Below are 61,068 nucleotides of genomic sequence, written 5' to 3'. Positions count from 1 at the left end.
CAGGTGTGTCTAGTCAACAGTTTAATGTCCCTTTTACATCTGTACTTCCTGGTCTTCACCTCTTGGCAAAGAAAAGAGAAACACCACAGGGAAAACAGAAAACACACATGCTTACTAAGCACTTGGTAGAAAACTGAGCTAAAAATTTCACAAGATAAAGGGTCTGATCCCCCTTATGAGAACTCCAGCATCAGCCCAGCCTTCCTCAGTATAATTAATTACGTACTTGAAGCCTAATCCTACAACCCGTTCTATTGTCCTGGGGTTTTTTTTGGTAATTTCCAAAGAATCCTTCCTTGAATTTACTTAAAGCTTTCCCAGCAAAGAGGAGAGGGTTGTCATTAGAAGTGTGCATGCAGTAAAATCTTAAGGTAATGGTTCTCCACAAAGGAAACAGACAGAAGATTGCCCTGGATTGCCCAGGGAAGTTTCAGAGCTGAGTTAGACTTTGTACCTGTCTCTTTCATGTCAGTGTCTTTTCCATCACACTATTCGGCGATAACCAGAGCTAGATGGAATAGGTTGGGAGGGAAAAGCAGATCTAAGTGCAAAACAACCAGAGAAAAAAGTTTAATACCACTGAAAAAAAAAATGTATATATACACACAAAAGTTCTTGGAGTTTGGTTTTGTAACATAAAGCACCATTAATTCCACAGTACATTACAACTCAGACTACTACACCTTCCAGAAAGCACACAATACTCCTGAAATCTGATTTAGCACCAAGGGATTGCCATCTTGTTTAGCACCAAGAAGCCTTTTAAATACACCCTTTGGTCCCCCTTCCCTCCTCTCTCATGTGCATCAGGCACCATCTGGCTGCTTATGGGTAGCACATAAGACCTATCACTGGCATTCAAACACCAAATAGAAATGGAGGAAGAAGGAAGCTTCTTTCTGGAGATATTCAGTGTTAGAGAGGCTTGCTTCTCTTCAGGGAGACATAGGGGCACTATACACTGTAGATTAGATAGACAACATCTGGGTTTGCAGCCTGTTGAGGAAGAGAGAACGGGATTTGATCCTGAGCAACACCTCCAGCATGCTGCTGCTTCTCTACTGCCTGAAATCCTGCCTCTGAGCAATTCCACATGCTTGACCTGCTAAGGGAGGGGAAGAAACTCGGTCTCCCTTAGTTCCCATGATCCCATCATCACAGGTTTCCCTGGGAAAAAAAAACAGCTTTGCCTTAGCGAAACCTTTTTTTTATACCCACTGCCTCAGTGACAGTGGTGGGGAGGATTGAGGGCAGAAAGTGCCTGAAACTCATTCCAGTCTGTACAGCTTCCTTAGCAAAGCAGGGAGGGTAAGTAAACAGGGCAAGAGAGAAAATGTCCTGCAATTCTCTCAAGTTCATTTTGAATATTTACCCTGGGTCCCTGTGCCTTTGCCATCCTGGGCTGAGTGTACCAGACCTAGTCCTGTATAATGATGTGTATCTCCTATGGGAGAGCTCTGGTAGTCCCAGGTGCTACAGGCAGAGACCCTGGCTAATCGTGAGACCGCAGAAGCTAGATAAGTCAGAAGACTTCATTATCAGTGATGGCCAGAGGAGAAATACAGTTTCTCCTGCTTGTCCTGTCCTGAGACTCAAAAAACAGACAACTCTTGGCACTGCTGTTTACGGGAGCATCACAACATGTGGAAGTAGGTTTCCCAAAGTGCTGAGTCAGCCTCACCTGCTCCCCCCAGGACCATAGTGATCCCAGAGGGATGTGAGTGAGAGCAGTGTGAGACCAGTACAAATGGTACTAGAAAATCCTGCCGCTGGCATTCCTTTCCCACTGCGACATCTCCAACCTGACAAGAAGAGCGAGGGTTTGTTTTGGCCACATGTTTTTCTCAGTTGCTCTGATGAGATTGCCAGAAAAGGGCACAGAGCACATGGCAGGGAAGCTTTTAACCCTGGGGTGAGGTGCTGTAGTCTCACCTCTATCTCTTTTCCGTCACAGAGACAAAGAGGTGCCAACCTGCCCAGGTTTAGAACTGATTTAACTGCATACAGCCTCTAGGTCAGGTCCTGAAACAGTGGTCTCTCAATACCAGCTTGGGAGAACCACCTTCAGGAGGACCAACCTAATGGCACACAAGAGCCAGGGCCTGGCCCCGACTCTCCCCCCACATCAGCAAGTGTTAGGGATGACCTCTGATACCAATGGAAGGGCACAAGTGCATCTCTTCCAAAAAAGAGACCAGATTCTCGTTCACTGTCTGGACTAGTTTCCCACAGCTGGGGAACCAAGACCGAGTATCATCCCAGGCAAGGTTTGGGAGGGTGGTTTGGTAGGGTTGTCTCTCTCTGTCTCATTCTGTGCTTATGATCCCTAGTGGGAATAGAGTGGTGGGGTCTACTGATTCAATGGCAGATGCCTCTGAAGGATCTGGCTGGGTGTCTGGCCCTTAATCTCTTAGAAGAACTAGAGCTGGCACTGAGGAGAACAATCCCACCAGGCCTAGATTTTACAGTCAACTTTGACTCTGTGACCCAGAAGAGTGTCTAAGGAAAGCCAGTTACATCCTTCAGAAGGTCAACAGTCCCCTTTTTGAAAAGACAGTGTCATCTCTCACCACTCCTACATCTTCCTTGTGCTACAGGAAGCCATCAGACCCCACTCCTCTCTCCAGACTACAGGTGTGACAGGTAACATTAAGGCCATGTTGCAGGCTGTAAAACTGGCCTCTCTAGCTGGGACATAGAGGAGCTAAGATGCTCCTGGGCAGTGGGGACTTTCTAGCCCTTTCTACGTGAGTCCTTTGTGTATGAAGCCCCAAGGAGGGACACATCCCCAGGAACAGCGGTTTATCATTCCTCCTGCTCTAGGACCCTAAATGCCAGACACAATTCACTGGCGGATTTAGAAACAGACAATAACCTAAGTTGGGGTCATGAGGTGAGGGGGCGAGAGATGGTAGTGTCATGCTGTAAGTGGACAGATAGAGGCCTGGCTACAAGAGGGTGTGAGGTGGGAGCCAGTGCAGCAAATTTCACACTCAGTGCCTGAGAACTGACAGGCCCATTTCCAAGTGATTTGCAGTGGTTGCGGGCAGTAAAGAGAGAGAGAGAGGAAGAAAGAAAAGGCCAAAGAGGCCTCAAGGAGAAGGAGAGGCAGTTAGTCAAGGCTGGGCTTGACCAGGTACCCGTTGAAGGTGATGTACACATCAACATCATCACTGTAAATGGCATTCTCCCGCTCCCGCTTGTAGAGCCTCACCCAGATCTCATCATTTTCCTGAAGCTCCAGCATGAGGCTCTGGCTCTGCATGATGCTGCGGTCACTGGGTTGGGCATACAAGATGACTGCCTCTTCTTCGTTGTGCATGATGTGCATGTAGGTCTCCTTGAAGTTCCAGGTGTGGACGTTGAGGCTGAAATAGTAAAGTCCACCTACATAGCAGTAGAATTTGCCATTGAACATGTCGAAGTGGCTGTAGAGGTTGACAAAGACGGTGTCAAAGATCAAGACCTGGAAGCCTTCACTACTGTGCAGTGCTTTCTTGCGACCGACGGAGAATGCAGCATACTGATGCTTGCAGGGGTCTCCTGCTGTGCCCATCTGTCCTTTACTGCCTTTCTGGCCCTGGGCACCCGGCTCGCCTCGTGGTCCTTCTTTGCCCCATTTCCCTGGCATCCCAGGCTCTCCTCGGTCTCCTTTCTCTCCTACAAGAGGAAGCAGAGGACACAACTCCTATGTAATACCAGAGGCAGAGGTGCAAGTGGCAGTGAAAAAGACTAACAAGGAGGCAGAGGATTGCTCAAGGGTGGGGCAATGCTGCCAGAAGAAGGAATGCTCCTGAAGGTCACAATATAATTGTGCTTCATGGGAAAGGAGATAGCAGACCTCTGGGTGTGACCGGGGTCTCTTCTCTTTTGAACCCCCTCCTCACCACATGATATGGTCTTGCTGGAGGCACTATGACCCGCCCCTAGGAGACTTCAGCCCCGGATGGAGCCCAGCAATGCAAAGTACCACTGAGGCTTTTACCTTTTCTTCCTCCACAACACTCCTTTACCTCCACCACAGCCCCTGCCCTCCTGCACACCTCTCCCATGACCCTCTTATCCATGTAGTGTGAACACTGTTCTTGCTGTAGGCTGGAGATGGGGAAGAAGTTCTAATGCCTGTGGAAGAATATGACCAGAGAGGGACAACAGTGGTCAGTCAGAGGGAAAAGCTGCAAGCTGGACTTGGCGGATGGTGCAGTGCAAGTTAGAGGGCTGGTACTTTGACAATACCGGCGTCCTTTGGTTTGTATGTTCCCTGTCACACACTTGGGCAGGCATCGATACAGAGAGAAAGCAGCACTAGAACGTACTTTATGTATACAGAGAAGAGATGGGGGTCAGAGCAGCCCCCAGCACAAGTGACAGCATCCCAAATCTGGGCCTTGTTCTTTTCCTTCTCTCCGTCCCCTGCATGGTATCGCAGCACCCTGCTCTAGTCCAGGCCTCTCTCTGCCCCAGATATGCTGCTGAGCTTTGATGGATTGCAGCTGTTTCCAGGCTGGGCAGGGAAGGGGGAACATCTGCCCATCTAGCCCAGAGGAACCACAGGGCAACAATAAATGAGTGTAGCAGGATCCAGCTGGGAACAGGCTTTTGCCCACAGCGAAGTCTAAAAGGGGAGCCCTGAAGGGAGGAGCCAATCTAAAATAAGGAGCCTTTTCCTGCTATCCAAGCCAGCCGCTGCAGGGTGGAATGAGCTGGGGGTCACTGACAGCTTGGAGGTGCTTGCAAATAGCTGCTGCCACCCCTTGCCCTCCTCCCGCTCCGAAATGCATGTGACCCATGGAGCTGGAGAAGGTTTCCCCGCAGCCTTCCCAGGTGCCAATGCCTACCCTCCAAACATGCTTATTTTGCAGCTGGATAGGGACCGCTCCTTTCCTCAGGCACTACAGGACTCTGGGAGTCTGAGGCAAGGACGGTGTCCTTCCAGGTTGGCAAGAGGTTCCCACCGCCACTCCTATGCTAATAGGGAAGAAGAGCTGGTAGCGGGCAGCATCCTGAGACACCAAGGTCACAGCAGGGATACGCATTGACTTCCCTTCCCCCAAGCTACTCTTCATCACAGCACAGAACATCTAAACCCTTGGCACAGTATTTGGGGGCACATACCCTTCAGGAGGGCATCTGGCAGTTTGTTAGCACAACCAGCATGCCATCAACCCAGCTGTCGCTTCCACCATAGTGCCACCAGTCCCTGAGCAGGGCTTGGCATCCCGGGGCCAAGATGGGCACTTACCCTTCAGTATGGTGATGTTGATATAGGGACGGACCTCCGGTACTGGGTAGGGCCAGTGGTGTTGGCTGGGAGGGAGCGGTGGGGCATCTGTGGTAGGGTCCAGTGGGTCACAACAGCGCTTGCAAGCACCAGGGTCTGGTTCTGTGAGGTTGGGTTCATCAGTGGGTGCCCCAAGCACAACAAGACGGAGAAGAAGGAAGGCCAGGGGTGTGCGCAGGTAAATTATGTCCATGCTGACCTGGGAAGATATGAGGAAGCACCAGAGTAAGGTATAAGAAGGGGAGGACATGGGGGATGGAGCAGAGATCACCACAAAACATCTTTCTGTGGCTAGAGCCAAGGGGTGGGACGAAATGGCATTGTCCTGTGAAGGGAGTTTACATGCTTGTCCCTGGAGGTTCAAGGCTGCAATCTGAGTAGCAACCGCAAGGCCCAAGAGTATGCCCCACGCCCTTCTGCCCAGACCAATGGAGGCTAGGTGCTAACCCTGGAAGAAGGCTTGACCCTCACTAGGCAAACCACTGGAGCCACTGGAAGATTCAGTCCTCAGGCTGGGATAGAGGAAGGAGCCATGGCAAAACACACAGCCCCTTTAGCAAAAGCATACTGAATCTGTGGGGAGGGCTGTAGAAAACTTCTCCAGTCCTCCAGTCACAAGGTACCAACTCTTTACGGGAGTTAACCCAACAACCCCCCTATCCCAGCTGGAGTCTGACCCAGGACTGTGGCCTGGAAACTTAAATTCAGCCCCCTTCCTTCCGCCCACCAAATCCCATCCCTCCCTCTACCTCAGCCCCCTCCCACCAGTGTTCATCTGTGTGCTCAGGCAAACCCCAGCACCTTCCCAACGGGATGTCCTCCGAGAGCAGGGGGCAGTGCCAGGCCTCTGCAGACAGACCAGAGGGGAGCTGCTCCACAGCAGGGGAGGGTGAAAGAAGCAAATCTCGGGAGCAGGCAGCCTCCAGAGAAGCAAGCTGACGAAAGACAGACACGCAAACAAGCTGAGAAAGCCCCTTTCCCAGCCTCTGCCCTCCCTTCCCTCTGCCTGCACCCCGGCGCAGCGTGGCAGCTCACCCCGGAGGCCGAGGGCTCCCCTCTGTGCTTCCCAGCCCCTGCTCGCCGGCTCCCCTCCGCCTGCAAAGCCGGCCCCCGGGCCCATGGCTTTAAGAAAGCTGGCTCTTGGCACAGGCACTGCTGAGCGCTGGCTGGGTGCTCAAGCTGGGCTTGGACCTGCTCCCTCCCCTCTCCTCTCCCTCCCTTCCCCTCCCTGGCTTTGGGCGCTCTCCATTGCAAACCGGCTTGGGTTTCAGCGCTTTTTAACTCTTTCCTAGGTAGTGCCTTTCCTTATATATATATATATATATATATTTCTTTTTTTTATTCCTCTGCCTTTTTGCTTCCAAACAGCCTAGCCCCGGCCAGCAGAATGAGGGCAGCACAGGTTGCACCCCGTGCAAAGGGTGGGCAGGCGGCAGGGCAGCGTCCCACCATGAGCATCTCAGGATGGGCAAGGTGAGGTGCATGGGTGCAAAAGACGGGCTTTCCTTCAGGTGGGTTGGTGCAGGACTCTGCCCTCACTCCTTCGCGTTAGGCACTCGTCCCAGGTATTAGTCCTTCACTTGGCTGGCCATGCTGTCTCCCCAGCTCTGCCTGTCCCGCTCATAGTCCCCAAAATTCATCTTTCATTCTCTCCTGTGTTGTTTCTTCTGCATGTCACTGCAGCTCCTCGCCCCAGGCGTGATCTTTCTAGCAAGCTCATCTGCCAACTAGGAGAGGTACCAGTTTTTTCCCTCTCTGGTCATCCACTCTCCCGGGGCAGAGCCCCAAGTCTTGTACTCCAGCGCATGTCATCCCCCGGTCATGTCCCCGGTTAGGTCCCTGTCTGAGCATTTCGCACGGGAGGGATGTGCCTGGCCTGAAGCACAGCCCGGCTGCGGGGAGCTGCCTGCCAGCAAAGCTGAGGATCTGGAGCAAACCCTGGCCCTGATCTTTGTCCCCAGCCTGGCGCCGAGCTGACGTGCTTGTGCTCTTGGGGTGAGCACTACGTGGCTGCACCAGAAGCTGCAAATGAAGGGCATTTTTGGGGGAGGAAGAGTTGGGGGGAGGGGGGGGGTGAACAGGAGACTTTTCTTACACTCCAGAATCTGTTGGGAAGAGGATTTTGGGGATCCTACCCAGCAGCAAAACTGGATTTGGGAACTTATACTCTGGGGGGAGTGCACACATGTATCTTTGAGAGGCAGAAGGAAGAATGGGCAATAGCTCTCTTCTGCAGGGGCCAGAAGTGCCAAGTCAGCACTGTGCCTCCTGCAATTTCCAACAGAAGCTGGAGAAGGCTCCAAGGTTTCTGAGGGGGAAAGGGTTTTGTGCGTGTCTACGTGTGCTTAGACTTCTTTTTTTTTTCTGTTTTCCTTCTCCCATTTGTTTAGTTTGGGAATGGGAGGCCCCGCTTCCCAGAGAGTGGCTGGCGTTTGGCAGGACCCCAGCACCACTGGAGAAGCAAGCGGAAAACTCTGGGAAAATATGTGCTGCGAGCTGGGGGGAAGGGAGGAAGGGGGGGCTGGGAGGCCTGGAGATATTCTCAGGCTGCCTGTCAGCCTAGAGCTCAATGAACATGGAGTGAACATGCCTTCCAGACGGGGTGGGAAGAGGACCAAGAAATTCACTGCTGTGCTCGTGAGTTCCTAGCTGGGCTCCAGCACTGACATGCAATGAGACCGATTGCAGGTATCCCACGTCTGCCTGTGCCTGTCTCCCCTTTTGGAAAATGAGATGGGGAAAGGTTAGCACAACAATTCTTGCTAATGGAGCCTTACCAGCTGACAGAAGCAGGTTTTTGTGATCCGTGGTGTTGTCTGCTCCTGCCTGCTGCTGGTGGGGATGTTGGCAGCTGCCAGTACTGTTGAAAGTCAATAAATTTTCTGGGGTGCATGAAAACTCTGAGACTGACACTGAAGGCAAAGTTCCTCTCTGTCCCATCAAAGCTATTGCAGTGCCTCACTCCTTCAGGTTTTCCTGCCCGGCTTATTATTCCCCCTTTTTGCAGCTCTTGGCCTAATGTCTGACCTCATCTACCTTTACAAGGGGAACAGGTAACAGGGAGGCCATCACACTCATTTCCATCCTACATTTCCATCTGTAGTCCTGAGTTGCTCAGAACCAAGCAAATGTTCTTTGTGGAGGACCTCATCAGCTGGGGCCTTTGCCTTTGTCTCATCTGACTGCAAGAACAGCTCACAGTGGGCAGCGAGCAGGACTTTGTATTTAAATGTCTCATCTGAGATGAATAGGGACCCATAGGGAGCCACCAAACAAAGACTTGGATGGGTGGCATTGCCCAGCTGGGCAGCAGTTTATGCCAGTAAAGACACTTTTGCCAGGGTAATATCGCCTTCCTCCCTGGAGGGAACTGGCTGCACCAGCAACATTCTGCCAGGGCAGCCACATTTGCAGGAGGTTTTGGCTTGTATGGCTGAGTGCTCAAAGACATGAGTTTTGAGAATGCTGTCCAACAACCCTGTGCCAGCCATGCTTTTAAGTGTAACCCAAGCCTGAAGGCACCTTGTGTGCTCGACAATCTTCCCTCTCCCTCATCACACACTCTGTCTTGGAAGCAGCCCAGGGAAGCTTTGGCCAGATTGGACTACAACAATCCCTGCTCAAAAGCAGCTGCTTCCTCCTCCTTCTGCATTTCCTCCCTTCTCCTGCAATCACCCCAACACGGGCAAAGAAGGAGGATACAGCGTGGCTCTCCCCCAGTGGCTGTGTCCCATCCTATTAACCCTCTCCACCACAGGTACAGAAGGAAGGAAATCACCTGGATGTTTTCTCCCCTTTCCAGTCCCTGTGTACAGCTCAGCTCCCCTGCTGCACATTTGGATCCCCTGCCCTGCTACACGTACACACGTACTCACGTCCACCCACAAACACCCACACGCTCACCCTTCACAGCTCCTCCCTCACCAAAACCTCTGGAGCAAAGGTATCATCTACACCAAGAGGCAGAGAAACATCCCCTTCTCTTCCCCTTCCTGGCTGCTTCTCCTCCACCACAGTCGCATTCCCTTTCCGTTTTTCCTCACCCCTCTGCCCCCACTCTCCGAAAGCATAGCAAGCCAGGAGGGGAAGTAGAAGACTCTTACCTCCGCTCCCCTCCGGAGGGGTCCCACGCTGGGTTATCCGTATCCTCAGCTGCTCCTGGGGAGCAGCGCGGGGAGGGAGGGCTGGCGGGGCCCAGCTGACTCCAGCCAGATGCTCGCCAAGTGCTTTTATGTAATTACTGTCTTTTCCATCCTGCCTCCAAGGCTTTTGTGAGTGTCTCCCCCCCCCCCGCTCTGGCCCGTGTCAGGCTTGGCTCTCCCTCCTTCCCTCCCTCCTTCCACCCACCCCACACAGCATCATGATTTGCTCAGCTCAACAGCTGATTCCTTCTGGAAGCAAAGTTCAGGCTTTTGGCTACTGCCGTTGCTACCCTTGGAAAGAGAGCTCACGTGTTTCGAGAGCTGGGAAGCGATGGGCAGCGCTGCTCCGTGCTCGCCTCCTCTCCACCACTGCCTGGGTACCTTTGCCTGGCCCTTCTGTAGTGCCTGCAAAAGGGGAGGGGGACACCTGGGACATGGAAAGGTGGCAGTGTGTTTTTATGTTTCAGTATTTTGGGGTGCTCTCGGGTTACCCTGTAACAGCAGCTGGCCGTCTGCCGATCATCTCTGGCCAGGCTGCAGAGGGGGCTGGGAAGACTAGGTGAACTTTAAAGGTCCCTTCCAATCCAAACTGTTCTAAGATTTTGTGATACCATGATAAGATGAATCTTTTCGAGCCTGTGGACTCCACGGCTGTGCACAAGGCTTGTGTAACAGCCAGCCCTTGTTACCCAAGAGCACCAACGCGGTATGAAATTACTGGCTTAGAATATCTCGTACGTCTCTGAGGATGGGCAGGCCTGTTGGACGTCAGCTACATCGCTCTCATAACTTCTGTCCATGTGGGGCCTGGACCGACCAGGAATGACACGTTCCCTGGCTTTACACAAGCTGCTGCTGCCTTTGAGGGCACTTCTGCCAGCAGGGATTTCTGCGCTGGTCTGCTCGGCGGCCTGGACTGTCTCACACAGAGATCAAGGCCTGGCAAAGACGCTGAATTCTTTTTTGCTGCGCATTGCTGAAACGCCACGTGGCTGAGCAGCCGCTGGAAGAGCCGTTCACCTGTACTTATTGCTAGAGCAAAGCTGTTGCTAGACCCGGCAGTCTCTGGCCCCGAGCATGAAACTGTGAGCTGCCTCCACGGCTAGTCCGAGAAACTGCATGTCTGCCAGACACAGCTGAACCGTGTATCAGAGAGTGGCGGACAAGCTGCGTTGGTTGGAGATGCCATGTGGCTAAGGGGACATCACCTAGGCTGCCCCTCTCCCCATAGGTAGCTTTTTCAGCTTGAGTGTCCCGTCTCTTACCCCCACCTTGTGACCCTGCCTGAGAGACCACTGAGGGAAGGAACTGTGCCAGTATCCACCCCAAATTCTGGTGGGCGTGGGACTACAAGCACGAACCCAACTGCAACCAGCAAGACTTCGCTGCCTTGTGAGCACCTGGGCTCAACCGCTTGGCTGGGTGGGAGATACCAGGTGACACTGCAGCCTGTTTGAACCAGTTTTTAAAAATAACCATCCGAGCTTGCTGCCTTCTGCTTCTCTGCATCTGAATGCATCTGAACGCCTCCTCCTCCCATCCTCTCCTATGTAGACCCAGGAGTTTTTACCCCTGTCCTGTGCTGTCCTGTCCTACACACACTCCTAACCCTGCCCTGAGGAGTTATCAACAGCAGGTCGCTACTGGGGGCATCTCAACTCTCAGGAGCAGTGCTGAGAAAGGTAGACAGTGGTTAGGGCAAGAAAATTTTCTTCCAAGGTACCCATGAGCTTTCTCACCAAAGAAACAGGCACTTTGTGTCAAGAGGGGGGAAGCTGGTGTTTAAGAGCTCACAGAAACTCTTGTATCTGTGACGGGTACGTCCCACTAAGGGAACCACCCTGACACTGGAGGGGTTTGAAACAGAGAGGTTCCACCATTGCTTGGCAGCACTGTCCTGAGTCTGGTCCTAAAACTAGTTGAAAGGGCAAGAGTCCTGCTGTGTTCTCTGGCCATTGGATCCAGCACGAGCATGTTCATCACTCCGTCTTCAAGGCACAGGGCATAGGCATTGTTTGATACCTTTGTGATAAAGTTTGATGCATTTCATAGCAACAGATCTCTGCTGAAACTGTGTGATGCCTTGCAGTAGCTGCGATGCCTCTCAGGGTCTAACAGAGGGCTCTGCATAGATCTCCAGGCCCACACACCTGCAGGGTGAATATATGGGATTTCCCAGAAGACAGTGGTGTTGGAGAGGAGTCTGGACAAAAATTCCAACAATATAATTTGTTTCTGCACTCATCACACTGTGGGGAGTGCAGGCGTGCTGGGACCAGCCATTTGTGCAGCATCCCCGCCAGGCCTAGCCCTGCCTCAAACCCAGGTGGGAAAAGAGCAATGTGTGACAGGCTTGAATTAGAAATAGTGTGGCCAGCAGGACTAGGGAAGTGATTGTCCCGCTGTACTCAGCAATGGTGAGGCTGCACCTCAAGTACTGTGTTCAGTTTTGGGTGCCTCACTACAGGAGGGACATTGAAGTACTGGAGTGTGTTCATAGAAAGGTGGCAAAGCTGGTGAGGGGTCTGGAGCACAAATCTTCTGAGGAGCAGCTGAGGGAACTGGGGTTGTTTAACCTGCAGAAAAGGAGGCTGAGTGAAGACCTTATTGCTCATTACAACTACCTGGAAGGAGGCTGTAGTGGGGTGGGGGTTGGTCTCTTCTCCAAAGTAACAGGCAATAGATCAAGAGGAAATAGCCTCAAGTTGCACCAGAGGGGGTTTAGGTTGGATATTAGGAAAAATTTCTTCATGGGAAGGGTTGTCAAGCATTGGAAGAGGCTGCCCAGGGAAGTGTTTAAGTCGCCATCCCTGGAGGTATTTAGAAGACCTGTAGATCACAGAATCACAGAATGGCAGGGGTTGGAAAGGACCTTTGGAGATCAACTAGTCCAACCCCCCCTGCCAGACCAGGTTCACCTAGAGCAGGTTGGACAGGAACGCATCCAGGCAGGTTTTTGAATACCTCCAGAGAAGGAGATTCCGCAACCTCTCTGGACAGCCTGTTCTGGTGCTCTGTCACCCTCAAAGTAAAGAATTTTTTCCTCATGTTGAGATGGAATTCCACATGTTCCAGTTTGTGCCCGTTGCCGGGCACTTCTGAAAAGAGCCTGGCCCCATCCTCTGGACACCGGCCCTTTAGATACTTACAAGCATCGATGAGATATCTACAAGCATGGATGAGATAAATGATGTGGTGCTGAGGGACACGGTTTAGTGGCAACTTGGCAGTGCCGGCTTAGCGGTTGGACTCGATAATCTTAAAGGTCTCTTCCAACAAAACGATTCTACGAGTCTCTCCCGGTGGCTGCCTGCCCGCCCGCCCGCCCGGTTGCCCGCCCTCCCAGTTGCCCGCCCGCCCGCTTCCTTGCCCGGTTCCCCGCCCGTACGGCGGCTGCCGACTCCCCCCTGCAGGAGGCTGGGCGCAGCGCCCCGCAGGCTGCCGTCGGCGGGCAGCCGGCTTGTCCTGCCGGCGGGTGGGTGACACCAGTGGCCGAGGGCAGGTGGGGACAGGGATGGGCTCACGGTGCTTCGTCCTCTCTGCAAACCCCCCCTTGAGAGCTGCTGCCAGTAAAGGCGGCCGAAGGAAACAGCGGTGCGGCACAGCCCATGAGCGCACAGCTCGTGAATCGAGGCGTATATATTTCTTTCCCACAGGACCCTGTTTGTCACATATAGAAGGACATGCTGCAGTCCAGGCACGTGGCTTTAGCGGGCTGCATTGACGTGCCGGGTATGTGTATGCATGTGTTTGTGCATGACGTGGTAAATGTGAGATCTGAGCGAGCCGGCTGCGCTGTGCGTGGCGTTTGCATATTTTATGCTTGGGAAGGCAAAGAACACCAAGTTTTCATGAGCAAATATTTGCATATTTTCCACTCGTTCGAGCAGATAAAGCATTTCAATTCTCTGTTGCATCCTCAGGAGAGCCAGGAACATCTTTTCAAGGATGTTTCCCTTTCTTGTGTCTCCCTGTCTCTTTTATCTACTGGCTCCCCTATTTCAACAACTGATTAACTGCTTCCTGCCCCTTCCCCACACCCCCTTGTTCCACGGTCCTCTACAATAGCTGAAGCAGAACGTGACCTGGACAATCTGGCACTGAGCTGCTGTGTTTCCCTGCTGATGACAAATACAGCGGCTCCCTAACAACAGCTTCAAATGACACTAAGTGTGGGCTGTGTTAGTAACAGCCTGGAAACACACCCTCGCCTCTCCACGCTGGAACCCCTCCCTGATCGCGATTCCTTGCCCTTCCAGTTTCTCCCCTGAAGATCCACCGCAGAGCAGAAGGGTCAAACTGAGTGGGTCCGAAGTTGCCCCAGGCCACTTTTGGGCTGGCAGGAATGTGCTTGGGTGCACAGGTATGGTGGGCCTGTGTGTGGGGAGGGCCATTTCCAAGGTCCAGTTGTCATCTCCTAGTTGTAGCCCATGCCTGGGCGGTGTGTATGAAGGCGTATGCGCTGTGCTCTTGTGTTCATGCTTAAGGCCAAGAGGTACGTGCATGTCTGGGTATGTGAGCATTTGTGTGGGTGGCCGCATATGGTCTCACGCACACATAGACACACTTAAATCAAAGCACCCACACATGTGAATATGTATATATATATTTATACATATCCACACATTCACATGTACCCACACATACATGCATGCAATCACATAAATACTCATTCATATGTGTGTACACACATCACATATATATGCCTCTCTATACCCGCTCTTGTGCACTCTGACGTGTGCATGTGAACTCTCTGAGCAGGTGGCAGAATGGGTTCTCCGTGCCTCTAACACCCTGCCTATGATCAAATGTTTGCTGGGAAGAGGCATTGCACAACGCTGCTGAAATCATTGCGGCCTTTTCTAGTCTTGCAGCTCCGATCTCTACGTGACGAGAATAAAACCTTTTGTGCAGCACAGGGCTTGATGGAGCCCTTATCTCCGTGTCTCTGCACCCAGAATAGAAAAATCCATTTCCCCATCTGACTGGAACAAATCCCCCTGAACACAGCCAGAATTTCACTTAGCCATTGCGCAGGGTCCCGGTGGCCTCTGGGTTGCCCAGAGTCAACCACACCATCGTTAGGAGAGGAAGAGGGATCACAAGGGCAGTCAGATTAATGCTATTACCACAGAGAAATCTGGGGATTCACCAGGAGGGAGACAGAGCTGAGGACAGCAGGCAGGGGTCAGCAGGCAGCGAGGTACTGTCCGTCATTCCAAACGTCTCTTCCTACAAAAAACAGCCTTTTAATCTATGGTGATACTTTGCAGAATTTTGCAGCACTTGTTTTCTCCTCATGAATTTCAGACAAAACCCCCCACCTTTTCTTTTCCCTCCCCCAGTCTTATTTTCGGTTCATCTCCGTTTTTTTTTTCCCCAATTTGTCACTGAAAAATAGGATGCAGCGTAGGGGGGAGAAGAAAACACAAGACAGAAGAATATGATACTTGTGACCCTTTTTTCTTTTCAATTCCTGTTTAAACTAAAGACCTCCAGGTTTCTGCAGGTCTCCGTGGAAAAAATTTTGTTTTCCCCAGCAGGATCCCCTGCCGAGCTGCCTTCCTAGTGGGCTCAGACTTCATGTATCAAAATGATATCTCCTTGGCGCGCTTGCTCGGCGCTGGCATTGCAGTGCCTGGGCTCTTCAGAGATGCAGGTATTTTAAGAAGCCAACCAGTCGGTGGAGTTTCTTGAGTGGTGACTTGCAGCAGATGGAGCTGCAAAGGCGTGCAAAATGAAAGTCTCAGCTCAATTCGGTGGTGGAGGAGAGCATCTCTGCTCAGCATATTGGCAGCCGGGCAACTCCCCCGTCTCCCCACGGCAGCTGGGCAGCCACTCTATGGAGAAGGAAAAACCCTTCCTATATCTGGCCCCCCACCCATCTGAGCGGCCTCCTCCAAGTTCCTCATTCACTGTTGCACGTCTTCTTCAGTGCCTGGTCACCAGCCACGAACAGCGCTATGTGCTCCCCAGCTAATACCATTTCTCCTCGGTCCTACAGTGATTCCTGCGCCAGTGGTGTCCAGCATTCGCCTTGCCCTGGTCCTGACTGCAAGAGGAGCAACACAGACCCCCATTTAAGGTGCTGTGTTGTCTACCTAGTTGACAACTCACTTGAGAGACCTTTTAATCTTCCTACTGTTTGTTGCCCCATAAAGAGGCAGGAGCTTTGGCAGTTCATCTTCATTCTGCCAGGATTTCTTGATTGTGCTTCATCCAGTGGATGTTGCAGGAGCTCCCCAACAGAAAAAAAAAATAAAAGAGGCTTTTTTTAGTCCAACAGACTGTGTATCTCATGCCCATGAATAGTTTGGCTTCTTTTCTCACTGGGCAGCTGGTGCGCGGATGGAAGGAGGAGGACATGTGAAGAGGTAGCAGAGGATAGAAACTGGCCACCAAACACTTTCTTTTCCCCATGAGTTGAGCCAGCACTCCTGGGGGTCTTGACTGCCCATGCTCAGGGGAGTACACCCGCTTTGCAAGAGGAGCCAAGCAATGTGTGGTATTGCTGGTAGCTGACATCCTGAGGCTGAGCCTACAGGCATGGATGGCTTGGCACCAGCATCCCAGGCTCAAAGATGAAACAGACGATAGAGGATTCATAGGGACAATTGTCACCTCTGTCAGGGAGATGATGGTTGTATCAGTGGCTGACAGCACAGCTGAATGGCTTTTGCTTGGTCATGTTTGCAGTCCCTTCTCACCCTTCCTCTGTTTTGTGGCCCGGCTATGACATGTCTCTTCACCTGATGCTCTGCTACGGTCTTTTCCCAAACTCAGGTGTCCTGCACTCCAGTTCCCCTGATGCCCAGCAGGCCTTCACTTCTCACATCACCTTTGGGTGACCTTGTCTCTTGCTTCCTCATAAAGTGATTCTGTTCCCATCATCCTCAGCTGCTGCAGCTTGCTCTACTTTCCAGTCCCGGGCTTTTGTCTTCTGTCCCAGCACACTTGGCCCCATGCCAACCCTTCCCACCTTATGCCTCTTCTCAAGTAACCCGTGAGACACTTTTGCATCACCCAGCCAGCTGTCAGCACTGACCCTTCATGAACTGCCTCCTCCAACATCTCTTGACCTCAGGGAGGCATGTCTCCTGCTGGTGGATCCCTCCTTCCCATTTGTCAAAGTTATTTGTGGAGAAAAGTGCCCAGATATAACCAAGGACTCTGGTATGACAGTCTTCTTGGTGGCTGTAGCTTAGCAACAGCATTCATGGAGAAGTTCAAGGTGTGGGGCAGACATTTAGCAGAGCCTGCAGGAATGAAGTCAAAGTGGAGGGAGCGACCTTCATCCCACCCACCCTTGTACATTGCTGCTTCTCTAGCCTGCACACTCAGACGGGCCCACCCACAACTTCCCTGCAACAACTGATGCACAGACGCAAGCTCTCATCCACCACTCACAGCAACACACAGACTCACACTCTTACCCAAGCGTTCACATGCGTGCGCACGTTTCCATATATACTTGTATGCCTACACAAGCGTATATACCCTCAAACATCCCACAGTCACATAAGCACACTTCCTCATCTGTGTTTGTATACACACGCATAGCCCCATATCTACATTTGTACTCATTTACACACACCCTACAGCCACACACAGATTAGGATCAGTGGCCAACCCATGCACATGTCCCCCCAGCAGTGGCTCCTCGATCTCTGACCCTGTTCAGCCATTCTTACACACATACAGTCCAGTGATCAAACTTTCGCACACAACCACCTTTGAACATGTGCAGACACATCATTTCTTCTCCATCCCGAGCCAAATACCCTACCACTTCCCATAAGACAAATCAATTCACACGCTGGACATCCCATGACCTCCCTCTGCTCCCTGCCCCCCTCCTGGACTGATACATGTCTTGGTCTCCTGTACCAGACAAACAATGACCAGCTCAACTCAAAGTCATTGTGTATTCTCAGGAGAGCCAAATCTATAGCACCCTCCCTCCCCTAAACACACTGAATGGTTCTGCCCAGTTGGCCTTTTTAGTCCAAATGATTTTTGTTTATTTAGAGTAAGGCTTAGGGAGAGGAAAAGGGGAAGGGCATTTCAGCTTGTAACAAAACCCTGCCTCCAACCCATGCCTTGTTGTCTTCTTTTCTACCCTTGTTACACTTTACACCAGGGTGCAGAGGCACCAGGAAAACCCTGAAGAATGCGAGGTTCAGGAAAGAATTGTCCCATTTGTTCTCCCAGGTAAGTGTCATCAGCCTGCCCAGAGTCCATGAGAGCCCTGGAAAGAGAGAGGAGGGTTTGAGCAGTCAAAGCAGTCTCCAGCAACAACCAGCATAACTAGGGAAGTTGTCCCCAAGACTTATTGAAGAGCTAGAGAAGGGTCAGCCATTCACGCAGCTGGTATGTCTTAGCTACAGACATTTTTCTTCCTGTTCTTCCTTTAGGGTAAACTGCTTCTCATGTTTATAGGGAAGATAACCAAGGCACTGGGATACCTATTTCTAGATCTTCAATGGCACGTGTCATACATGTCATTTTGAGGACTTCCTGCAGGTGCCACAGTCAGATGACAGCTGATGCCCTTCATAGCTGGGTGATTTAAGGATGGATCATGCAGTCTAGGGCTGACCTTGCTCTCTCCATACTGTCAGTGCCCATCACCTCTTCAGTTCTCCCTGGATTGAGTCCTTCCTTTACCTGGTACCACAGAAACCTCAGGTGTCCCTTCCAAAGCCAAGAACAATGCCTTGCTTCTTCCACAAACTCATGGAGCCCTCTTCATCTTTAAGTAGAGTCTTGGCCTTTAATATTCCCTTGTATCAACCTCTCCCATTGCCTTTGAAGTGGAAAAGCACACAGGGTGAAGGGGATCCAATGTCCCAATATCTCTTTCCCCTGCACCATCCCTTTCATCATAAATAACTGACGTGCAACTTGTTGCTCTTTTCACATCCCACAGGTTCTTCGGGGAGTGGTTTTTGCTCATTGCTTTCTCCTTCCCCACTGCTTAGAGGGTGTTCCTGCCTCTCATTACCGTTCTGGGTGATCTTGCTGATCTCACCCTCTTCCCCTTCATCATCAGTCTTCTCTGGGGGACATGCTGGCACCTCCTGGCTCTGGACTCGGCGGGATGGCCTAAGGATCGCCCTCCGGAATCCTTGCTTGAAGCGGTAGGAGAGGAAGCCGTAGATGATAGGATTGGCACAGCTGTTGGCATACGGCAGCACCACCACGAGGAAGTAGACGCCAAAGAGGGATGGCTCCTCTGGCAGTGGGCAGACGACATTGATTATGTTGAGAACATAGAAGGGGAGCCAACAAAGGACGAAGACAGCCACAACAGCCACCACCATGCGCGTCACCCTGCGCTCTGAAAGCTTGTGCTTGGAGGACAGAGCCCTCACCCGCCTGCCAGAGGAACGGACCTTCACGACGATAAGAAGGTAGCAGAGACAAATCACCAGCAGTGGCCCAAAGAATCCCAGGGTGGCAGTGTAGACGATGAAGCCAGCTCTCCACACGGAGGCAGGCTCTGGCCACTGAATGTGGCATGTGCTCATCCCTAAGGGGACATCTGAGAAGACCACAACAGGCAGCACCACTACGGAAGACAGCACCCACACAGTTGCACTCACAGCCTTGGCCACCCGTGCTGTCCGCCATTTGGAGGACTTCCCTGGGTGGACCACGGCCAGGTAGCGATCAACACTCATCACTGTCAGGCAGAAGATGCTGGTGAACTGGTTGATGGCATCCACAGCCATTACCAGGCGGCACATGAAAGACCCAAATGGCCAGTAGGACAGGGCATTTTGTGCAGCCAGGAACGGCAGGCCCAGCATGAAGAGCTCATCAGCTAAGGCCAGATTCAAGATGTAGACATTGGTCACTGACTCGCTCACAGACTGCCGCAGGACTACATAAATGACCAGAGAATTCCCAGCCAGCCCCACCACGCAGACAATGAGGTAGACCAAGGGGATAAGGATGCCGCTGACAACCACACCAGGACTGCTGGTGGTGGAGACGTTGGGGGTGGTGAAGCCCGCCCAGCTGCCAGAGACATTCCCCTCCTCTAATACCGCTGGCGTGGGGAGGCTGAAAGCAGAAGTGTCCATAGCAGAGGCAGGGAAGAAGGCGGGGGACAGTGTCCTTGCAGGATCAGTTAGCAATCTGCAGGTGAAAGGAGGAGAAAAAAGCCATTGGTATTGGGGACATGACAGCTGAACAAGCCACAGATAAAATCACCAAATGAACTGTGTGTAGGTATGGATAGGCATATTGGAAGTCAAGGTGAGTTTGTGGATGCTGGCAGTCACTGGAAGACGTAGGACAATATCGACCCTGTCTAGTCCTGGGAGACACACTGGGCATGGAGGGACAAACAGGGACATGCCTCAGTGTGGGCCAATGGGTCTTCTCCACTAGGGAAAGGTCATCTGGAGAAAGAACCACAGACTAGGATAGGGACAGGAAAATTTCTCATTTTCTGCTAACAGCTCCAATACTGAGGACTAGTCACCAGGGGCCTGATTCTCATTTATGAGCGGCAGGTGTCTTACGAACAAAAGAGGGAAGAGCATCCAGTGGTAAAGGGCCATTCCAACTCTGGCTCCCCCATTCACTGAGTATCCTCCTGCTTGCTGAAGCTCTTTTTGGACTGGCCATGTTACCATGGCGTTGTTAGCCCCACCAGCAGAAACAAAAGCACCTCCGCTCTCAATCCAAGCCCAGAGGCTGAGCTCAGCACCTGAGCTGGAAGATAGCTGGTCTGTGCAATGCCAATTTGAGAGTAAAGGAAGAGACAGATTATTTTGGGTACACCAAGAGGGATCAGTCCAGGTCCCTCTTGTCTCTTCCTCTCTTGTTTTCTCTCTCTCCTTCTGCACCCTGCAACACACTGCTAATGGAAGAGGCTCTGCCTGCCCCAGCTGTTTGCAACACCAAAGCAGTGTCCCAGCCCTCCTAATCTGAGGTGCCCAATTGCCCGTCACATCAGGGTTTGGCATGGAAACAGCACTCAGCTCACTCAGAGAAAGCCTTGAACAAACAACCTCTCCACTCTCCACCAGCTCTCTGCTGACACTGGGTGAGAAACTGCAGGTAGAGAAGAGGCAGATAAGGGAAGGTTGTGCCTTTTGTCTTTTGTCAGGGCTCCAGATATGTGAGCGACAGAGACCAGCATATACTCCAGACCAGAGACACCCTGGCAAATCTTATGCAGGGAAGACTTGTGATGCTTTCAAGATCACCCAGGCTCTGGCAAAATTTTCTGGAAGTGGACTGGCAGGGTCACTCTCCTGATGAACTACCTCCTTGGAAGCGAGCATGACTTAGTGGAAGAGAACAGGGACCCTAAGTCTCACCTTTACGTATCCCACCAAAGAGCTCTGAAGCTCCTTTGTTACTGAAATGAAAACTGGGGATCTCAAAGGAAAGGACTCCCAAGGGAGGGACTACTTTCAGGAGGCCAGAAACACTCCAGAAACTTTTTTCCGAGATGGGATTCTCTGTAGCATCACAACTTTGTTCACATGTGTCTTGATACTACAGCTTTTTTTCTTCTTTGTAGATGTCATTCCAACTTCAGGAAACCTTAGGGGAGACCTGAGCTTTGGATGAACTCCTTGTACATCAGATAGGTAAACCCAACAGAATCCACAGGTGTATCAAATCTTATGCTGAAAGAGCCTCATCTGACAGGCCCCATGAAACCACAATTGGGCAACTATGTCTTAAGGCCATTTCTATGGGCTATTGCATAAATGTTTCCTGCTATGTTTAAATGAGCTTTGAAGGACTGGAGTTGTTTAGACTTTATTTGCAGCTGCCTTGGGCTGTGACACGCTGTCCTTCTAGAAGCCCATCTCTCGGGGTTCTGCAGTACTGGGTTGTTCCACACATCATGAGTGGCTGCAATGAATGGGCAGAGTAGGAAGTGATTTGAAACTCTAAGCTCAAGGATCTTTCCTCCGATAATTTTTTTCCAGTGCTGTTCCAGTGACGCAAGTCACTTGTTGGAGGAAAGGGGAGGGCAGTGGCTGCTCTGGAGACAAAGATGCCTGCAAAGGGGAACAGTATGTTCATGAAATGATGATTGTCTAAAAGGTGGGGACATAGTTAGGAATCCCTTTGAATATTCCTCCTGCATGCAAAGGAATTTACAAAAAAATGCATTTGGAGACTGAGCCCTGCAAATATCAAGTATGGATGGGGACACTCGTGCTGGGGCTGAAGAGCATATGGGAAAGTGCCTGGGGTCCAGACCTCAAAGCTAATTGCTCGGGCTGTTGTTTAGCAATACAGTAAACCCAGCCACAAGGCTCCAAAAGCCCTATCAAAAATGCTAAGGCATGCAACAAAGCACTGGTTCACTATAAACTCATTCTGCTGCTCAGAGCGCTGCAGTGGAGAAACTTTGTCTTTAAGCAGGCATGGTCTGTCTGTGCCATCCTAACTTTTTCAAGTACCATCTAGCAGTTCAAATGCCATATCACATATTCTGGCTAGTTCGACAGAACAACCGCTGGACACCAGTGCCTCATCTGCATTGGATTCACTCTGCTGGCTTCTTCGGCAGCGGCTGCATAGGCAGGAATTGATGAGGAGCCTTGGCCTCAGACTGACAGTGTATTGGCATCTGCTTGGCGTCTGTCCCTAGTGATGTGGACTGCACCTGTTGCGAGAGGCTTGGGATTCCCTACCAGGTGCTGCCAGAATATATTTGGTCCATACATCTGGAGAGCGGGGGGAAGGCAGAGAGGTAGGAGGAGATGGTAAACTGGCGCTACTGCTTTCATTAGGAATAAAAAATAATATATTTTCTGCATTGAATGGGAGGAGGAGGTGGATACTAAAAGCTGAGCCTAGACCTGGTTACAAAACAGGAATGGAAGCTGGGAAGGATCCACAGAGTCCAATAACCTGCAGTCCCTTCTGCCACCCTCCCCTCCTGTCCCCCTTGTTTCCCATGGCCCTGCTCCAGCCCAGGACTCCCCCTGCCTCACCGCCGGGCTGAGCTCTCTGGTAGGGACCAGACTGGGCTGGCAGAGTTGGGGGGATCAGGGAGGGTCGGCAGGCTTCCTTCTCTGGGACTGCAGAGTTAACTTCTGCATGGACTCATGCCCGCGGGAGACATCTGGGAAGAGCAGGCAGAGCCGCCTGGTACTTACGTGTCGTTGGGATGTACATTTTCCTCTGCTTCACCAGGAGAATCCGAGTCATATTTTTCCCTTTCCCCTTTCTTAAAAGCAATTGAGCAGAGCGGTCCCAGGAGGGAGCGAGTCCCACCGTGCACTACCGGAGACGCGAGTCCTTCCTCCTGCACCTGCCCATCTCCCCCTCCGTGACTGGTGTGGGACTGGGGCCCACTCCCGTGCCCCGCTGGAGCTGGGCCGGCCCCGGGGATACTGGCCGGCGTCCCTCCGGGGATGCGGGGTCCCTCACCCTCAGGCCGGCGGGTCTCTCCCCCGCGCTCCCCTCGCCATCTGCGGGAGCGGGGGCTCCTCCGCCGGGCAGGCGGCGGGGAGCGGCGGCTACCGGGGGACGGATGCCGGCAGCCAATCGGCGCCACGCACGGAAACACCGGCAGGAGAAGGAGAAGGAGGGGATGGACGATAGGGCAGGAGAAGGGAGAGGGGGTGGCGGGGGGAGAGAGAAGGGGGGAGAAGGCAGGCGCAGGAGAGGGGCAAGGGGAGGAGGGGAGCGCAAAAGGGGGGATGGAGGAACGAGGAGTGCGGTAAAAGAAGCAGGGGAGAGTGGAGGAGAGAGGGAGAGAAAGAATAGAGGGCTGCAAAGAGCAGCTGTGTGGCGGGAGAGTGGTGCGGCAGGAGGAGGGGTGCTTGGCTCGACCCCCCTAGGTGAAGGGAGCTGTGTCAGTCCAAAGCGCCCCGTGAATGCCCGTGGACACACAGGAGAGGGGCTGCTTGTTTCGAGGACGACCTTGAAACGAGGAGGTCCCGCCTTGCGGGCAGGACCGGTGCTGCTCAGACATGCGGGGATGTGGCAAAACCTTCTGGCTGGCAAGATGCTCAGAAACCGGGGTGGATGCGGAGCACCCAAACCCTTCTCCCTTCTGTTCTGCCCTACAAGCACCATCCAGACAGATGGAGCTGAGGGCAGATGGGCAAATAGGGGGTCTGTCTGTCTCAACTCTGTCCCTCCCCTGGCTTCATCCACAACCTCATGTCTTTTGCACATTCTTTGCAAAAAAGCTCCGGTTCAACAGCCCCAAGCTCTTCTACCAAATTTCATCCCTGCTGCAAGAAGTGGACCCAGAAGAAATGGGGGAGGACAAGTAATTAAGTTCTTTTGCGTGAGCAGTTCTCTCAGAAAGGAAATTAAGATTTCCCCATCCCATTTCCAGCACAAAGTGCTTCACTGTAGTCCCCATCCCCTGCCCTTCAGCCAACATCAGTGACTCTTTGTGCTGTGCAGTCACTCAGCTCTTGACATTTGGCACTGCTCTTATGAGCATTTGAGCTCCTAGGGCAAATTCCAGCCTTAGCAGAAGTAGGGAGTATCTCTGTGAGCAGAACACAGCCAGGGTCTAAAACCTGGCCTTCCAAACCTGCTTGAGCAATTTTATGTCCAGCCACTGCTGCTCAATGGTGAACAGGTGAAGGCAGCACAGGGCTTCAAAGCTGTCAGGATGCCTTAGCCCAGACCTTGGGCGACAATGCTGTCTGGAGACACACAGGAGAGATGAGGCCTCGCTGGGGAAGGAATGGCATGGGCAGCACCCAGTGGCTACCTTTGTCATGGCAGGACAGTTACCTGCAGCACCATGCAGGGAACCCCTGAGCTTATGTCTTAGAAGACACATAGCTATGCAACAGCAGAGCTCTACCCAGGCCGGCTACACCTTGCAGGTCTTGTTAGCCCAAGCACAGTCACAGGGTCACAACTTGCAGGTCTCCAGCTCGCTTCCTCAATGCTCCGAGTCCTGCCTTATTCTCTGCCTCAGCTCCAACGGCGTTGAATTGCGTTGGAAGGAGAGCTTGCCGTGTGCACCTCCACAGGTGGGCAGATACAGGAATTTTGCTTCATGCACATGGTGAGCCTCTCTTCTCTGCATTGCTGTATGTGATAGGGGACAGGGCAGACCGAGAAGGCAAAAGCCAAGGCTTGAAAACTGGAGGGGAAGTAATAACCTACTGAGAATTCATTGTTTTGAGTAATGTTTAGGATGCTAAAGGGAGGCTAGATCCCAGCCTCAAAGGCTTTGTGTCCCTTGGCCTTCCACAGGTATATGCCCACACCAGAGACTTCATTTCTGCTCTTCTGGAATCAATGTTAATACAATTTACGCTATCTTTGGCTGGGGCTTTTGCAATTCATCCGGCAGCAGCGCAGACATTTGTGGAACTCGCTGCCACAGGATGTCCTCCAGGGTTGCTCTGGACATTATCAGTCGATAATGTTTCACATCACTGAATTAACTGCCTTACTCAGATCCGGCCATGAATTGAATTTGCAGAAATTTCCCTGGCAGCAGGGTACCTCAGGGCCTTCACTGTGGCGGGTTGTTGCTGACACTCCCCCATGCACCTCCTCGGTGCCTTTGAAACTCAGAAGTGGTGCCGCGTCGGGGGAGTGGTGAGCTGGCTCAACTCCACCGTTGCTCCGTGCCCTCCTAGGACTGCAGGATTTTGCAGTGCCAATCATGGCACCCTGAGCCCTCCTCCCTCCCACAAGCAGTGGCAGCAGCAGCCACCCTGTAACACCTCTTACTCTCAAGTCCCTGCAATGCATCAGGAAGGCAGGTGCTCACAGCTTACCAGATCCATAGTACCGTCGGGACCACTCTCCTCAGCTTAATTTTAGTGACTTGGAGGCAATTTGTCTGGACTGGTGACTCATTCCTGGCTCTTTTCTTTTTTTTTTCTCCCCCCCCCCGCCCTCCCCCTTCCTGTTCTCGCTCTGCCGGTGCCTGGCAGCATGAGTGAGTGCCAGTACCGATATGACTGCGCGTGACGTGAGCTTAGCTGCGTTAATGCAGAAATGTTTTGGCGAAAGGGTGTCCCCGGCAGTTCCCACAGAGAGGAGTCTGGTCCCAGGTGTCCCCTCCCAAAGCCTGCATCTCACCCTCTGTGTGTCTGAGAAGGAAGACAACTTTTCCTTCGAACACATGGAGGAAGAGGAAGGGCAAAAAAGCGGAGGTGGACTCACCTCCCTGCCTTTGGCTGGCACACGATATTTGCACTTTGCTGAGGAATGCAGGGGGGGCTCAGCTGAGAACTCAGCAACTCGGTGCATGAATCAGGGCTCGTCTCTTCATCCTATAGCAGCTGGGGCTCCCCGGTACCAAGCGCAGTGTGGTGCAGCCCGGGTTATCACTGCCAAAGGAGGGGCACAGCTGGCAGGTACCTCCACCCCAGCTGTCCCACTGATCACCACTTCAGGACTCTGTGTCCTCCCCCGAGGCGCAACACATCACGGACATGGCGAGAACGTATGGTCTGTTTATTGGGTCTTACTCACTACGTTGTGACCTCGGAGGCTGGTGAGGAAGAGAAGGGTCAGCCAGGGTGGGGTGAGTGTGGGGAAGTTGTGCAAACGGACGAACCAGTGCTACAGACCCACAACAGTCTTTGAAGCCAGCCAGAAGTAAAAAGCACGGTGACCGCCACGAGGTACTGAGCTCCAGGATGCTGGAGCCGTCACTCTCCTGCGTGCTGGGCAGAGCCTGGCATCAGGATGGGGCTGGGATCTGTAGCCAAAAATGTGACAGACCTTGTGAAACCAGCTTGGACGTTTTCCTGCTCTCCCTCCCTCTGTGCTGGTGGTTGGTGGGAGAGCGAAGGGGCAGGGTCCTAGTTAGAAAGCTCTCACTCTTCTCTCTCCTCAGGCTCTGGCCGGTTTTGGCTCTTGTCCTGAAGCCCCCCTCCTCCCTCTGCTGCCTTGAGTTGAAGGGGAAGGGCAGGTGGGGACAATATGAGGAGTAAAGGAGTCTTAGGGGAGAAGCTGCTGCCTGCCAATGAACAGCAGCACAAAATCCCCCTTTCGATGAGAAGGGCTTGGTAAGAGGAAGGGCCATTGGGCAATTGCCATGAATAAGGAACAGCTTTGGGGTTTTGCTGGTTTTTGGTGGTTTTGTTTTTTTTTTTTTCTCTATAGGCAGAGGCTGCAACTTCACAGCTCTCACAGCAGGTCATCCCCAGGGCAGCTTGGACACAGTTCCCTCTGTGGCAGAATGTGACAGACAGTTCTTCTTTGTGAGGGCAGAGGTGGAAAATCTTGGGCCAACCTGCACCAGGAGATGGGGGCAAACCTGCCCATTGGCAGGCAGCAAGGAGTGGGAAGTAGTTCAGGGGTCCGTGTGCTCCGTCACACCAGCAGAACTGTTGTCTTGCTCCCTGTCTCTGAGGGTGACCCATCCCACCAGCCACAGCAGGTCATAGGAGCCCATCGGCCCTGACCTTTCAGGAGCAGGAACGGGCCACTGGTGTCACTTCCCAGGGGTCCTTTCAGACTTACTCGCTTAGAGGAGGCTGCATACTCGTTTCTTTGTCCGGGTGGGCTGCGGACAGAGGACCGCTCGGATGGCCTCGTCAAACACCGTCTTGAGGCCGCGCTGCGTCAAAGCCGAGCATTCGAGGTATTTCACGGAGTCTGTCGGGAGGAAAGCAGGTGCTGTAATGGGGAGGAAGGGAACTGGGGTAGGCAGTGGGGGTACCCAGGAGGCTGCTGCGAAGGGTCCTCAGAAGAGAAGCATGCAAGAGGAATGCCACAGATCACATCAAGCAGGAAGAGCTGCATGTGCATGTATCACCAGTACGTTTCTGGCTCCCAACACCTCACAGTCACAACACCCTCCTCCTTCGGTGCCCATTTTACAGTGTTCTGAGGCACATACACACCACCTAAACACTCCCTGAGTCTTGTCTTGAGACGAAGTCTCAAGTCTCCTCAGGCTTCGAGTGTCGAGCACCTCTGGTGGCACATGGCACCTCCCTTTCGGGATTCTGTACCCCCAAATTCTCAGAGACCTTGTGCTGAAGAGCAAGGCACCTGGATCTTGCCTGAATTGAATCGACACAGCTCAGGTGATCAAGCACCATTCACTCACTCAGGCAGTCTTGATTCAGGGCAAAACTTGCCAGCTGTACAAGACCAGGGTCTGCCCTTGTAGCCAGAGCAGAGCCATCATGTGAGGCCGGCTGTGTTATCCTGGTCGGACACCCTCTCCTCTGAACTCCTGGTTGAAAACTTCTCCCTCAAGCTGTGTTTCCCACCCTCTCTGCTGCCTCTGCATGCTGCATCTGAGAAGAGAGGGTACCTGGAACAGGCATTTGCGCTTGTCCCGAAATACAGGAGGGAGTTGATGCCCCTGGGGTGAATGATGGGGTTGAGACATGCCTGCCTGGGGTTGCATGTCTAAGCCCCGGTAGCTGGAGGCAGGGACAGGAAGCTGCAGTTGCAACTCTTCCTGAGAGATGTTAAAAAACTCAGTCTTCTGCCTCTTTCCGGATGTGGAGGAGAGGCCTCTGCCCACAGAGCAGCTGCGGCTTTCACAGAAAAATATTGGCCCAGATAGAAATCGCAGAGTGAAAGGGGAGGGGAATGTGCAAGTGCATATAATTTTGTGTGTGCATGTGTAGGATAGTGGCCAGAGAGAGGCAGAAAACAGAGGGTTGAGGGGCTGAAAATTCCTCAAGGAGCAAAACTCCTTCCTGAGCCTCCTGAAATGCATTCTGTCCCATGACCCTTGATGTGTCTCCCTGTGTCCCTTGGAGATACCTCCAAGGAAGCCTCATTAGGTTGAAGGGAAGGCCTTATCTTCTTCCACTCTCCTTTCAGTAGGTCCAAGATGTTGTCCCAAGCACATACCAATTTCCTTGGCCAGAGCAAGGCCCTGAGGGTAGGTAATGGGGGATAGCTTCTTCTCCTTCAACTTCTCAATGGTATCCTTGTCATCACGAAGATCCAGCTTTGTGCCCACAAGGATGATAGGAGTGCTAGGGCAGTGGTGCCGCACCTCGGGGAACCACTAGCAAGGGAGCAAAATGGCAAAGTTGTGAGAAGTTGTCACACGTATGGGCATGCACCAGGTAAACAAGGAGGCATCTGTCAAGGTTTAGGCTGGGCTGGCCATTAAACGAATGACAGAGGCTCTCTTTAACCTCTCCCTCCCTTCCCAGAAGAGAATGGAGAGAGAATAAGAGAGATAGACATGGGTTGAAAAGAAACTAGAACTACTTTAATTAAATACTAATAACAAAAAGAAAATATAATAATATCAGTAAGAAAAATAATGAAATATATACAATGGGGTGCCCATGGGATCAAACCCCTCATGGGGCAAGACACCCCTGAACAAATGTCAGGAAGATAGTTAACACCCTGTCCTTCCTCACAGCCCTTCCATTCAGTATTGGGCACTAAAGCCTGGCCTAGGCAAGCCCCTGTTGCTGGGTCCACAAGAGAAATCCCTGACGTGAAGCTCAAATTCGGTTAAGCAAAAGCACAAGCTGCTCTTCCCCCCTCCATGGCTCCCTGAAAACCAGGGAGAAACCTGAAAGTGGTAGGAAGGAAATACTACGTTGTTCTCCTCTCCATTTATCTCTCCCTTCTTCCCTCACTTCCCATGCAAAGGCTGTGGGTAGCTGCTTCTCATACCCTACGGACTGGTCCTGTGAGTCTGTGCTGGGACAGTCTTGGCTGAAAAGTGACATCAGAACACAAGCCTGTGGTCTCACAGCTGAATAGCCCAGCAAGATGAATATTAACCCTTTAACAGGGTTGGCTGCTGCCTTTGAGATGACCCAGAAAAGACATCTGAAGGAGGCTGATATTTTAGTTCCTTCTGGCTGACACAAAAAAGAATCTAGATGTCCCGTTAGCATTCTCCACCCAGTCATTCTCTTTGAAAGGCTACCACCAATCTCACCCTCCTCAACCCCTGGTGGACCAGGATACTCTGTCTCACCTTAGCACGGACGTTTTCATAAGATGCCGGGCTGACAAGGGAGAAGCAGATCAGGAAGACGTCCTGTAGGCACACAACCATGGTGCAGTGTTAGGATGAGAGCAGGGGATTGCGTGACAAGAGGCAGGGAAGGGGATGAAGAGCTGGGTGGGCAGCATCCTCCCTCTGCAATAAAGAGGGTCATGCTAGGGAAAGCTGTCTCTCACAACATAACACAGCCCTGGCTGCTGCTAATTGCCTCTAGGGAGAAGGATATTTGCTCCCCTGACTTGTGGTAACCATAGCCACCATTATCAGAAGAGCCAAATGTTTAACTACGAGGATGGGGTTTTTGCGGTAGGCACATTCGTCCTCATGGGAAATGGCCTGACAGTGTCCTGCTCATCTCTCACAGAACACCAGAGAGCTTTCAGGCCAGAATAATTTTGCCTGCTGTTGAGACAAAGCTTGGCTCAACCCAAAAAAGTGCACACGCAGGATGCAAATGAGTCTCGGTTACCCACATTAGCACTTCCCCGGGCATGGCAGAATTTAGATTTCCATTAAAAACAAAACAAAACAAAACAAAACAAAACAAAACAAAGCAAAACAAAACAAAACCTTCAGGGTTATATTTCTTTCATCCAACTTTGTCTAGCTAAACAAGGATGTCAGGCCCAACATATCCATTTCCATACTTCTACAACTGCCAGAGGCAAGTACCTTGGAGCACATCCAAGTACGTTGGAGAGCAGTTCCCCCACCTTTCCCTGGGATGTGTCCCAGGTGGGTGCAATCATCTCGCTGAGAAATGCACCTACTTACACAGAGTGCAGAAGGAGCCTAGGCAAGCAGCTTACACCAGGAGTCCGACTTTTAGGTGGCTGAACCTGGCTGAAACAAATAGTGCCTTCAATTCCTAGCCCTTTCAGTTACAGTGGCAACCTTCAGACCAGCGGCTGAGGCAGCAGGGTCTTTCTGAGCTTGCCAAGAGACTGCTTGGAACAACATCCTCCAGGGAAGGTGACCTTGAAACCCTGAAATCACTCTGTCAGCATGGTGAAAAACGTGATCACCAGTATCTGAGGAGAGGCATCCATTTGTTCTGTTAGAGGCTTGGGCTTAGTTGAGGCATCAGCAGATCAAATACATGTGTCCACACATCACATCTCTTTTGAAAGGCAGAAGCCAGAATAGTGGGGTTCATAAAAATATGAAAAGCTCCTGCCTCAGCTTCTAAATTCCCTGAGCAATATTAGCTTCACAAGAGGAGGGTTTTTTAGCAGGGTTGTGTAAAGCATCTGTCCCATGCTAAAATCAGCGTCAGCTGGACTCATAAGTATCTTTGAAGATCTCCATTTTCTTGCTAAGTTATCCCAGTAATAAATTTCATCTAAAGGCTCCAAAATACCCTTAGATATCTTTTACCTTTAGGGTTTCAAGGCACTTCTATATCAACAGAGGTATTCCCAGGAAAGAGCAGAGACAGATGGGAACAGTCCTACCACTGTGTTAGGGCAAATGTTGATTTCTGCAGTGGGAGACAGAGGCATATCTCAGGCAGGAACAAGGGATGAGGGGCATGGAGTGTGACCCACCGTCTGCGGGTAAGAGAGCGGCCTCAGCCTGTCATAGTCTTCTTGTCCAGCAGTATCCCAAAGCCCCAGGTTTACAGGCTTGCTGTCAACCATCACGTTGGCGGAATAGTTATCAAACCTGAAACGCAGAGACATAGGCTCAAACAGGAGAAGAGGGAGCCCTTCCAGGAGTGTAGGTGAGTTTCACTAGGTGTACCACAGAGCAAAGTGCGGGGATTCCTCTTCTCAGCTGATGCTGTTTTCCTGTAAACTTCTGGCTTATGGACTTCCCACTCAGCATCAACCTCCTCCCTATCACCCAGCTGTCCTGGACAGGTACCTGGCTGCAGCTCCACCTTTGCCACCATGCACGCAAATCCATAAACCCCGCAGCTTCCCCAGTATCCTTCCCACAACAGTGTCTGCTCTAGCCACCCTTGTCTTTCTTTTGTGCTCTAAAACCCACCTTTCTTCTTAAAAGTGAAGAAGAACCCATGTCTCTGTAGCTCCCCCAGAGCCCTGAACTCCTCAACACCCCTGCTGGAACTGCTATGCCAAGGTGTGTCCCCTTACGCTTTGAAAACCCAGCACGAAATATTTAAGAACAGCTGACAGGATTGCATGCTTGGAAGCAAAGACTTATTGGAAAAAAAAGGCGATTAAATCAACAGAGGTGTTCCTTCCCTGGGTTCTTAGAAAGTTTTCTTTCCTGTTCCTTTTGGTAGATTTTTTTTTTCAGGTTAAGGCGAGGGGAAACAGTGATAGGAAGGAGCCGATGCAAAGACCTTGTGAACGTGCTCACAGCACATGCCACAGTTGTAAGATAAGCTCTGCTGCCCAGGAGCACGAAATGGCCTCCCTTTCACATCTCCAGACGCAAGCCTCATACGGGAGGAGAAATGATGTGTGACATACAGAATGCATGGCCACTTCACGGCTACACGCTGGGAAGGGATGGTGCCCTTCCACCAACCAGCTTCTGAGAAGAGATGGAATTTTGTTACCACAACCATTTTTCAAAATGTCTATTGCAAATTGCTCTGAAGAAAAAAGTGAGTCTTGAAGGTTTTCCTGCACCTATCCTTCCCAAGGAATCTGAACCTGAGCTGTCAGTCTGACACATTATACCTAGCTCCTTTTCCCACCTCAGGGAGGTCACACTCCACACCCCAGTGGTGTGGTATGAGTATATGTGGTGCCCATCCCCAAATGTACCCCACACGCTGCAGGGAAACAAATGCATCTGACCACTCAGCCGAAGACAACCCTAACCCTGCTCCCTATTCCAACAGTCTACACGTGTCCCAGCCTTACCCACAGATCCGCTGGATTGCATAGGGCTTCTACTCTGGCAAAGAGCTGAATCCTGCACTCCTACCGTCAGGGTTACCAGTGCCTGCTCCAGTGACAGTGGGTGCCTTGGACAAGGAAGGAAGTGGGTACACGTGTCCAGTCCCAACTGCCTTCTCTTGGGTCTGGCTCAATTTTTGCAGCCTGCTGCCTGGTTGTTTTGCCTAGCAGGACCCCATCTACTACTTGTAAACATAGCAGGCAGAGAGACCCTTGCGTTGGTTTGTGTCTCCCAAATATCCCATTACGCCAGGGTTTTATAAGGCCACTTGTGCTTCTGGTGAAAGGTGGCAGATCCAAAGTGTAGAGGCACCTTTGGTAGTTTGACAGCCCTCCCTCTGCTGGCATGGAGATTGCGACCCTGCCTTCAGAATGCACAACAAGGGGTTTCTGCACCCCTTTGCATTCAGCTTTCCATGTCCCCACCCCATCCCAGGACCTGTTTATCTATTACTCACACAGTGGGGATGTATTCTCCTGGGAAGGCATTGGTGGTGTAGCTGATAAGGAGACAGGTTTTCCCCACAGCTCTGGAAGAGAAAGAAAAAAAGAACAGTAAGTCGTGGTAATGCAGGCGAGATGGGGATAGGACAATCCTTCCACACCTCTAAGCCAGCCCTGTCAGGAGACCCCTGAAAGCAGAAACACATTCGCAGGACCAGACAGTGCATAAACATAGGTTAGACAACCAGCAGGAAGAAAGACAGGATGTCACCCAGAAATGTTTGTTGTCTTTGAGCACGAAGAGTTGTTTTTACGGTCTGGTACAGAGATCACTCAGCCAAGACATATCCACTCTGAGATGGAGGCGAGGGCCCATTTTCCAGTGTGTGCACAGTGCCGTACGCTCACAGCCAGGGTAGGTGCATCGATTCGGTGTGGGAGTGCCATGACAAGGCTGCCCAGCCAGCTACAGCCCCCAAACACAGGCACTCCTGCCAGCGCTGTGGCCAGGGACTGGTAGCACCTCCTCTTGACTTAGCCACAACACTTTCCAGTCCTGCCTGCCTGCAGTAAGCTGCAGCATCACCCGCAGAGAGAGCTGTAAGCAGCCAGCAAGGTGCCTCTCCCTGTGGCTGACGGAGGCTGCTGGTGTTTCTGAGCTAGACGATGGTGCTTCCTCTCTCCTCAGCCTCCCCCACACCCATGCTGCAGCAGGTTGGAGTGTAAATAAGCCAGGGTAGCAGCACAGTCCAGACTGGGTGAGAGCACTGGTGTGAGGGAGGTGGGAATGGGGGCAGTAAGGCTGTCAAGGGGAGGAGAGTGCTGGGGAAAAGGCTGGAGTCCCGCTGCTGGAGATGCTCCAACCATCTCAGCTGTACCTGCGAAGTCCCCTGTTGCAGAGCTTCAGACCTGTCTTTTTGTGTGCCCTTGACAAGAACAGCTGGCATCTTCTCCCTGGTCACGAGGCACCTGCCTTGGTCACTGCACTGTGGGGCAGCTGAGGAGGAAACTGAGCTCTTCAGCATGCTCTGACAATTGTTTCTTCCTTCTGCAATCTCCCTTCCTTAGATCCTCCTCTCTCAGTCCCTTCTTTTTCCCCAGCTCCCTTGCTTCTTGCGTGTCTTAGAGATATTGAGGGAGGGCCATGGAGACTTCCTGAAGCTTTGCAGGTAATGGCTCAGGAGATCTACAGGACTGGGGGTGGGTCAGTCGTGAAAGGAGGGACAGTTCTGTATAAGTGTGGTTGAACAGAGAGGAGCACAAAGCATCAGTGAAAGGGTGAAGCTTACAACAAAGCTATTGAGAGAAGAGGTGAGGTTAGTAGCACCTGTAGGTTCCCGGGACCGAACTCGGGGAGCGTTAAGGGGTCAGTGATGCGTGATGGAGGGGGCTATGGGGCCAGAACAGCTACAGGGCAATGTGAGTGGCTTAGCTGAGTGGCAGCGGAAGGTCCTGTGTTTCATAAGGTTGAGCCAAGGAAGGGTGAAGTGGCTGGTATGGCTGGGAGGAAGGTGAAGGGTGATGAACAAAGAGCTCAGAGTGAGGGGGGGATGACTGGATTGCTGTGTTGCAAGATGGTGAGAGGGGAGGTGCAGTGTACAGAGAAGGAAAATGATGGGACAGAAGACGTTTAAGAGGAGTTGTGGTCAGAAGGGTTGAAAGCAGGACATTTTGTGGGGTTAGCCATGATATGAGGGGATTGCTGCCTTGGGGGATGGCTACAGAGTTAGTGCAATGTGTGAGGGGGAAACCAAGGGGTTAAGAGGGCAAGAGATAAATTCCCAGTGGAGTTGTTCACCCAGCTCTAGCTTGCAGCCTTCAGGGGACTTTTCTTAGAGGTGATGGTGTTTATCTGGGGCTCTGTCCTTCCTTGTCCATTCTCCCCATCCCCTGGCCCCAGCCCCTGAGAATACTTCTAACATGTACTATTATGTTTGCAGACTTCTTCTTCCCCAGGCAAGTTTTGAAGGAGGAAGCGACTGTGGGGAGCAGGGCTGCTGCAAATGTCTCTTCGTCTGCTACCTGATAGCTGCCCCAGATAACAGTCTGGCCAGCTCCTAGCTGGGAAATGAATTAACCTACTCCATGCCAAATGTGGACTCTCCTCCCCTCCTATCCTTGCATCTACTCATCCCCCTACAGAGCAAGAAGAGTCCCCATCCGCCCCATCCCTCCCGCCCCCAGCAGTACTGACTGCTTCACTTATTGATGGCTTAGATCGGGCCATTTCCAGGGATCACGGGACGTGGGCAGTGACGCCATCATGCTGTGAAAGCAAGGTTGCGTTACCTCCCACTCCCAAAATGGCATATACTCGTGCCTATCTCAGTGGAAAGAGCTCCTCCTCCTTGTGCCCACAGAAACCCCTGCCAAACAGTCTCCCCCACACCCCAGTACAATGTGCCAAGAAAAGCTGAACACAGAGATACCGGAGGACATCTCATCAGGACCACAGTGCTATGCCCTCTCTCAGTCAGCCCCAATGAGCAGATGGCTTTCAAGGAGCCATTCACCTGCAGAAGAGCACTTGAACCTCACAGGTTTTAAATCTGACTCCTACCTACAGGTTGAATCTGGCAGCTACACCACCACCTCCTGTGCGTGGGACAGACCTGCTCCATTTTCGATGCCCCTTATGCAGATGCCCTTCAAAATGTCCTCTTCCACACCCTCCTGAGAGGAAGGTCCCTTGCCCTGGGGAGGGAAGAGCGAGCGAGAGAGGGAACACAATTTGCAGGAGGTCAGAAGCAAAGCTGGGGAAGTTTCACCAAGCAGCTGCCTTCTTTCTTGTCCCTTGTCACCGCCATTCCCTCCCCGCATCCACAGCAAACCAGCCGGGTACCTACCCATCTCCCACCACGACACACTTGATGGCTTGCATGTCTCTGGACCCGTGGCAGAGGAGAGCACCCGGGGCAAAGGAAAGTCAGGCCAAGGCAAACAGCAGGGACAGACGGGCAAATTTGTCTATGAGCCCTTGTGCTGCAGTGAGCGACAGGTTGCAGGGAGGGAGGAAGTGGAAGAAGGAACTTTACTCGACGATCACCCTCCGGTCCCTCCTCCCCTCCCACCACAGCAGCAGCTCTGCGGCCGAGGCCGTTAGCTGAAGGCGGGGCATGCATGACTTCACGGTTGGGATGATGACTGCCGTAATTTATTTTTTTTCACCCCCCCGTGTCTCACTCACTCCCCTCACACCCCATCTCAGTGAACAGCTGGGGGCACCAAACTGCTTTTACAGGGGAGCTGAACAAGGGTTAGAAGCGGGGTGAGATACAGGAGAGGTGGATTTCCTCCTCCCTCCTTTATCATCCAAACTTTGGAGGAGTTGTAAGCAGGGAAGAGAATCTGAAGTGGGAGTAGTGGGGTGACATGGGGCAATGAAGATTTTCCAGGTCTTCCCAGTGCCCCTGAATGTCAACAGCAAAACGTCACAAGGAACAACGTTTTCTGTGGAGGCTGAACAAGGAAGTTAAGCAGCCTCTAGGAAGCAGCAGCCACCCCATGGCTGCCCTATCCCTCCTCTCCTGTGGTGATAAGGTCCTGCCGCTCTTCCCTACCTGCCCGGATTACTAGTACAAAGAAGTATTGTGTGAACCTTTGTGTTTACCATGAAGTGGAGCAAATGCATCAAGGGATGCAATGATCTGTTTTCTCTCCCCTGCCAGTACTATGAGAGCCAAGACTGGTGGATGGGAGGAGCCCCTGCAAACCAGCTTCTCCTTATCCACCCACTGGTTTGAGTTGGAAGGTACCTTTAAAGGTCATCTAGTCCAATCCCCCTGCAATGAGTAGGGACATCTTCAACTAGATCAGGTTGCTCAGAGCCTTGTCCAACCTGATCTTGAATGTTTCCAGGGCTGGGGCATCTTCCACCTCTCTGGGCAACCTGTTTTAGTGTTTCACCACAGTCATCATAAAAAATTGCTTCCTTATATCTAGTCTGAATCTACCCTCTTTTAGTTTAAAACCATTATCCCTTGCCCTATCACTACAGGCCCTACAGGTCTGTGCTTACCTTTCTTATAAGCCCTTTTTACGTATTGAAAGGCCGCAATAAGGTCTCCCTGGATCCTTCTCTTCTCCAAGATAAATAACCCCAACTCTCTCAGCCTGTCCTCATTGTCCTCAGAAGGTAAAAGGATTTTAGAGCTAAACAGCAAGGAAGGAATTACCCTAAGGAAGAAGAGAAAGGAGGCTCTATTCCTTCCTTTCCCTTCTCAAAACGAGGGTCTGCCTCCTCTTCCTTCCTTCTCCTCCCATGCAATGCTAAGCCTGGAAAAGTGCATATGTATGCACATCTGTGTGCTCCAGCCTGAACTAATGGGTGGATGGGCAGGAGATGGGTTTTATAGAAGAAGAGATGTGGTGCCACAGAAGTAATTGTTATTTCCAGGCTTTGTCAGGAGGCCAATTAGACCAAGAACAGTGGGTTTTCAGCTGGGATGTTCCTAAAGGAAGGAACTCTGAGGCAAAGTGTTTCTCCAAAGGTTGGTGACCTTTCCGCTGCTGCAGCCACGGGAGGCTGTTGCAACTAACCTGCTCAGGAGGAGAGCTCTCCCATCCATCACATGGCACTGGCCACAACCCAGAAATCTTCAACTGTGGAACATTTCCAAGTCTTGTGGCTATTTCAGAAGCACAAAGCGACCAGCTGTACTAGGTGTTCCCTCTGTGGGTGGTAGGGAAGAGGGAAGAAGGAAACCCACTGACTCCTCTGCAAGCGAGAGCAGGAACAGGCCATAGGAATACAGGTCAGAGAAGGACAGAAGGCAGAGCAACAAAGGCTGTTACAGGTAGAGCAGCAGCAGGAGCTAGAAAGGGCAGGCAGGTACAGAATACAGCAGGCCAGGAGACAGGGACTCAGTCAGAAGAGAAGGCAGGTATATTTGGCTCTAGAGAATGCTACTGGTGGATGGAGAAAAACCCTGGGCAATTGGAAACATTGAGAGCTCTCTGTAGGAGACATCTGAGCCACAAGTGAGGGTCCAACGAGCTGGAGCTGGTGGAGTCCCTAGGGATTCAGGGAGCTCTAGGTTGGGCAGGTCGCCTGGGAGAGGTACGTAGGGAGCTCACCCCTTTCTGGGCATTGTTGAAATTGCATTTAGACTCAGCTTCTCCAAAGGAACATTTCCATTTTCACCCTGTCTTTCCTCTGAAGGTTTCCAATAACCCTTTTGTGCCCGGGGAGAAGCAGGATGGGAAGAACAGAAAGTGAACACCTGGGATGAGAAGGATGGGGACTGAGGGGAAAGGAGCTGGGGAGAGCTGGAGAATACATGGAGTCTTACCTGGAACAGAGTAACAGTCATGTGAGGATAATGGATCTAGGGACGGGATTCAGGCTAAGGGAGACTGGATGGAAAACCAGCCAGTGGCACGGTAGGACCTGGTGGCAGGGATGAAGGAGGACCACTGACCTGCTGAATGACAGTGTGTGCATTTGTCCTTGTAGTCTGGCATATGGGCTTGTGGGACTGGCAGCATGGAAGGGAGTGGGGAAGAAGAAGACAAGTTAAAATTGGTCAGGGAGGAGGGACTGTTGTTGAGACCCTGTGTCCAGGTGAGCTCCATGTCAGTTACTGTACTTCTTTATGGCAAAGAATGAGCTGTGGAAGTCCTGGCGAGAAGGTATATATCCATCCCCCTTCTGGGGATTTTGTAAGATAATTGCTTGCTATTGCTATGGGTAGTCAGTTCTCATCCCAAGTCAGAGATCTGTGCTGTGAATCTATAAACGTCCCTCCTCTGCCAGTGCCTCTGTAGAGGGACAATAGGGATCTACATAAAGGCTTTTAGGGTGTTTCTTTCCATCATATTTAAATTATTAAAAATGGGATATGACATTCAAATAACACATATTATAATCACTCTGAGAACAACTGGCACATGATACATTAAAATCTCTCAGTTGTACATGCTGCAGGAAAGGGAAAGAAACTGCAGGATATAGACCCAAAGCCTCTAACTGATCACATACAGATCTGTTGCTGCTCTGATGTCCTCTCACACCACCAAGAGGTGCTCTTGACATGAGTTTCCTTCTGCATGTGCAGTGAGGCTGAGGGAAGGCAGGCACCCATCTAGGGCTTCTTGTTCCCTTTACTGAGTTTGAGGAAGACGCTAATGGGAAAGAATTGCTCAGAGAGACAGTTTTGTTCTGAGAGGCTTCCAGGGCCCTGGGATGGGTCACCTCCGAGTGACTCATCTGTGCTGGGTTTACACGGCACCCATGTGGGGAAGCAGGCAATGCATGATACCATTTTTCCCCCCACAAAGATCCAAAGCGGCAAGGAACTTGGGTGACTCCATCTCTCCCCTTCTTTTGGAGGGGGGCAGGGGGGTGTTCTGCTCCCTCAGAGAGGATGGGAAAAGGGTGAGGGGGCTCCTTCAGAAAAGGTGTTCGCACTTCACAGCCCTGCACAGGAGGGTGGGAGCTCAGCAGGAGGCTTGTCCTTCAGCACAGACAGAATAGCAGGGGGGAATCCTTTCCCGGGGGGCACACGAGGATCATTTCTTTGCACACACAGGGCATGGCCACAGCAGGTATTCTCATTACCCTGGGCCCTGATAGGATTTATTCAACGTGGGCTATCGCTCAGGCAATCCTGAGTGGCCGTGAGACCTTTTCTGTGTGTGCTGGGCCTCCACTAGGGAAAAGAGTAACTTGCTTCAGCCTGGCCAGGCTGCAAACTGTCCCCACTTGCTATATTCCCCTTTTGCATCTTCCCACTTCCCCATTCACACAGCTTCGTACCATCTGCCTCCTGCTTTTAGTTCTTGCTTTGCTGCTTCTCTTTTCCAAAAGTGCCACCCCTCCCTGTTGCTGCCCCCACCTCTCCCCTCACGGCTGGGGTTGCCACGCTCGTCTGAAAAGCCTGCCCCAAATTCAGAGCTCACATCATAACTGAAGAGAGGTGATGCGCCTCGGGCCATGATGCTCTCCAGTCCCTGTTAGAGAGGGCATGGAGCTGCTTCATACAGGGTCTGTTTTCTAACGTGGCCACACCAAGGGCATCTGTAGCCTAAATTTATCCTGTCAAGCAAAAGCTTAGGAAAAAAAAGAAGTTTCCAATCCAGCCTCACTGAACACAAACTACCTACGTTTACAATGTAACACGGAAGCAACTCAACTTGAAAACGGTTTTTACTGAGTCTTGGACCTGTCTTACTCACGGGCTTTTCTGGAGATCAGCCCTACTGCAATAGGGGCAGGTGGTCCATTCCTGAAACTTTGTGTCTTGAAGGCTCCTCTGTCTTCACAGTGTGAAAGCTCTCAGTCTCTCCAGTTCGGGGCAAAATATCAGGTCCGCTGACATCCTCCTAGCTGGAGCAATGAAAGAGGTTTACCTCCTCCATCTCTTCTCCACTATGTACCTGAGTAAGCAGAAGACCATGGTACAGACCTTTGGGCATCAACTTTGTTGTGATGGCTGATTCACACTTGCGCTTCCCTCAGTTGAGATGTTGTTTGCAGACTCTAAATCATACTGGTTTTTTATGCCTTGGCCTTATCTGGTTCTCTACCTCTGCAAGTCCCCAGTGATTCTGATATGGGTTTCTATTCTTACAGATATTTTGTTCTCAGCCAGTGACAACCCCCATCTTGCTGATACCACCCAGTTACTTAACGGTAACAAATGCAGATCAATATCTGCCTGTGTGTCCTTTCCCAAGAGGTGCTCAGACAGTTCAACAACACTTTTCACCTGCCTGTTGTAGAGGGGAGGTTACAGGGACTAGAGTTTACACGTGTAAATTCTAACTTGAGCGTCAACTGCTTGGCTTGCCTCCCCTGCCTGCTAGCACTCTTCATACTTTATCAGATGTTAGATATAGTATGTTTTGTAAAAACGGATCTAATATATATCTTTACTAGGAAGCTATGGTATCTTCTAGGAAGGCTGCATCAGGGAAGTGAAAAGAGCTGTTTAGAGTACTAAGGAAATCTACAGCTACTTTGTTTTACAAGACTAATATTTTCGGAACTACCAAAGTAAAATCTTTTGCTTGACTTCTACCATTTCTTCTCAAAGGCATAAAGCTTCAATACTGCTGCACTTCTGAGTCCAACAAAAAAATCCCTCTGGCTCTTCATTCAAGTTTATCAGACTCTAAGTGACCCTCCTCTAATCTTTATAAGAGCTGGTTTATTTTTTTTCCTGTGGCCTTTTATAATCACCATCTTTCTATCTTTAAAATAGACTCCAGTTCCTTGAATTAGTAAAAGCAGTTGAGGACAGGCTATTCCAGGCACTCTGCAGTAGTAACTTTACTTACTGCCTGCATGTTTGCATCCTGAGCTACTGACCTGGCTGTCACAGTCAGTGTTGCCCCTCACAATGGACACGGATTATTTTATTCCAATTGTTATATGAAAAATCCTGTTATTGTCTTTGCTTTAGTGCTGTTTTACCTTGCATGCAAATACTGTCTGTGCAGCTTGTAATCCCCACAATACCATGTAAGAAGTGCTTCACTCTCTCCTGACATACTGCAGTCCCTAAGTCCAACCTGAATGGAAGCCTAAACCTCCTGAAGGGGCTATTGAATTTGTACAGACCTGTATTTTGTCTCTCTGCGGACAGTTGTGGGAATATAGCTGTCATGTTCAGCACAGAGAAATATATGGCACTTTGTCATTGCCTTTATCCCCTTGAAAGTAGTAGGAAATATTTATATTTCCTTTTTATCTAAACAATCATTTTAAGCCTATAACAAATAGTAGAAAAGTGCACCCATGCTGTTGGTTTGGTATTTTCCTTTGTGATCATGAGAACAACAGATATTTCTAGCTCCAATTTAAGTCTCTGTGTACAGTCAGGGAGCATCCTTCGAGAAAAAAAAATGGTTGGTAGCACCGGAGGCACAGGGAGCAGCCTGGAGTATTGATCTGCTGCAGTCTGGCTAGTCTGCCCACGCTTGATGAGGTGAGAACTGCTGGACCAGCCTGGATGCCCCCCATTGCACACACTCCCACCTCTTGCCTGCACAGCCCCAGCCTGAGATAACCAGGGCTGGGAAGGATGTGCATTGGCAGAAGCAATTCCTGGATCTAACCCCAGTCCTGTATCAGAAGCGCTGATTTCCAGGGACCTGCTTCTTCCTGTCCTTGTTCCCAACAGCTCTGGAGGCACAGGAGAAGCACTGCTTTATCTATGGGGTGTTGGATGTGAAAGGGAGTGATAGGAGGGGGAAAAAAGGGGCAAATCCCACCCCAATCCAAGACATATCTGACCTGTCCCAGTCCCCTTCACTTACCCTGATACTATGTAGGCCCCTCAACACCCCCTAACACCCATTCCTCTTGTTCCCTTGTTGACATCTCTTCTTGCACAGCTAAGAGAACTTTGCACCTTGGAGCCCAGTATGTCTCGGAGCAAGGAGAGGCCATTTCCAGCTCTACTCTTTGCCTTGTTGAAATAATCTATATCACCTGGAAAATGTTCTTTGGATCTTCTTCCAGTCTCCTGCTTTTCAAAGGAGTGCGTTCCTTGATGAGATGTGCCCTTGATCTCATCTGGGTTGCTCTTTTCCCAGGTGTTGCTGCAGTCATCATAGTGATTTTTTCAGATGTATAGGCCACAAGTTTCTCTAGAAAGAGGAAGATGCCAGAATCAGTGCCCAACATGAGCCAGTCCCCTCAATGTGGGTATCTTTCAGCATAAGTTGATTTTTGCTGCATGTCAAATTCTCCTTGCTTAGTCTGTATTTGACCTAGGCTGTATCTATGCTGGTCTTCTCCCACAACACCAGTGGGAGAACCCATGTGCTCCGAGCCACTGGCTATTGTGTAGCTCTGACCACACTGTGTAGTATTTAAATCTCACCTCCCCTAGGATCCATTTGATGTTTCCTTGACCCTGGGGCATAATTAATTTTTATGTCATCTTGCTTGCTTATGTTTTCTTTCTTGCTTGCTTACTAGCTTTCCTGCTTTCTTCCTCTCCTTCCTTCCTTCCTTCCTTCCTTCCTCTCCTTCCTTCCTTCCTTCCTTCCTTCCTTCCTTCCTTCCTTCCTCCCTTCCCTCCTTCCTCCCTTCCTTCCTTCCTCCCTTCCTTCCTCTCATTCTCCTTTGTTCTCCCTTGTTCTCCCTCTTTCTGTGTCTTTGCCTTTTCCTTTGCTTCCCCCCCTGCCTTTTTCACTTGAAATAATGAGAGGGTTGTGTTGTAGCCCTTTCACGGCATTTTCATGCCATGACCACAGAACATGTGTTACTTACCTTAAGGGCATTTCCAGATGTATTGCTGGCTGGGGTAGTCTTGGTATCCACCTGAGCTCACTAGAGATCTGTACTGCTTGTCTGGGATGCTCAAGCAAACTGACCTGTCATCTGGGTATAGGCTCCCTCAAGAAAGAATGGCTGTTTTGCTCCAGAGCAAGGCTGGAACCAAGCTAGTTTGTGCACTATGTGAATGAGTGGCAGACTAAGGACCAGGTGAGGGAGATATACTTACCCTACAGTTTGGAAAGAATGGGACATACTCTAGGCTTAGTTTAGTTCTACAATCCTGTCTCACTTCTTGTGTACCCTCAAGAGAAAACATCTCACAGGTCTTTTGTTTTTACATGAAATAGGCTTATGCAGTTTTTTAATGGTGCATTTCCTATTCAGACTCCTCTGGCTGAAATAACAGAAAGCATTCAAAACGAATCAAGGCCAAACACTGCTAAAAACAAGGCTCCCAGAACAAGGAGAATGCGATTAGTGGAGGTGATAATTGAAATGAATTAGTAGTCAGGGTGTCAAAGCAGGGCAGTCAGGGATTCCAACCGACAGGCAGGAAAAGCTGTGAAAAGAAGGAAGCATCAAGGAATTAAGAGATGCAGCAAGCATGGATTAGAGACACAGGTACAAGTTTTGCATTGCTTTCTGCTGGAGTGGCTGATAGTACTTCTGCAGTGCACAGAGGAACCCATTTTGGTGTTTGCAGGGTGCTTGTGGTTTGGCCTGTCCACAGACACATGCATAAGAACAGCCCTGATGAAGCTGCCCATATACGTCACCTACCTTTGAGGCAGGCAAGGCCAGGTCTTTCAAGGAAGTGCTTTACATTTGTGTGTGTCTGCTTGATGTCAGCTGCAATACTGCCGAAACAATTTTTTTTGTGGAAAAAAATGATGTAAGGACTGCAGGTGACAGGCTGGACCCAGCCCCAGTGCAAGAATTGGGACACTGGGCCTGACTGTGGGGCAGTGAATTCTCCTCTGCCGTGGCCCAGAATCTCAAGACAGAAATTGAGTTTACCAGGGGTGGGTTCTTGGCAATTTGTGACCCAAAGGCAGGCCTCTGATAAATTTTAACCACGAACACTGGGTGTAATGAAGGTCAGGGCAGACATGGGTGTAATCATTTGAAATCAGTTTTCATTAATAAAGCTTGGTGTCTTCTCCTTCCTTTTATCACTCCCGAATAAGCTCCTAGCTGCTTCTTTGAAAATATTGACACTGACCATGGAAAGTGAGTGTGAAACTTTGCCTCTGACTCGTCCTAAACATCATAGGTTATTTGAGACCCCGCCTACAGCTGCCTGCATGGATTCATTCTGGATTTCTGCCACCCCTTAACATCTTTAAGGTTGGGATATCTCCCACTCTTCACTGGAGGTTCATTGGGGCACTTGTTCTCTCCAATAACAGCACTGAACCTATAGCATAACCACATGTCAGAGCAAATGCAAATACTGAGAGGAAGGGAAGGCAACCTGTGTCTTTCTTAGTGAGGTTGAATGGCCCTAGAACAATGGTCCTTAGCCAGAGTGTTCAGGCAGGTCCTACCTTTTGCATCATGCCTTTTAAAGGGCCAGTTGTTCTCTCCAGAGGATCTCAGACCAAGCTCAGTTAATGGGAATGTGGAAAGGTAGCAGCTCTTCCTTTCCTAGTGAGTCAAAGACCTTCAGCCTCACAGGAGCCTATTCTAAATGGTGGCAAGCGTAAACAGATGCTAACTCCAACTACATAACGAGTCAGAGGGTCATTTCTTACTTTTCTACACATGCAATGCTCTTGCAAACTCTACCTTGCTGTCTCATGGAAAGATGGTAGGTAGACGTCTGGACCTGTTTTGCTGTCCTGCTCAGGGCCTGCTGTGAGTACAGCAACAGGCCAGGGAGCTAAGGGTATACAGAGTGCTGCAAAGGTAAGTGTTTGTGTGTGACGAGGAGCCATCCCTCTACAACGTCAGTCCTGCTAGAGGAGGCAAGAGCCCTGTTCGGGCATCACAACTGGTTTGAATTTTACCTTGACCTATTTCATCAGTTCTTCTGGCTCTGAGGTGGTGTTCTCCTGCACACTTCTTTTTTCCCACATTGCCTACATCCAGAGATCTACCACATAAATCACATGGCAACAAAATACAACTTAAGGGGAAGTGTACAGACTTCTGGGGCTGTGTGGAGGGGATGGAGGAAAAAGAGCACCCTTCTGCTTCGCAGGTGAACAGAGCAGCACAAAACTGTCCTGCTAATGCCAGCTGTCCCACCAGCAGGGATATCACTAAACCAGAGAGTCCTCAGTTCACTCACTTCCTTACTTACAAGGCTTCCTAAAAAAAACAGTCTGTTAGTGGAAAAAAAGGACCAAGGCTTAGAGTACAAGTCACTTAGTGGCTGGTGGGGGAGGGAAAAGAAGAAAAATACTCTCTTCTCCCCTCCATCAACCATCCTCCAATTTTAGAACATTCATCCCCCCACCACCTGCTGCAGAATGAAGACAGGAAGAATTTTTCCTTTAAAATGAAACCACTTCCTGAATCAGATGGATTTTCTGAATCAAGCACTTCCTTTTTTCCCCATCTCTCTTTGGAGTATTTCAGACAAAAGCCCAAAGTACTATCAGCCTCTAACTACTCATTTCAGTCCCCTGAAACTGAGACGAGTGCTCAGAGATCCCCCAAAAATCTTCTGGGATGGAAATGCCTTTGTGGGTTTGCATTTCAGAAGTAGCCAAGAGGACCCTCATAGCAGTATGCACGTACAGTTTCCTTGACTGATGCAAGCTCTTGAGATGAGGTCGGAGGGACGAGGAGAGGAAGGGAGGAGTCACGGGGCAACCCGCCCCCCTAATGCTGCTACGATCTTGGTCACTGGCTCCAAGTTGTTTCAGTTCTGTGAAGCATCTGAACAAGCAGAAGGCAAGGAGGAGCAACACTTTTGTTGAAAATATATTACACTCTTCAGGATGGACTTTTGTCCTGCTGGTAAGCCTTGACCGTCTTTTGCCTTGTTTTCTGTGAGGGCTGTGCAATCTGTTTGATGGGGCAGAGCACACCATGAAATCCCAGCAGCTAGAGTGGATGCTGCAGCTGGTGGCTGGAGGAATGAGGCAGTGGAAGATCCCTGGTGGTGCAGCTGATTGCTTGTTAGCCTTCAGCATTAGGCATGGTTTTTGTTTTACTTGCTCTCCCGTAAGCAAACTCCTTTCATATTGGGAGAAATTTTCCCACGGATTTGAATGGCCTTTGTGATGAGAGTGTCTACTACTGTGATCCTTTGTGCTGGTGATCCTGAGCTGAGCTGGGAACCGACTCAGGGGTATCAAGGGTATATGTGACACTTGGGATGAGCACCTATAAGCTTTGGCTTCTCTTCATGCAACTCTGGCATGGCTTGCAAGCTCCCCAGTGGTGTTTCCCTACAGCCCCCAGAAGCTGGTTTGCCTTTGCAGAGCCTCTCATGCAGCTGGGTGTCCCAGTGCAACTCACTTGCAAGGCTTTTGGTGCTGGGGCCTCTCTTGCTTATGTTCGTGTTAAAGGTAAATTACTGTATTAGAGTTCTACCAACTCCAAGTGACCTGCAGGTGGGCCTGCCTGGTCCCAAAATAATCTCAAAAGTCAGATGTGTGTGGGGGGAGATAAGCCACATCTGAGAAACCGAGAGAGACCTCAGGTTTTATTTCCTACTCTGGCAGATGATGGATAAAGTGGTTGGAATTCAGCAGGGAAAGGCTGAATTGCCAGACTGAACATTTCTAGCCTCTGGCTGAGAAAGCTCTGAGTGCGTGTCTGTGCAAAGGCAGCAGACAGGGAGAGATGAAGGGGAATAGGCTGAACAAGGGAGAGGAAGAAAAGGGATCAACTTGCAATGGCCCTACTGTGTCTGACTCTCTGTCCCGACGGGCTTTTGCATATAGGATATAGAGTGCAGAGTGAAGGGAAAAAGCAGTGCCCAGTTTCAACAACTGTTCTGCACTTTTTAGCACTTAGGTGGGTAGCTCAAACCACATACTAGCCTTGCTTGTCAGGGAAATTGGTGGTACCTATGGGAGCTGAGATCTTGCCAGCATCTGGCTATGACTGTTGGTGAAGGTGGGTCTTCTCAGATCACCCAGCCCTCACCACCTGAAAGCAACTGTGGACAAAGCTTCTGCAGGACAAGCTGGGCAGGAGGAGGGGGGATAATTCATGTTTTGCAGCTTACTTTGGGGTGTGTTTTCCACAGAAAAAGTGGCACTCTGAACTGATGGTCTGACACAGTCATTCACTCAAGTTATGTGGTAATTATGTCTTATAAGTAAGTTACACACTGCTATAGCACAATGAGATCCTGCTCAGGGACAATGCAGGTTTGCTTAGCTCTGGCTAGAGGCGGAGCCTGGAGACAGGCAATGCCTGAAGAGACGAGCTGGCTCTGACTGATGTCTTTGCTCAGTCCCAGCCTGTCACTTCACAGCTGGGTAGGAAAGCGGGCTTGTTTGCTGCTGCTCTACCTCGGGAGCCAAGGCTGCCCCAAGATGCAGTTTTCGGGTGAGCTTTAGAGCGCTGGATGTGTTTAAAGTTGCTCAGTTGTGGCATGATTTTCCTCAAGGTCAGAGGTCCACATGCACCTTTTCCTGGAGTCACTCCTACCTGGAGACGCAATGGTCCTCTTAGGTACCTGTCTGCCACAGTTGCGTGTGGCTGAGACCTATGTCTGTGGGGAGGCTGCTCTTCCCACAGTGGATGTCCTCTTCCAGCTTCCTTCAGGATCCTCTAGTGACTGTCTGGGTGAGGCCACAGAGTCAGTATGCCAAATCCGTGAGCTTAGTGTGTGAAACATGGGAGACCAGACTGGCACCGTGGTATCATGTACTTGGCTGTGTGGGGTGACAGCCATAGACAAAAGTGGCTGGAAGCTATCCTGATTGCTGCAGGTTGTCTTGTGGGATAAGGGGACCAGGACACAACATAAATTCTTATTCACACCTTTTTCCCCATAGCTGGAATGTGCAAGTTAAACCTGTGTGAGGTTCATGTTGAATTTCTTCTGAAATAGGCTGGAAGAGAACTGTGTAGTGGCTGCAGGAGAGAGACAGATTGGGCTGGAGGGAATTGAGGAACTGGTACGCTTCCCGTTATCTGCCTGGCACCAGCCTGGTACCTGGCTGGGGAGGTGGTGGTCTGTGCTGAAGATGACACAGCAGCCATATCAAAAAAGAAAAGGAATTTCAAGTGAAATTCTTCCACCAGACAGCCTCATCCAGGCAGAAGGTGCCCATCAGCCTGCTCTGCTTGTGTGTTGCCATGGGTGGAGATGCCCAAACCCTTTAGCAGCCACACACAGAGCCCTAAATTGCTTTCAAACGGGTCAGCTGAACCTCTCCTGTTATTCTGTGGGTGGGTAGCACGTGGATGGTCTGTAACAGTGCTACAGAGGCAATCATTCTTCGTAACCTTCTGCTACTGTTTCTGCAGTCCATCCTTACAGCTCTCCTGGGTAGTCACTTCCCACTTACCCCTGTGTCCTAAAAGCTATCTTCCTATTCATATACTTTTACTTGGGATTGAAAGCCTCACTTAGCACCTGGGTAGCTCCGCACAGCCCTTTGAAATGGGAAATGAGACCAGCAGACACAGCACTCTTTGCTGGCCACCTGAGTGCCCGGACTTTTGGGTAACTCCGACCTGCCCTCCAAATAGGGAGGCTGAGGGCGTAAGTCACCACATCTGGAATTGAAGTCTATGTTCTGTTTTGAGTGACAGCACTAAAAATACAAGCTTGGGCAATTCATGAACAACTGGCAGGTCTTTCTGGGTCTGCCCTGAGAGTGGGGAAACAATCTCAAGAGCAGGTGTAAGCCCCACAAAGGTGATGCTGATGTGCTTTCCTTTCAACATTTGCTCTCTGAGAATAAATTCCAAGCAGCAACTTTATGTCCTCTCTGGAGAGGATGCTAGCCAGTTTTTTACATCTTGTGTCTGAACTGGAAGACTTCAGCGTTGTTCTGTCTGACAGCATCCCCCTGAAACCTGCGGGTGTTTTCGTGGTGTGTTCTTCATTGGGGTGAAATTTCCCCCTGTGCAGAGAACCCTGACCAGGGGCTATGCTTCATCTGTGTCCTGACTTAGCCCTAGAGGGAAGTGGAACTTGGTGGTACTGAGGACTTTGACGAGGCTGAAGCCGTTCCTCAGTCCCACGGTGCAGGGACAAATTCCCTCTGCCATTGCAAGCCAGGCAGTGCTTCTCTTGGAGTGTCCCTCTCCTGCCGGCTGGGCTCGTTCTCAATGTGGAGAACAAAGGAAAGGCCTGCTCTTGTTGTCTCATCTGCTGCTTGCCCAGCTGCCTCTGTTGCCTTCACTGCCTTTCTGTGGATGCTTCCCCAAATGAGCCTTTTGTGTTCACTTCCCCTAACTGTAGACCCTCAACGTGTGCGGTAACATTGACGGACAACCTCAAAATAGGATTGAGCAGAGCATTAGGCCTTCTGTTAGGGAAGCACAGTAACGCGCAGACACTGACCTCAGAATTATTTTCCAGGGCAATCAGGGACTTAAGCTGTCTAGGAAACAGGAAACCTTACAAGGACCCTCTCTGCAGCTCAATCTAAATTGGTCTGAAAGTTTGATCCATCCATTTTTTTCCTTACTATGTCACCCTTTCCTGTTTTATTTTTTTACCCTTTGATTGCCTTCCCTTCTCCATGACTCCTATGCTTTTTCTCCCCCACCTTCCCCACACACACAGTCCTTCCCACGCTTTTCTCATTCTGACAAACTGGACAGGTAATTCACTCGGGAGTTGGGGTTTTCAGGAAGGGGGACTGAGTTATTTACAGTCTCAGCGGGGGTCGCGTGGGTGAGATATTGTCCTCTGGGAGCTTCACGTCTCTTTGAGATGCTTTAGGCTGCTTCAGTAGACACAGAACAACTGAAACAAAGCAACCAGCCACGCTACAGACTTTGCTGACGAGGTGGGGGAAGGGGAGGTTCCTCAGGTATGCCCTGCTTACGTCCCTTTGTGGAAAGAAATACAGGACGAAGGGTCTTGGTGGCAATTTGTCAAGGAATCACCCCAGTGATTCCACAATTACAAGCCCCCGCGGGGGGGAGAGAGAGAAAGCTGGGGAGACCATGAGGCTGGCCTCATCTTGTGCGGACGCCAGAACTGTGGGAGACACACAGTAAGCTGAAAGACCCAGGCACCACAGGGCTGACATTGAAGGGGAAGTCAGCAATCCGCCTAACAAGCAGCAAAGCCACTGCATGGGGTTTTTTGTTGTTGTTTATTTTTGGTTGGTTGGTTGGTTTTTGTTTGCTTGCTTGCTTCCTTGCATGTTTGTTTGTGTTTGTTTTCCCCTCACATGCTCATTTGGCTGTTATCAGCCGCTGGATGACACAGGTTTTCTTCCTCCCTCGACCAGCGTCAGCAATCAGTCAGCTTCTTTCAGCTCTTCAGGAGAGTTGCTTGCAGAGCCGGGAGGGGACGTGGGTCCTTCCCAGCCCTGGCTTCATGCTGGATCCTTGCCTAGTGATTTCCTCCCAGAGGCTCAGCAGCTTCTCCCCAGGGAATGCAGCGCTTGAAAACAGCGGGAGAAGTGACGGGAGAGAGGCTGCAGCCTGAGAAAAGTCAGAGGACAGACTTAGCACATGGAAACCCAACCAGGCAGGAGGGTGGGAGAAAGATTAGGATCAGGGAAGGCAGGTCTCTCTGAGCTGTTGTGGCCGTGACAGGAAAGAAGCATATGTGCTCTGAGATGACTCCCCTTGCTCCCTTTTCCTTCTGTCTGTCTTGGCTGGTTCCTTCCCCTTTTTCCCCACTCGTATTTATAGCAGTTGTTTTGCATGTGAGATCCACACTAAGAGAATTTCCAAGGCAGCTGGTGCCGCTTCCCCTTTTTCCAGGAAGAAGGGAGGCCCAGAGGATTTTGGTTTATGAAACAGTGGAGCAGGGCATCCAGTAACCTGACGTGGCTCCCTGGAGAAGCTTTGTCTCACAGAGTTTGGGTGCAGCAAAGACACTGTCTGCAAGTTCTGCAGTGACCTCCCAGGAGCTCCAGTGCTCTCAGCCTTGTCTGAGCCCTCTGTTTTTTTTCCTGGGGTTCACCATCTGCTTTGCCTCTCTAGGGCTGCAGCCTCCTCTTTCTCCTTGATGAAGAGGTTGTGCTTCACCTGGTTTATATTTAGCAGCAGTGCTGTCACCCCAATTCTTCTAGGTCTTTTATGAATCATTTTGTGGTTGCCTTGGCTCTGCTGGTATCTGTTTAACTTCCTGTACATTACAAGGAAACCTCCTCTTATTTCTGCATTGTCTGTAGTCCACAGAACAACAGCCTCCCACAGATGCTCCTTCTTCAGCAAGGCTTTCATCCCCCCAGATCCTGCCCTCAGACTTGAAAAACCTCAATTCTCTCTCTTAAGCCATTTCTGACTCTAGCTGTGGTGGATCAATCCATGAAGCCAGTGGCTCTTCATGGGAGGTTTGGATGTAGATTAAGTAATTAGGTCACAGCTTTTCAGTACATAAAGGTGACTGACATAAAAACCACCAAAGAGCATTTGGTAGGACCTCTTCATGCTGCTCGCAGCAAGCAAAATCGGTTGAGTAGGCGGGGGTGGCGGGGGGGATGTTGCTGCAGGGTTACATCAGAGGGCTACCAGCACAGCGGCTAGCTGCTAGGAGGGATATATGGGTTTGTGCTGCTCACTCCGGTCTGAGAACCATTTTCAGGGCAAAGCTGAGGTGCAGTGGCTGCAACAGCGGGGAACATAGATGCTGAAACACAGGAATCGGTGCTGCTGTGGCATGACCCTAGGAGAGGATAGGCCCTGAGAGGTTGAGGCAGCTTTTCCTGTGATATGTGGGCCCTGGTACTATTCTCAGACATCTTTGTTCTTCCAGGGTCAACTGACCTGAGTGAGGCTGAAGAGGCTGAAATAGAGACAATCAGGCAGCACAGACAGGAGCTTTTGGAGGACATTAAGGTAAGGACGATGCTGTTCCTCCCATCTGCCTAGCCTTCTCAAAACTGTCTTCACCAAGGAGTGTCTTCACCAAGGAGTGTCTTCACCAAGGAGTGTCTTCACATAAGAGTCAGGCCATGCAGAAATGCTCTTGCACGGGAGACATTTGCTCTGGCATGATCCAATTTAAATTCCGAATTTCAGGCTGCCCTGCTGTATTTGCTACCAGTGTACATCCAACCTGTGGTACTCTCTGCTGCAGGAGTCATCAACTACCCTAATAAGACATTTGAAAATGTTGGTCAGCCCATTAGCAGGGATGAGCTGGGATTGCATATTTAGGATTAGGGAAATGAGCATGACTTTACTAAGTCATACTGGCAGGGGTCTGGCTCAGCATTTATGATTATTTTTAATTACTGATTACCTGCTAATGACATATCAGTCCTAGTTACCTGATGCATCCCCCTGTGTTTATTAAACTTTTGTTTGGTTTGTGGACCTCTAACAAGCTCTTCATGCAGGATCCTGTCTCTTTAGAGAGATGTGATGGCAAGACCTTCTACACAAATTTTTGTGGTTGAACTTGCTTTTCTTCTTTTCTTTTAGCAGACCCAAACATTTATCCACTGAATCCTGAAATGTCTGAAAGTGTCAGATTCAAAATCAGTCAGTAATATCGCATCGCAGCCATGCATGGTCTCATACACTTTCTATTCTATTCTGCCTCCACCACCATGCAATATGGTCTCCCATTTGAGAGAGCTCATTGCACTGGATCATGGGACTTGCACTGATTTTCCCCACAACATGAAGATGTCCAGGTGCCTGCGGAATAGGTGCAATATTTCCTTGTGTAAAAGATTAAGCCAAACTCCCTACTACTTCTCAGGCCTCCAGATTCACCATCTCTGCTGCAAATCAGAATGGTTTCTTATCTTTTCTTGCAAAACGGGCTATGAACATATGTGCGTGTGGTTTGCTTGTATGTGTTTCTTAACTCTTCCATTTTCAGAAGGGGCAATGGGCACTGTAGGAGGCAGGATGCTTGAATAGGAATACTACATTTTTTACCCACTCTGGACAGAGAAAAGCTGCTAGACTACAGAGACCCATACTCTAAATCCCAAAGCCGTTAACCAATGGGGTATCCATTGTCCAATGGAGCAGGATGAGTTTAAGTGAAAGAGCACCGAGAACTAGACACATTGTCCCAGATGGATTTCTTCAGAAAGTATCTAACAATACCCTTTAACGCAAAGATGTGAGGGGAGAGAAAGGAGGGGAGAGGATGGGTCTAGACTTGCCAGTTACACTGCCAAAAGACAGCAATGAATAAAATAACAAAACTGATAATAATTTGAAATTCAGGAGTGAAGATCACAGCTTTGTTATGTTTGCACAATACCTAAAGTCTGGGGACTGATGAAGCACAACAGAATGAAGGCCAGAGCAAAACCGAAATCCAGAAGCTCTTTTAAATTATGGGATATTGGAGAACTCCAGTTCCTCTATTTGGGTGCATATTGCGGCCCCACCCTCACTTCTTGTTGAGGCAAGATCTGTCATAAAACAACCCTTCTTCCCCTGCCCATTCTGGTTTGCACGGGGAAGAATTCAGCTGATTCCTGGAAGAGAGCTGTGACGAACTCTGGCTCTGAGGAGGACCGTAATGCAGGATGGAAGCAAGGAGATATAGACATCTTCATTTCCTTGGTAACACAGAATATCCAGCCAAGAAGGCCATGGTCTGTCAGGGGCCTAAAAGAAACTGAATTCTACAATTGATTTTTTAAAATTTGGCAGTGATTGCTCTTCTTTTACTCCTCCTCTCTTCTTTCTCCACCTAAAGACAGGTATCTGCTCAATGGTATTTGAATGATAGGTGTGTTAAAAACTCTGTGTTTCACAATGATGTGGCTACTTTAGGTTCATATTGACCTCACATTTGCTGGTTCCACTTCCCCTTTCCTGGATGTGTGGTATGGCTATGCAAAGTAAAAAGCTAGAAGGAAATGGGCACAATGGAAGGAGTCTCATATCTGACATTGTTTGAGGAACTGAAATCAACACTGGGGTGAGTTCTCTGACACTCTCCACACTGGCTGAGCTTGATTCTCCAGCCTTAACTGACAACAGGCATGAGAACATCCTTTTGCCCCTCTCTCCCATTGTTTTAATCTGGAATCCAGCGGAGTCACCCCAGAGCAGTGCCCATTTCAGAGACATCCTTGGCTGGTCATGACCATCTAGCCTGTACTTGTCCTATGATTGAGGAAAGAAGTAAGACATGCTCTGTACATATCTGCTGTTTTTCTCTTCATCACCTTCATCCTGCTGATATTTCTTTTGCAGAAGCTGAAGGAAGAGATTGCTCAAGTGTTTGCAGAGATTGAGTGCTTCCAAAATGCAGAGGAAAGGCAAGAGGCAGACAGTAATCCCGGGGAGCAGACCAGGCAAGTGGGACAAGATGGGTATTCTTTTGTTTACAAAGTCTTTCTCTTGATGTTGAGAAAACAAAAACACCGATGGGATTTTGGATCACAACAATGACAGGGAAATGAGACCAGGAGTACCCGTCTCTCCCCTGATATTTCTCTTTTTATTCCTGGATAGTCAGTCTCCTGTCCTTGAGATATCTGAGTTACCTTGTGAATGAGTTGAAACATGGCCCTTTATTCTAAGTTTGACTTTCCTTCTTCTTCGTGTTTGCAGCAAACTATCACAGAGGGATAAACTTCTGTCCCTGGGCCGGAAGAAATTCAACATGGACCCTGCAAAGGTAGGATTTGCTCCTTCCATTTATGAGGAGAAAGCTGGGAGGAAGAACTTCTGTTGGTTACTGGTCCACTTGCAGCCACCCATGTCGAAGGAACTACAGCATGGGACTGTGTGGCTGGTTTCCTACCTCACTAAGGCTCCAGTTTATAGCACCCTCCTTTCAGTTTCTGAATAAGGTCTTCTGATATGATCGAGCTGTGTTGCCTCTCCACTTCATGAGCCTATAGGCCATCCCATCAGGTGCAACCCAAAATTAAGAGAAATAAAGGGAAGATGGTTTAACACTGCCAATGTGTCAAGGAGCCTTCAACCCAGTGCTCCTTCAGCCCAGCTCTTCTTGCCTGTGAGAGGCTAAGAATTGGCCATAGTGTGGTGGAGGACGCAGGAAGTAAGAAGAAGGTGAGGTATTCAAGAGTGTGTCAGGGTTCTTGGCTCATTTAGAACAGAAGAGGACAAGCTGCCTCTGTAATTTTGGAAGTAGTTTTGGTTTTGATAGTACTGGTTGGATTGTGGAGTGAATCCAGGTTTTCCACTTTCTGGGACTCTGACCAATGGGGTACAGACTCCATAGCCTTCAGCCCTCTGCAGAAAGCTCTAAAATCCTCATGATTAAGTACAGAAGATGTGAGAAAGACAGTTTTTTCTTCCTTCCTCCTCACTGGTGCACCATTTTTTTGAGCTCTGTAAGGAAAACCACAATCTGCGATTGAACGGTTGCTCATTGTCAGTTAACCACCACAGCTAGCATCTTGGGTAGCTGCTGGTCTGAGTGACAACTTTTCATGCCTCCTCCTCTGCTGTGCTGAGAGATTCAAGATGTCTTTTCCCCAGTGTCCGCACCAGAGCTGGAATGCTTGACAGTCCCCTGGACATCCCTCTGCCAGTGGGAGCTGTCTCAGACCAGTGATATCAATACTTACAGCCTGCGTGAGAGCAGGTTTCCTTTTGTCTTTCCATCTGACCTTGGTTTGAAGCCCCAGAGACATGTCTGTGCCATGCTGTGCAGAAATACCTGAACTAGTTCTGACCCCAAATCAGTTTAGCTTCGTTAGTTCAATGCTGATCAGCCTGGTCTAAATGTTATACTGTGCGCCTGTATTGTTTTTACTTTAGAATAAGCACATGCAAATCTCTGTTTATTGCTTCCCTTTTGCCATATGCGATAGGCTGACACGGGCTGCAATGCAAGGAACTTTCTTTGCCCTCCTTGCTAAGGTGATACTTCTTCCATGCAGTGCTGATACTTTAAATGTGTTCCTACCACCAAGATCTCAGGGCAAATTCCTGAGGCTAGAGGAGGTAGGCGTTAGGAAGGCGGCTGAACAAAACCTTTTGGGAGAAACATTTTCTTCTGGAAAATGGAGCTACATCATCACTGCAATGCTTTGCAAAATTAAATTGATCTTACCGAAATTCCATCTGGGGAAAAAGAAAGGAAAATAGTGTGGAAAAATCTCACAAACATTTCAATTTCTTCTTTTGAAACTGCTTTTTCTTTGGGGCATTTTAGAAATAGTTTCTTATATATTACAAGGCAAAGTGAATTGATTCTGTTGAAGTGAACATTTTGATGGATCTAAAACAATTTTCATTCCTTTATTGTATTTTGTGAGGAGAATTGCAATGTGGTCTGGAGAGTTGCAGTGTTTTTAGATATTGCTAAGAATCTGAACAAAACCTCAACTTTCTGTGACTTCGAAAATCATGAAATTCCCTCTAAAGTAGAGTGTTGACTCTTTGCACGGCCCAACTCAGACCGTCTATATTCCATAAAAAGCATACTCCACCCTTACTGGCTGGGGAGGATGGAGCTGAAAAGATTGCAGACTTCTCTGTTCTGTGGCGTAGAAGATAATTTGGGGCTGTCTCAAGCCCATATTTTTGTCTGAGCATATTTTTTGATTTTGTCTCTTTTTAAACAAACATTTTTCTCTTTAAGTTAATTTAGAAAAAAATTACATTTAGAAAGAGAACGCTGAGATATTTTGATTGAAAATATTAAAATGAACTACTTTGCCTTAAATCTACTTGCTTTTTGGACTTTTAACCTACATCGCCCTTTTTCGTTAACTTGAGTTTCTGTCCCAGTGAAACATTTATGCAAATCTAGGGACAAAATGGAAGTGGGACTGACACACCATGGTAGATGAAGAGGGACAGAACAAGGTGGGGGAACATGGCTGTGGTCTTCCATGAAGGGAGGGGCTCAGGAGTAACAGAGGAAGAAACGTCATCAACGCCAAGGAAGGCTGATATCAGGGTGTTGAGGTTCTACTTTCTTATCTGGCCACACAGCTGTCTTACTTCACTGTCTTGCTTCTCCTTCCCCAGGGGATCCAGTACCTGATTGAGCACCAGGTACTGTCCTCAGACCTGCAGGAGATCGCCAAATTCCTCCACAAGGGTGAAGGCCTGAACAAGACAGCCATTGGGGATTACCTGGGTGGGAGGTAAGCAACGCAGACAGGATGAGGAGGTCCTGTCCAGCCTGGCCCCTCTCAACTACCATTTTAGATGACCCCTGGCAGACCTCAGTCAGGTGCCAAGACTGAACACACCTCAAACTGAAGTGGGCTGGGTGGGCAGTACACTCCGGGGAGGGGGCCCTTTGGAGTGTGGCTAAGGCTGGCCATATGGGCTACCTGTCCTCCTGCCTGTAATGGGGTCAGTCTTCCCAGACAAGGGTGCGCATCTTGGCTTCTTATTTGTCAGAGGGGAAGTGGAGGCTGGGATGGAGCCAGGTGCATGTCATCACACTAAGGGGCATCCAAACTGAGGAGGGTCAAAGCTCTCTTCTGACCTTTTCCCCCTCTCCTCTCCCAGGGACCCCACAAACATTCAGATCCTCCAAGCCTTTGTGGCATGTCATCAGTTTGCCAACCTCAACCTGGTGCAGGCACTCAGGTGAGTGAGCATGCAGAATGCAGGGGATGGAGCAGGAGCCTGCTCAGCCACTGGGTCTTACCACCCAGGAAGGTTGTGAAGACCTACTGGGCTGAAATGAGGCTTCCCAAGGCCCTGCTGCGTGTGTTGGCCCCAAGACCGTTGCTCTGTGAGGTGTTAGCACCTTTTCTTGGGGGAATTCTTTCCTGGAGTTCTTGGGGAACTCTGCATACGGCCACTCCTTGTCTGTACTGGCCATATGCAGAGAAGATGGGGAAAGCAATGTGAGTCATCATGGCTTGATTACTTAGGGGGATGGGGCAAGTCATTTTCTGCACCAGGAAACATGTCTGTCCACAGTGCCCATCATGTCAGTGACAAAGTGACTCTGTCTTAGGGCATCTTGTTTTCTTATAGGTCAGCCCTCTGGCAGGACTTTCTCTTGGCGTCTCTGCTGCCTTGCAGGGCAGTCATTAGGGAAGAGGAGCCACAACTTCCAGAATGCTTAGTTCTGATTCCTCCTTTTAGTGTGCTTGGGCTGATGAGCCCAGGCAAGTTCTAGAGAGAGGAGGAGACCTCCTGTGTAGTCTCCTCAGTGTAATGGGATGACTTCTTTTATTTTCATGATAACCCATGGGTTGGGGGAAGGGGTAAATGTCCCTTGCACTCAATCTGACTAACTCTCTGGCATGCTGCTCCCAATAGACAGTTCCTATGGAGCTTCCGGCTGCCCGGGGAAGCACAGAAGATTGACCGGATGATGGAGGCCTTTGCCAACTGGTACTGCAAGTGTAACCCAGGAGTATTCCAGTCCACAGGTAGTTATGGGGAGAAGAAGGTCTTTAAAGCTGAGCTCCATTGTTTGCTAGAGAGAGGATCTTTCCTTTTCCATTCACAAAGTACAGACGGCATCACTTGGAAGTGTGAATATTTTCCCTTAAGCTGAAGGAGGCAGCCCAGTTCCTGTGAAGCTTTTCAATAGGCTGAGGGTCTTCAGTCCTCCTTTTGCTACCTGCTGCAGTCCATCCCCATGAGCAATAGACTTAAGTGCTCCCAGCCCCACATGACGTACGCCTCATCACAGCAAGGGCAGCACTGACAGACACGGGTCTTTCCTGCTGGCAGAGCCATTATCAGACCAGATCTACCCAACTTGCCCCATTACCCTGAGTGGATCTCTAGCATAGGATATCAACTTTCCTCTAGCCCTGTCTGTCCCTCTTACTCCTAGCAGAGGGGATATCTCCCTTTTCTTCCTACAGTGGAGGGGATAGGACTGTTCTCCAGTGACTGGAAACCAAGCCACCTGATAGGGTGTGGGTTGATCTGCCCTGTAAGACAAGTGCCACCCATCCTGGTTTTCTTTCTCGTTGCCAGATACCTGTTATATACTCTCCTTCTCTATCATCATGCTTAACACCAGCCTGCACAACCCCAATGTGAAAGACAAACCTCACTTTGAAAGGTTTGTATCCATCAACAGAGGCATTGACAATGGAGGGGACCTGCCAGAAGAGCTCTTAAAGGTAAGAAGACCTTCCATTTTCCCATCAGTCCCTCTTTTCTCTCTGTCTTGGTGTTCACTGAGAAGCAAGGTCCACAAGCCTTAGTGTAATACAGGCCTTCTGCTGTACAAGGGGAAGGGCTACCTCTACAACTACCTGAAAGGAGGTTGGAGAGAGGTGGGTGTTGGCCTCTTCTCCTAAGTGAATAATGACAGGACCAGAGGAAATGGTCTGAAGTTGCGGCAGGGGAGGTTTAGGTTAGATATTAGGAAGAATTACTTTACTGAAAGAGTGGTCAGGCACTGGAACAGCCTGCCCAGGGAGGTGGCTGAGTCACCATCCCTAGAGGTGTTTAAGAAACGTGTAGATTTGGCACTTCAGGGCATGCTCTAGTGGCAGAGATTGTAGGTGATTTTTTGTGTGTGTATGGTTGGACTCGATGATCTCAAAGGTCCTTTCCAACCATGAAGATTCTATGATTCTATGAAAGAGGGCAGTATGTACAAATGCAAAGCTGGAAAACATGGAAACTGCTTTGGAGACAGGCTGCACACATGTTTGTTGGTGAGGACATGGAGCAAAAAGACAGGGCTGGAGACATTCAGGGAATAGCAGTATTAGTTAAATAAAGTTTGTGCTTTTAGTGTGTCCATGTGAGATACTGTAACTGTGTGAGAGAAGAAGATGTGAGCTGTGGGGTGTCTGTGTGTCATGTAGATATGAGATTGTGTGAATGGGACACCCACCTCTGTGGGAGGCAGCTGGGCACCTTACTCTTTTGGTCAGCTTTGAAAGTCCTAGCCCCCAAGGGGACTGACTGTTTCTTGTGTGTCTCTGTGTGTGTGAGACAATGTCACCGTGGCCCAGATGATTATGAATCCCTGTCTCAGCTGCCTCCAGTGTTCACATCAGTCAGGACAGCAGTGCCTGACCTCTCTTGCACCAGGACGTATCTTTGAATGAGTAGAACCAACAAGCCGCAAGTGAATGTCAGGGGCTTTTCCAGCACCTCTCACAGCATCTGCAAAGCTCTCAGCAGGTCCATGGCGTCTCTGATCCCAGAGGCTGAAGATGCAGAGTGGGGCAGATTGAGACAGGGGATGCATCCATTTGCAAAGCTGGAGCTAGCATTTTCCCAAAGGCTTAGCAGGCATGGGACCCACCCTATGAGGCAAGGTAGAGGTGGGCAGCCTACCAACATGTGTCTAGCTTCACCCAGCCAACCTGAGAGAAATAACTTGTGCCTTATGTCAAAGAGGCTGCCTGCATCCCATGCTTGCCTTTGCTGAGCAGCATCCCCTTGGGGTAAAGGCTTTAGATATTTCTCCAGAGTGTCATTTCTTTCAGGCAGTTTGAGAGAAGTTGTGGGAGCCTGTAGTTTAATTCTTTTTCTTGGCGTTGGGCTTGTGTGATAAGCGATGGCAAATCCAATGATGTGAGCAACATTTCTGTATCCCTTGAAAGCAGCCTCCCTGTCACTCTGCTGTTATGAATGTCACACTGTGTCCCCCCCAGTGCAAAAGCCTTGGTTCTATGGAATGTGCCTCCTTGTGGTCATGTAGATGTGCGTGTTAGTCTCTGCATACAAGTTCTCAGCAAAGTGTTTGGCACCACCAACCCAGGGCCTAAATAGGACTGCAGTCTCTGCTGTGCCATGTCCTTCCCCCAGTGCCTTAGTATTACCCACTGTGGCACTCGTGACATGCTGGGTTTGGTCACTGCGGTCTCTCTTGATATGGGTACATGCTTTTGTGTCTGTGGCTTTCCAAATTGTGTCTCTTTTTTGACACAGGATGCAGAAAAGAGCTGGTGATCACCCATGAGATCCTGTGAGGTGTAGGCTGAGGGTTGTTGTACCCCACCAGCGCTCAGTGCACGCTCTCTGCTCCATTCACCCACCTGCCCCTGTGGAAACAAAGTGAGGAGCCAGGTGGCCCTAGGAGGGTTGTGTACAAGCTTTGTGAGAAATCTGTCTTTCTTTCTCTCTCTTTCCCTCACCAATGCTCTGGGGCAGAATCTGTTTGAGAGCATCAAGAACGAGCCATTCTCCATACCAGAGGATGATGGGAA

General features: G+C 50.2%; 4 protein-coding genes across 7 annotated transcripts in view; 1 reads left to right on the top strand and 3 right to left on the bottom strand.

Moving 5' to 3' along the window:
• Positions 1-473: 473 nt before the first annotated feature.
• Positions 474-22,703, bottom strand: C1QTNF6 (C1q and TNF related 6). Of its 3 annotated transcripts, XM_074579604.1 has the most exons (4): positions 8,059-8,221; positions 6,083-6,216; positions 5,243-5,480; positions 474-3,660 (listed from the first exon to the last, which is right to left on the bottom strand). In XM_074579604.1, the coding sequence occupies exons 1-4, from the start codon at positions 8,219-8,221 to the stop codon at positions 3,113-3,115; spliced, it is 1,083 nt and encodes a 360-aa protein (XP_074435705.1). In that variant the 3' UTR covers positions 474-3,112. The 3 variants fall into 3 exon arrangements, with proteins under 3 accessions (XP_074435705.1, XP_074435726.1, XP_074435715.1); XM_074579625.1 differs by lacking the exons at positions 6,083-6,216; positions 8,059-8,221 and adding an exon at positions 22,566-22,703; XM_074579614.1 differs by lacking the exons at positions 6,083-6,216; positions 8,059-8,221 and adding an exon at positions 9,385-9,570.
• On the bottom strand, positions 17,421-22,699 carry SSTR3 (somatostatin receptor 3). The gene is made up of 2 exons (XM_074579589.1): positions 22,566-22,699; positions 17,421-19,566 (listed from the first exon to the last, which is right to left on the bottom strand). Exon 2 carries the CDS (start codon positions 19,509-19,511, stop codon positions 18,306-18,308), a length of 1,206 nt encoding a protein of 401 aa, XP_074435690.1. The 5' UTR covers positions 19,512-19,566; positions 22,566-22,699; the 3' UTR covers positions 17,421-18,305.
• A 3,137-nt stretch (positions 22,704-25,840) lies between the features above and the next one.
• On the bottom strand, positions 25,841-35,730 carry RAC2 (Rac family small GTPase 2). 2 transcript variants are annotated; one of them, XM_074572724.1, is made up of 7 exons: positions 35,520-35,730; positions 32,688-32,759; positions 30,901-31,018; positions 29,324-29,386; positions 28,225-28,384; positions 26,872-27,006; positions 25,841-26,104 (listed from the first exon to the last, which is right to left on the bottom strand). In XM_074572724.1, the coding sequence occupies exons 1-6, from the start codon at positions 35,552-35,554 to the stop codon at positions 26,876-26,878; spliced, it is 579 nt and encodes a 192-aa protein (XP_074428825.1). In that variant the 5' UTR covers positions 35,555-35,730; the 3' UTR covers positions 25,841-26,104; positions 26,872-26,875. The 2 variants fall into 2 exon arrangements, with proteins under 2 accessions (XP_074428825.1, XP_074428826.1); XM_074572725.1 differs by having other exon boundaries at positions 26,868-27,006; positions 35,520-35,694.
• Positions 35,731-45,749: 10,019 nt separating this feature from the next.
• CYTH4 (cytohesin 4) overlaps positions 45,750-61,068 on the top strand; it is a 19,295-nt gene continuing 3,976 nt past the window's right edge. Inside the window, exons 1-9 of the mRNA XM_074572723.1 lie at positions 45,750-45,871; positions 51,768-51,850; positions 54,185-54,285; positions 54,545-54,611; positions 56,942-57,060; positions 57,434-57,514; positions 58,199-58,311; positions 58,871-59,019; positions 61,013-61,068. The exon at positions 61,013-61,068 is cut by the window's right edge and continues 56 nt beyond it. Coding sequence (XP_074428824.1) covers positions 45,853-45,871; positions 51,768-51,850; positions 54,185-54,285; positions 54,545-54,611; positions 56,942-57,060; positions 57,434-57,514; positions 58,199-58,311; positions 58,871-59,019; positions 61,013-61,068 — 788 coding nt within the window. The 5' untranslated portion in view covers positions 45,750-45,852. The remainder of the gene's footprint in view (positions 45,872-51,767; positions 51,851-54,184; positions 54,286-54,544; positions 54,612-56,941; positions 57,061-57,433; positions 57,515-58,198; positions 58,312-58,870; positions 59,020-61,012) is intronic.

The sequence above is a fragment of the Larus michahellis genome, chromosome 1 (genome assembly GCF_964199755.1).
Source record: "Larus michahellis chromosome 1, bLarMic1.1, whole genome shotgun sequence".
NCBI lineage: Eukaryota > Metazoa > Chordata > Aves > Charadriiformes > Laridae > Larus > Larus michahellis.
This window is presented reverse-complemented; position numbering and strand designations above follow the sequence as displayed.

Bases quoted from the DNA above. Each gene is read 5' to 3' on its own strand.
- RAC2 (XM_074572724.1), bottom strand. From the start codon at position 35,554: ATGCAAGCCATCAAGTGTGTCGTGGTGGGAGATGG. The intron at 29,387-30,900 runs GTGGGTCACACT...GTGTGCCTACAG, and splicing joins CGCTCTCTTACCCGCAGACG to GACGTCTTCCTGATCTGCTT. The intron at 28,385-29,323 runs GTGAGACAGAGT...CTCCCTTGCTAG, and splicing joins ATGAAAACGTCCGTGCTAAG to TGGTTCCCCGAGGTGCGGCA.
- SSTR3 (XM_074579589.1), bottom strand. From the start codon at position 19,511: ATGGACACTTCTGCTTTCAGCCTCCCCACGCCAGCGGTATTAGAGGAG.
- C1QTNF6 (XM_074579604.1), bottom strand. From the start codon at position 8,221: ATGGGACAGAGAGGAACTTTGCCTTCAGTGTCAGTCTCAGAGTTTTCA. The intron at 6,217-8,058 runs GTAAGGCTCCAT...GTCTTTCGTCAG, and splicing joins AAACCTGCTTCTGTCAGCTG to CTTGCTTCTCTGGAGGCTGC. The intron at 5,481-6,082 runs GTGCTGGGGTTT...ATATCTTCCCAG, and splicing joins GAGGACATCCCGTTGGGAAG to GTCAGCATGGACATAATTTA.